Source organism: Silene latifolia, chromosome Y (assembly GCF_048544455.1).
Source record: "Silene latifolia isolate original U9 population chromosome Y, ASM4854445v1, whole genome shotgun sequence".
NCBI lineage: Eukaryota > Viridiplantae > Streptophyta > Magnoliopsida > Caryophyllales > Caryophyllaceae > Silene > Silene latifolia.
The window spans coordinates 455,200,803-455,272,891 of record NC_133538.1 but is presented as its reverse complement, the minus strand read 5'-3'; the positions used below and the strand labels follow the sequence as shown (position 1 = coordinate 455,272,891).

The window sequence follows — 72,089 nt, the reverse complement described above, 5'->3', positions numbered from 1 at the left end:
TTATGAGAGTGTTTCATTGATGACGGGCTTTTCTTTCATGACTAGCTGTGGTCTTAAAGTAGACAACATGAATGGAATTACGAGATCATGGGAAATCTATAACCCTATAGCTTGTAGTAGTAGTTGGTATTTTTCATATTTAAATTATTGACAAGGCTTACTAATTTGGAAAAATCATTCACCGTTTCACATGGTAAATTATTTACAAAAGAGTGAAGTTAGAAAGGCGTTAAGGAAGATGGGGTCGAAGAAAGCAGAGGGATCGGATGGTATACCCGTAGAAGTTTGGAGGTGCTTGGAGGAGAAAGGAATCGAATAGGTAACCATGCTCTTCAACAAGTTTTCGAGGAGCAACAAGATGCCATCGGAGGAGAAGCACTCTTGTCCCTATGTATAAGAATAAAGGTGATGTTCAAGAGTGTGGCAATTGGGGAATTAAACTTATGAGTCATACGTTGAAATCATGGGAGCGGATAATCGAGCAAAGGCTTAGGAAATGTGTAGACATCTTGGATAACCAATTTGGATTTATGCCTTGGAGATCGACAATGGATGCAATTTTTATCATGAGACAGTTAATGGAACACATCGGGACAAGAAACAAGAAAAAAACCTGCATATGGTTTTTATTGGCTTAGAAAAGGCATATGATAGAGTACCGAGAGAAGTACTTTGGTGGGCTTTGGCGAGAAAGGGTGTGTCAAAAATATATTAATCTCATAAAGGACATGTATGAGGGGGCTAGTGCAAGTGTTCACACTAATGTTAGGTGAACGGAAGAATTTGCTATTACCATTGGGGTGCATCAAGGTTTCGCACTTAGTCCTTTTCTCTTTGCTATAATTATGGATGAGTTAACAAGGGATATTCAGGACGACATCCCTTGATATATGATTTTTGCGGATGATATTGTGTTGATTGATGAGACAAAAGAGGAGGTTGAGAGAAAGTTGGAATTGTGGAGGCATACTTTGGAGACTCGTGGGTTTAGGCTAAGTAGGAGTAAGACCGAGTATTTGAGGTGTCAGTTCCGTAACGTAGGGTCAGTAACGCAGGGTCGAGATCGACATAGGTGGGGAGTTATTTTCGATGGAAATGTTGTTGAGGGGCCAGATTTCTTTTTGATATCTACGATATATTATTCAAAAAGATGGGGAGTTAGATGGAGATGTGGCTCACATAATTAAAGCGGGATGGTTGAAATGGAAAAGTGCTAGAGGGTTTTTATACGATAAAGATATGCCCCAAAGATTAAAGGGAAAATTTTATCGCACGACGATTAGGCCTGCCTTACTTTACGGCTCCGAGTGTTGGGTCGTGAAACATTGTCACATTCAAAAGATGAGTGTGGCGGAGATGCGTATGTTGAGGTGGATGTGCGGCTATACAAAGAAAGATCGATTAAGGAATAAGGTGATTAGGGAAAAGGTGAAAGTGGCGCCAATAAAGGACAAGATGATGGAAAATTGACTAAGATGGTTTGGCCATGTGAGAAGGAGACCTATGGACGCATCAGTTAGGAGGCCGGAGAAAAGGTTGCTAGGGGTAAAGGGCGGCCAAAACAGACATGGCTGAGAGTAATAGAGCACGATATGACATTTCTCGGGCTTGATGAGGGAATGGTGACGGAGAGGGCACAATGGAGGGAAATGATACATGTGGATTTTTAGTATTTGATGTTATTTGAAATATTTAGTGTTTTTATTTAATTTTTAAAAATTTATTAGTTCTTTACGGATTAATTACACCTTTTTACCAACAACTTTCTTATATATTAATACTTGGTTCACTTTTAAGGTATTCTAGACCCTTAAGTTTTACTTCGGTTTTCAAAATCATTTTCATCTTTATTCTCGATTTAAATTCTAAGTTTTTATAAAAGAAATCCGGACTTCGATTTTCAAACCTATAAGTTTACCTTGGCTTTTGTATTATGTTTCACCCCCTTTTGTTTTTCACTTTTCCTTTTCTATATTTTCGCATTTTGAGGTGTGCATTCACCCATGGACGGTTCTAAAGGATGATTCATGTCAGCCGACCCCAAATCATTTTGGGATTAAGGCTTTGTTGTTGTTGTTGTTGTTGTTGTTGTTGTTGTTGTTCTCTCATGTATGTTGCACCCAATGAAGGCTATATAAATCACGAGGCTTTACTTACAAAAAGAAAAACATGTTTAGTGATTTGATATTGTGATTGCCTTAGTCAATATGTGTCCCACAGGCTGATGTATCTGTTAAAAATGAAGTAGGGATTTTCACTCTCAAACTTTGGGCTTCAACCTTCCAGTAGGCTTTACATCCTATAGATGCACATGTAGTTCCTAGAGATATATGTTCACCTCATAACTTAAGTGTTTTTGTGACTCTTGTAGTCTTGTTACAGAGTTATTCTTGTTATAATGTTATCTGCTTAAAAATTGTTTGGACTATTGGTTCATCTTTGTCCTTTAACAGATCTTAAACTCACTAAACACTATGAGGCCATGATTTTCATTCAACTGTGTGAACATGATATTTAACATACAGTTTCCGGAATCTATACATGTCAATTATGTGTGCAATTTTTTTAGTATTTTAATGGTCTACTAAAACTATTTGCCTGTAGTGAGACAAAGGGAAACAAGGAGGCTGAGGTCGGTCTTCAAAATAGTGAGATCTCAGGCAAGTGCTGGGGTTGGACCAAGCAACTATGACGGGGAACCGCAAAATGATGGTCAGAATGTATCTTCCAATGGCTCCACCAATGGCGATTCTCAACTGTGAGCATCAGTTTATATTTTTTTATTTCCTTTAAAGTTAATCAATAACCTTTCTGCTCCTATTTTTCAATACTGTTTTGACCTCCTTTTGTCAGTAAAAATATGTAAATATGATCGCGTTCAAAACTATCCGAGGATTGCAAGGAAAACATTCTAGAATTTTGACAGTAAATATTGCCTGATTGTTTCTTGCATGTCTAAAATCTTGTTAACCTGGAAAAGTAGTATCAGCAACTTATATATCCTTGTAAACATGGTCTTTTGTTAGTTGATTTACAATAGAGCAGACTCATTGTTTCATATTGACTGATTTGGCAGAGAGAAGCGTCCTAATCAGATTCCTTATCCTCTTTCTATAGCTATGGTGCTTTGTGGGTGTGCTTTAGCGTTTTCACTGATTATGTTTGTGAAAGGAGATCCATCGTCATTGTTGGCAGCAATTGCAAAAACTGGATTCACTGCAGCATTCATGTTGATTTTTGTCTCAGAAATTGGTGACAAGGTACTCAATTACTTGATAAAGAATTGATTTTGAACTTGTCTATCCTCATTTTAGTCTTTTTTTCATGGAAGAAGACTCGCCCAGACATTATTGTTATTTGTTCTATAGTTTTGTAAAGGTTACTTGGTTTCTTTATTATTCTGCTTTTTACGACAAATGGAGTAAGAGTTAATACCACCTAAAGGACCTAGCGAATCACAAAATTTTCCCTCAAGTTGCTCTTCTTCCTACTTTAATATCAATTCACATACATCTGCCTGCGATATTATTTGTCCCATATTTTACCAGTTGTCTCTGTTAAATTTCATCTAGAACATTTGGAATATGGTTGGTTAAACTCATCTATCCTTTATTTTTTTTATTTTTAAATAAATGAGAAACAAAGCTTAGATTTCTGTGTGCTTGGTGTGTATACTATGTAGTATTTGACTATTTGGGATTGCAAATATTGATCATGTTGCTTTTTTTTTTCCTGTTACTCACCAGACATTCTTCATTGCTGCTCTCTTGGCCATGCAATATGAAAAAGGACTGGTAATATTTCCTCTTTTATCCCTCCACTATTTACCTGCTTGCATGTGTCGCAATTTAATGTCGACCACTCTTATGCGTAAAGTTTTTATGCGTTCAAAGAATAATCTAGGATAAAAGGTCGTTCATACTGTTACGCTTCCTACGTTCTAAATCCGATCTTCTGATTACCTTTTTCACTTTAGGGTAACTTAGTTATTTGTTTACCTTTGTGCTTAGGATAAGCTTTTAACTAGCCAAATGAAAACCCTATTGTTGCTCAAACAAAGTTACCTCCACCCTCTCCACGCACGACCCACCACAACCACCTATTGACCGATATCACCAAAATCCCATGATAATCAATGGGTCTAACATGCATGACACAGATCCCATAATCCCAAACCTACAATATAGATCCAACTCACTTATAACTTTGTTTGTTAATAATTATTCAAGTATACATGATAATGAGGCCATGAGGCATGAGGGCATACATTTGATGTTACAACCAGAGGACAGACATAAATCGGAGGACATATTTTGGTGGTGGTATTGTCATCTATACTGGTGTGAGCAATGATGTGGGAGGTAATTAAAGAGAGTACATGAGAGAGGAAAAACATTAGGAAAGGCTGTGTAGTGTGGAAAAAATTGGGGGTATTCTTGAACTTCTTGTATTGGAGTTTGTGACAAAACCAAAGGTAAACAATGACTAGGATAGAAGAAGTAGATGTTAACAAATTTTTCATTCTAGGTTACTGAAGAACTTTACAACACGATAGGCCATAAGTTAAAAAGCGTGCCTCGAGTGCACCCAAGGCGTGCCTTGGACGAGGCATTAGCCAAAACGCTTCTTGCATTTTAGGTGTGCCTTTTAGATAAGGCCCACCTAACGAGGCTCACTACTATGTACTATTTATATCTTTTTCTCCTAGATCTTTAATTATGCCATTTCTTTTCCCTAGTATTCCTAACTTTTACTCCTTTGCATGTTACCTAGCAAACACCTAAAAAGGGTATTGTTTCCCAAAATTTTATTTGGAAAATACAATTTTGCTACCAAAAATAGGGCGCCTTGCGTCCGAAAGGCGCTTCTGCGTCTTCAAATATTCAACACACTTTCATTGCATGTAACCTGATCTGTCATTTTCATGTAGTAGCCGTAGTATTAAGTATATAGCTTGTAACAGTGCCCAACTCTCAAATATCTGAGATAAATCTGAAATTATGAATGATGTTTGAGCAACATTTCTTATCAGCCTGGTGGAGAACCACTTTAAATGTTTTTCAGAAAGGAACAATGCTATAGTCATGTACGCACAGTTGTAATATGGTCATTGCAAATTCTCAGGATGACTAGCCTTGAAGCTAAAAGAACGTGGAAGGTTAGATAGAATTTGTCTCTCTTCATCAGCTCTATCATTAGATCCCCTTGTAAGAAAACCAAAAAACTCAACCCTAACCACAACTTAATTTACTCTTAAGTTGGTTTGATGTATTCGACGTGTGTGTCCAATTGTCAACCTTGTATTTTTTATGAAAAATTCCTCATGTTTTTTGGTTTAAAATAATTAAAATAAAGTGTCTCAGTGTCATATTAATGTAGGATTGTTGAGTGTTTGTCACACGTATGCGAGTTAATATCCACAGCCGGAGTATTTACCTGTTGAAATGCTTTATAGATTCTCTATTTTTTGTCGAAAGAGTTGGAATAATATCACAATGATTAATTAAGGTAGTTGCGACGTCTAGCCACTGTGATGCAAATATTGTAGATGTTCAAGTACTTTGTCACTGGTGTTGTCAAACATTTATTTAGAATGCAAGACCGTCCAGAGATTCCACGTGCTCTAAAATAGAGCGCGCCGATGGTTTTAAATTTCAGTTTCGGTCAGTCGTGATATCAGCCGTTGCGGCTTAACCTCACTTAATTTGGCCTTAATCACCTCAAAATGCGCTAAACTGGTTGCAATGATCTTCGAAACCTTTACACGCCTCGATATCATCTCCTATATAAAAACCTGGAGTGTGCGGCCGATCTAACAAAAAATGTGCTTTCTGCGTATCAGAATATATTTTGTCAAATTAGTGGAACATGATGACTTGTATGTGCTGACAAATTTGTTTCTGCTCAAGTTAGTCAGACCATACTTCTTTATATTCAAGCATTCTTCACACTATAGACTTTAAGTCAAATTTTGAGGAACTAAAACATATTTATGTCTTATGAATCAGGTTTTGTTAGGATCAATGGGTGCCCTTGGTCTGATGACAGTTCTCTCAGTAGTTATAGGGCGCATATTTCAGTCTGTACCTGCTCAATTTCAAACAAGTAAGTGATCAAGACACATATTACGGGCCTTGTTTGTTTTGTTGTTTATTGGTATTACCTATATACCATAAAATGATTAGTCAGAGGCTCTTTCAACTTTCTTTCAGAATACAGACGACAGCAATCTTAGCCGTGAAAGTCATTAATTGCTGGTACAAACAAAATGGGTTCGAAACCTTTTCAGCATCAAACCTGAGCTTCTGGCTCCCTTTACGCACAAACTTCCTTTCGTAAACAAGCTAAAAGTTTTTTGCTGGTCTCTAAGAATTTAACTGTGTGTATTCTCGGTATATGAACTTTCTGTGATCTGAGGCTTTGGAGGATGCAGTTTGAATTCATACGATGAACAACTTGGCTACAAACTATTAGTCATATTGTCATATTAGAGTCAGATATATAGCTAGTAGGTTCTTATTATTTCGGGTTATCAGGGTAGTTAATTTTTTTATTAATGCATTTTTTGCAGCTCTCCCCATCGGAGAATATGCTGCTGTGACCCTTTTACTATTCTTTGGTTTGAAGTCAATTAAAGATGCATGGGAGCTTCCTGATGTCAAAGCTGAAAACAAGGAGGGTCCTGAACTTGGTGAATATACTGAAGCGGAGGAGCTTGTGAAGGAGAAAGTAAGTAGCCACATCTTTCTTTGGAAGTATTGTCTGAACACTATTCTGTCTTACCTTGTGCCATTTATCCAAAATACTCCCATGATCTCTTCAATTTGCGCAAGTGGGATAAGAGTATTTATAATGGGTAGGTTGGAGGCGTTGGACCATAAAGAAATGGCTAAGACAGACAAAAAATGGAATACATAAACAAATGGGTAAGACAAAGGGAGTAGTAAAAAATTGCGTGCCCACCTAACATAATCAGAAAGGAAGATTTTAAAAATCTTTGCGATCCAGATTGTTTGGTTCATTGTTTTAAATGGGCAGGCATCAAAGCGGCTGTCAAATCCTCTTGAAATTGTGTGGAAATCATTCAGCCTTGTGTTCTTTGCGGTGAGCACTTAATTTCTTTGACTTTGGTGGAATTCTTGACTTAATTAGCTCAATGGCTGTAATTTTGGCTATCCTGTACAATCTATATGCTTTATAACGTTCTCTCAGGCATTCATTTTGCAACTAACTATATACAGAGTATATCATATATGTGGTCATGTATTTGATGTATCTTAACATCTGAAACAAGCTTTTTCTAATTTCTCAAGGAATGGGGAGATCGCTCAATGCTTGCTACCATTGCTCTTGGTGCTGCACAGGTACTTAGTGCTCCCTCCGTTTCTTTGATGTCTTCAAATTTCCTTTTTGACATGTTTCTTTCATATCTGCCCATTGCCTTTATGAGAAACGGGTACTTTTCTACGTCAAGACCTTTTTTGTTGGTGTGGTATTAAATGTCGGTTTCAGACTTGATAGCGATATTGGTCATCATGTTCTAATCTTGGTCGTTGAGCCATAAATGCGGTCGATATCGTCTTTAAAGTTTGTCCCCGTAATCTTCAAAACATATGTGTTTATGTCAGATGCGGCGTCGTGGCCTAGGTTTAATACTGTGTTTGTTGGGTTTCTTACATCTGGTGTCACTTTTTTGGGTATTATGAAAGAAACGGAGGAAGTACTTGTTTATAAGCAAACACTATTAGGTTCATGTATGACCAATTAAGTTTTCAACTCTCTTAGTCTCCATGGGGCGTGGCAAGCGGAGCTATTCTAGGACACCTAGTTGCTACATCCGTCGCTGTTCTGGGAGGAGCCCTTCTAGCTAAGTACATCTCTGAAAAGCTGGTACGTATTGAACTAATTTTGCTACTAATCAGATTCAGCTATTTGTTGCCATGGATCTCACTCGACTCCATTTTTAGGTTGGCTACTTGGGAGGAGTACTCTTTCTTCTTTTTGCCATAGCAACATTCTTTGGTTTTTTCTAGTTCTTTGTACTCATACACGTCTGGAGGAAATGATAGATCTTCACTGTCATAAATCTCCAGCTTAAGAAATACTAAAAGATTTTAGTTATTTTCTATATTGTTTGGAAATGATAATGGAAGTTTAGGGAGTATGAACACAGCATATTGAGGGCATGATTGGGCGGGCAGCTTTGCATAGGAAATTTGCAAACTTGCAGTTATTAGGTGACGGATCTTGTATTCTTGTGTATGATCTATGTCTTGTAATTTACCTGGGATTTGTACCAATGTGTTTGATTTTGCGACTGCATTTGTACCAAGGCAGCTGTTGTAGATCTTTGCACTGGTTTCTGTTAAAAGACTTGAAGAGTCGAAGTTAATGTGTAGACAACAATTATTGTATAAACCGATGTACACAAATTTTATTGTAAAACCAAGTGCTTGTGTAGATATATGTTGCTTCATACATTCTTAAAAGCATCGACGTTGTCTTAGGATGACCCATGAATAGAAGTATAGAACACATGGAAATTTGGAAAAAAAAGGAACATACATTGAATGTATTTGTTTTTTGAGCATGTGTATTTTTTCTGAGCTTATTTAAGTTATTTTAATTTTTTTCCGTCAAAACTCAAATTTAATTGAGCATATATAGAAACTCAAAAACTATAACAACTAGGGGTAGTATATGAGATGTATAATCTACTTATGTTAAAATTTACATTTAATAATTAATACTCTTGGTAATATGAGAAACACTTTTAGTTTATTAATCTTTTCGTTTTAGTTATTTATTACCTTTATATTCGGATATTTTAATCAAAGGCAAATATATAATGGAGACAATATTGATTTATTTCATAGGGGACGGTAAAAATAATCACCCTATAAAGAAAAATAAACATGAGTAGGACAAATACAAATTGAATTGCTTGATACTTTATATATTTGGAGTCCACTATAAGACATATTTATAAGGGTAAGTTAAACTTAAGCCAAGTGAAAAATACCGGGGAAGTGGCAAATAAGCCCAAACGTTTGCTACTACGTGTAAATTAGCTCCACAACTTCTTACTAGTGCAAATTAGCCCCACAACTTTTTACTAGTGCAAATTAGCTCCACTAGTTATACTCGATGTGCAATTAAGCCCAATTAAAAATATTCGGGTAAATTTCTTGCCGAAAAAAGTTGACATGACACCGGAAAGATGACTAGTATGAATTAAGTTAAATAATAATAAATAAAAAACAAAAAAAGACATGAAATTTTCTCTACTGCCACTCTAATACTCTATCACTTACCTCGTTAGTTCCACTCATCTCTCCCCCTCTCTCATATTTTGAGCTCCTTCCTCACAAGTTACACCTATCCATTTTCTCTATTTTTGTTTGACGTAGTTTACAATGCTCATTCCCACATATTTGTTCACCATTTTGTAATTGAAAGTTTACTCAAGTACCACCAAAAACTGGAAAAAATGAAATTTGGGAAAAATTAAATTTATGCACACTCCAACTATATACCGCCATTTGTACGCGATCTAAGCTCGAAAATTGAAGCTCAGCAAGAATTGAAATTAAATAACGATATCGATTGAAAATTCATCTCATATCACTATCACTATCATGTTTTTTATTTTTTATTTGTTTGCATGCCATTGTCATGTTTTTTCTAGAATTCCAAACTGTAAGATTTTGGTTTTGATGAATGATAGATTTTGACAATACCAATTGATAGAGTATTACAGTGGTACATAGTGAAAATTTCATGTTTTTTTTATATTTTAAATTATTTATTAACTTAATCCTATCCTAGTCATCTTTCAGGTGCCATGTCAACTTTTTCCGGTGAAAAAGTTACCCGAATATCTTTAATTGGGACTGCACATCGAGTATAACTAACGGGGCTAATTTGCACTAGTATAAAGTTATTGGGCTAATTTGCACGTAGTGGCAAACGTTTGGGGCATATTTGTCACTTCCCCTAAAAAATACTAATTGCTGAGCCTGATATTTTACACTACCGTCAGGCTAGAATTCAGCCTCAACAGTACCGTTCAGGCAAGTTCAACGTAACGGTCCAGGCAAGGAGACAGGCTAGAAGACTATATCAGGCGGACATGACATCATACTAAAAATACTGACCAGGGTACAACTCGGGTCAGGCCTTATTATAAGTCAGCACAGTACACCAGTACATCAGGCATTGTCAGGGTACAACAGACATAGTCAGGCCAATCAGGCTTGCGTACAGAGCAGCTTAGCATGACAGGATTTGGTACAGGCCAAGAGAGGTATGCAGGGATAAGGTGGACGACCAACATATAATATGGAGAAGATATTTACAAATATTAGATGCCAAACAATTAGGCACATGTGAATAAGACTAAGTCTTCAAGTTGTTCCTACTTTGGTGGAAGACTAAGTCCACATTTGTTAAGCATGAGATAATCACAACCAAACCCTAGCAAAGGAAAGGTGGCAGCACCTAGAAGCAAGGAGCAGTCAACTACATTCAAGGGACGGTTCCTATAAAAGAGGAGCTTATTCCTATTCTAAAGGAAATGACCGTTGGTGGACAAAGAGAGCTATAAATAAGAAGGGAAGGAGCTCACTCAAAGGACATATCATTCCACACTCATCTACTCTACCTTAAGCAAATACTACAACTAATTAGTAATTACATCATTGTTCTTATATTACGCAAAGCACATAGTGAAATCCTCTTCTGACTTGGTGCCCGTGGTTTTTCCCATTCAAGGGTTTTTCCACGTATAAATCATTGTGTCATGTCTCTTTTTATTATTCTTTACTTTTAATTTCTCTTTTTAATTTATAATCAACTCTACAATGGTACAACCACAATATCATCATAATAGGATGATATTAGTTAACCTCATCATAATCTACCCTGGCCGGAATAGCCTGGAATGTCTTTCCGGATTCTAGGCTGCATAAAAATCGGTCAAAACAATTGACGCCCACCGTGGGGCAACTAGTTTATCATTCCTACAAATTAAAAAGAATTCGCGATTCCAGGATATTCCGGCGCCAACTCTAGCAAACTTTAAAAAGTAAACTTTAAAAAGTAAGAATCAATTTATTTTAGTTAGGAAGGTTTGCTACTTTATAACTTTTATTTATGTATTATTTAGTATTCGTACAACACAGTGTCTTACAAACTAATACTCGTATTAATTACTCATAATTGAACTCTTATAATCACCCTAAGATATGAAATAGTTTGAGGATTCAAAAAACAAAAGTCATGATCTGCCTCAAGAGCGGTCATATGCTCTTCTTTAAGGGTCCGTTTGGATTGAAAGAATTGGAGGGAAGGGGAGGGGAGGGAAAGGGAGGGACTAATTTTCCTTCGTTTGGATACAATATATGGGAGGAGGGAAATGGAAGGGGAGGGAAATGGGAGGACTTATTTTCTCCCCTATAGAATAATCCATAATCTTTCCAAGGGAGGCAAGATTTGGAAAGAAAATGTTATTTGAACTCTCATTTAATTATGAAAAGACAACTTTACCCTTACTAAAAATCTAGACACTCAACAAATATCAATCAACGACATATTCTCCACACTTCTTCACTCCCTATTCTAACAAAATTTCTAGGGTTTCAAATTGGGGATCTAGGTTTATGAATTGGGGATTTATGATTGCAAATCGAATTCCAAATTAATTCAATCACAAATTGATTATCGGTTCGTTTTCTCTCTTCTATCTCTTCTTCTGTAAATTTTTTTAATACTTGAACTCGAGTTCTATTGATTTTTCGATGGTAATTCGATCGAATTACATATTTAGTTCGATTGAATTACATCTATAGTTCGATTGAATGCTGGTATTGTTGCTGGTAGTGTAAAACTTCGTGTTGATTACTATGTTTGCAATTTTAAGACGGTTATATGCTGTATTGAATTTGAATATTATGTTGGATTTGAATATTATGTTGGATTTGATAATTATGTTTGGGAGCCCACCTGAGGAGCGAAAGGAGTATTTAATCGAGATGATGATTGACGATGAGTGAAGCAACCAGAAAAAACGATGAGTGAAGCAACCAGAAAAATGTAGTTGCTTATATTCCAATAAGTATCATGGTTTTGTAATGCTAAGTATTGCGGATGTTCGTAGACTTGATTCACTGTTTAATCTCGTTGTATGTCGTAAGATTTTAGTTATCTAAACACGTATGCTTAAGATTTTATTTCAAGTTGTTAGCATCTTAACTAATCAGGTGGCTTTTCCGAGTTTCGGAGAGCGATGCTTATCTTCTTTATAGTTTTTGATTCTCCGTCTCCCTTTTCGTTTTCTCTTTTTGCCCGTCTTTCCTCCCATATCAATATCAATGGGATGCTATTACAAGAGGATTGACGAGGTGGACAATTTACGTAATTTAGATGAAGCAATGATCAATTTCCGAAAATCCGCAATAATTTGTTATAGCTGATAAATTCGTGGTGAACATTGTAGAGAAAATAAGGCTGCATTCCTCAAAAAAAAAAAAAAAAAAAAAAGCTGCTCAAAATTTAAAAGGAGAAAAGAAAAAAGAATAATGATGTTGTGTTACACGGTGCAAAGTGAATATACACAAGTGAATTCACATGAGCTGTCATCTCCCTTCTAACTTAGATGGAAAAGTAAGGGCATTATTGTCATTAGTCATCATTTACCATCAGCATCCTCCATCCATTCTCCTTCCTCCCCTTTCATTTCCCTCCCACCATTTTTGTTATCCAAACAACCTCAATCCATTTACCCTCCCCTCACTCCCCCTCCCCTCAATCCCCCTCCCCTCCCCTTCCCTCCTAATATTGTATCCAAACAGACCCTAAGAGATATCTCTAGTTCCACACATCCACTTTCTTCACAACCTTGACTTGCATTCACTTTTCCATTTGTCTTATTTCCAGGTCCCATTCGAATAGCTATTGGCTTACGTAACCCGAATTTAAGCCCATACATTTCGAACCTCATGGACCCTCCAATCATGATAATGTTCGACCCAGGAACGTTAACATTGTCTTCAGTCGAACATAGGAATCCTGGAGTAGTAATATGATCAGTGATCATAGTGAAATCATCATGGATAGATTTACTATCCTTGGCTCTAATTGCATCATTCAAAAGATTGGCCGCCCAACCTAAGTCATGGCTTAACAATTCACCCACCTTGCAAATCACCTTAACATGCATTATATAGTTACCCATGTAATCATTGGATAAAGGTGGCTCAACCTGGGTACGAGTATTGAGTATTGACCGCCACACTACAAACTGTAACCTGATCAGGAGACTGGTTTCGAGCCCTTGTTATCGATTGTTATGATTTGAATCCCCGAAGTGGGATAGCTTTCTCATTGATATATATATATATGAAAATGTACAACAGAGTTAGCCTAATTACCTTCCTAAATACAAGGGATATGATACACTTAGATAAGGAGTCAATAACTGACTAAATCAAAACTAATTATATACAAAAGATATCGTTGACTAACACGCCCCCGCAGTTGGAGCGGTACGTGGCTGGACGCTCAAACTGGTTCGAAACCGAGTGAAAACATGACGGGGAAGTCCTTTGGTGAAGATATCGGCATATTGATACTCGGATGGCACATGTAGTACACGGACCTCACCAATTTTAACTTTTTCGCTAACAAAATGTATATCTATCTCAACATGTTTGGTTCGCTGATGTTGGACCGGGTTTCCTGGGAGATAGATGGCTGAAATATTGTCACAAAAGACAATCGTGGATCGTTGTATTGGGACATGTAGCTCGAGAAGTAAATTGCGAATCCAACTAGTTTCAGCCACAGTATTAGCAACTCCCCGGTATTCGGCCTCGGCGCTAGACCGAGATATTGTAACTTGGCGTTTAGAAGACCAAGAAATCAGATTGTCGCCTAAAAAGACGCAATAGCCTGAGGTTGACCGTCGAGAGTCGGGGCAACCACCCCAATCGGCATCGGAGTATGCAGTGAGAGTCACAGCTCGAGACGGACGTAATGTGAGACCATGATCGACAGTACCTTGTATGTAGCGAATAATCCGCTTCAAAAACTGAAGATGTGAGGCACGAGGATCATGCATAAAAAGGCAAACCTGTTGGACGGCGTATGCGATGTCGGGACGTGTAATTGTAAGGTATTGAAGTGCTCCGGCTAAGCTGCGGTACAGTGAGGGATTGTCAACCGGTGGACCAGAATTTGCACTTAATTTCGAACCAGGGTCTACAGGGGTTGTACTTGGTTTACAGGAACTCATGTTAGCCCGGTGGATAATTTCTTTTGCATATTGATTTTGCGATAAAAACAGGCCATATTTTGTGCGACTAACCTTAATTCCAAGAAAGTGATGCAACGTCCCTAGGTCCGTCATAGCAAACTCGCTGGATAGCTGGGAAATTATAAACCGAATTAGTGCAGTACTTGAGGCAGTGAGAACGATATCGTCGACGTAAAGCAGCAAGTAGGCCGTTGCTGTAGGTGTTTTATAAATGAACAAGGATGGGTCACACACACTACTGGTGAAGCCGTGGGAGAGTATAAACGTTGCAAACTGATGGTACCAGGCCCTGGGTGCTTGCTTAAGCCCATATAGAGATTTGCGAAGTTTGCAGACATGGTGCGGTGCAGATGGGTCAACAAATCCCGGTGGTTGATGCATGTAAACGGTCTCTTCTAAGTCACCATGTAAAAAAGCATTCTTTACGTCTAATTGGTGGATAGGCCATGATTTGGAGACGGCAAGACTGAGGACGGTGCGGATCGTAATGGGCTTGACGACTGGACTGAAAGTTTCATCGCAGTCGATACCAACTTGTTGTGTCTTACCATTAACAACTGGGCGAGCTTTGTAGCGTTGAAGAGAGCCATCGGCATGAAACTTATGGCGAAATAACCACATACACCGAATAATTGAAGCATCGTTGGGTCGAGGGACTAAGTCCCAAGTATGATTGTCCCGTAATGTGGTAAATTCGTCCTGCATGGCACGGTTCCAGTTACGATCTTGTAAGGCAAGGTGAGGTGATTTGGGCAGGGGTGAGATGGGTGGTGGTGTGGTTGCGGCCATAGCCTTTGGTTTGAAAATTTTGTTCTTAGCACGCGTGTACATGTGGTGAGTAGGTAGTGGGGGAGGAGGTGGGGGTGGAGGGGGAGGGGGAGGGGGTGATGGTGTGGCGGAAGTAGGAGTGGTTGGGCTGGTTGTGGGAGGTGACGTGGGGGTGATAGGTGAGGTGGCAGGGGTAGTAGGAGCAGGGGAAGAAACAGGGGAGGGGGGTCTGGTTTGTGTCGGGTCTGGTTGGGTATTAGGCTGGTTGTGGGGCGGCGGGTTTGGTGTGGTCAGTGGTAGGGACGGGCTGGTGAGGGTTTCAAGGAGGAGAGGGTTGATGGTGTCGGAGGTGGGGTCGAGGAAGGCATAGGAGTGAGTTTCGTCGAAAGTGACATGGCGAGACACGAGGACTTTACCAGAGGATATGTCAAGGCAGCGATAACCTCGCTGATTCGGAGGATATCCTATGAAGACACAGGTGGTGGAGCGAGGGGCTAATTTATGAAGTCGAGTGGCGGAGGTGTTGGGGTAACAGGCGCACCCGAAAATGCGTAGGTGATCATATGACGGGTTTTTAAGATAGAGAGCGGAAGTGGGTGTTTTAAAATTAAGTGTGGAGGTGGGAAGTATGTTATGAAGGTGAGTAGCAACATGGAGAGCATCAACCCAGTATTTGGGTGGGACGGAACCGTGTTGTAAAAGGGCAAGGGTGATTTCGTTGAGACGACGGATCATCCGTTCGGATTTACCGTTTTGAGGTGAGGTATGAGGGCAAGAGAAACGAAAAACCAGGCCGTGTTTTATAGCAAAGGAAGAGAAAGTACTGTTGTCAAATTCGCGTCCCATGTCGCATTGAAAGGACTTAATTGTTCGATTGAATTGTGTTTTGACAAAAGTGTGAAATTGAAGAAATTTATCGAAAACCTATGATTTATAGGTAAGAGGATACACCCAAACAAATTGGGTGAAATTATCGACCAAAATCATGTAATATTTGTGACCGGATTTACTAACTGTCGGTGACGTCCACAAGTCACTATGTATTATATCGAAAGGTGCAATAGATTGAGACGATGAGTCAGTAAAAGGCAATCTTTTATTCTTACTAAGTTGACAAGAGGAACAAACGTGAAGCTCATTAACTTTATTACAATTAATATGACTTTGCGATTTCAATAAACGAAGAATAGATGAGCCGGGATGACCAAGACGAGAGTGCCAAACGTCATGGGTATGGGCAAGAAGTGCTTGAGGCTGACTCGTGGAGGGGAAGTGCTGACTCGAAGATTCAAATGTGGACACGGGGTAGAGCTCGCCGTTACTGTCACTCCGCAAAATCATTTTCCCAGTCGGAATATCCTTCACAGAAAAACCAAAAGGATCAAATTCAACACTAACATTATTGTCTTTGGTGAATTGGCGTACGGAAATGAGATTTTTAATTATGTTCGGGGTGTGAAGGACCTGGCGAAGATGTAGGGTACGGGAATTTGTGGGTATAGTTGTAGTGCCTGATCCCGTAACTGGAATACTATTGCCATTGCCAACATAAATTGAACGAATATTACTCGTATTAAACGGAGCAGAGAGCATACCTGGGCCAGACGTAAGATGTGATGAAGCACCCGTATCCATGTACCAAGGATCGCCTTGTGACTGAACTGAGAGTGCCTGGAATGCTTGGCTTAAGTCAGTGGGTTAAGGGGCTTCAGATTCGAGCATATAGGCCTGACCTTGATTGTTGCGATTAGAGTGACCACCACGAAAGAAAGGGCGAGTTGAAGGAGCAGCATGGGAAGGCCACGGTTGAACCCAACCCGGATAAGTGGGGTATGGGCATGGGGGAGGCGTCCACGGAGATGGCCAAGGAGCTGGTGGTGTCCACGGAGACATGGGTTGCGGGTATGGCTGTGATGTGGGAGTGGTCGTATTATTACTGGAACGGTTGTTGGCATAAGAATTGTTATTGCGGTTGTTATTACTGGAATTGTTCGAATTGTTGTTGTTGCGACGATAATTTTTATTATGTGACGGACGAGGAGGACCCGAAGGGGTGGCCTTAGGAGAGGGGTCGACCAACGTATCCGAGACAGGTGTGGCAGGGGCAGCCAAGGCAGTGGCGGGTTCGTCACTGCTGTTTTTGCGATGGAGTTCGAGCTCGAGCATGCTACGAGCGGTTTCAAAATTAGGGGATGTTTGATTGATGTAGGAGGCAACAGTGTCGTATTCTTTTGGTAGGCCACGAACCAAATGAATGACGAGACGACGATCTGTGACAGGAGCATCTACATCCTTGAGCATTCCGGCTAATTCGCGGAGGCGTTGACAGTAGGCCTCAAGCGATGGCAAACTAGCGAGACGAAGAGTGTTAAATTCTTCCTCGAGTGCAGCAGTGCGGGCACCCTTATTGTTGTTGAAGATGTTTTCAACACGGACCCATGCTTCGCGAGCAGTGGATTCATCTTCAAGAACACGAGGGAGGAGATCGTCGCTGAGCGTGCCATATATCCATTGAAGGACATGGGCATCGACTTCATACCACGAGTCATATGTAGCATCTGACTTTTCGGGCGCAGGTGTGCCATCGATATGTGACAGTACCTTGTACCCACGGGCATGGAGTTTGAACAGGCGAACCCACGATGCGTATGTCACTTTGGAGCCGTCGAGAACACGGACCTTATGCTGGATATTAGACACGGTAAACACGGGATGCAAGCCGGATTTAGATGAGGACGACGAATCATTGGTCATGGTAATTTATGCGTGAGGCAGGTAAAGGGGACTGCTTCGAAAAACAGTACGAAAGACACGGGCAGGAGTCGGGATAGATCGAAATACTATCCGAGTAAAACTGATACCATGTTATGATTTGAATCCCCGAAGTGGGATAGCTTTCTCATTGATATATATATATATATATATATATATATATATATATATATATATATATATATATATATATATATATATATATATATATATGAAAATGTACAACAGAGTTAGCCTAATTACCTTCCTAAATACAAGGGATATGATACACTTAGATAAGGAGTCAATAACTGACTAAATCAAAACTAATTATATACAAAAGATATCGTTGACTAACATCGATCTCCATATAAACGAGACTAAGCTCTGGAATGAAGACATATTCTGAATGCTCCCGTTGGCCTTAGCCTTTATCGTTGCCAATGAGCAGGGGGTGGAACTAGGAATTCAATATATCTAAGGGCTAAATTTTAAAATATACAAAATGCTATTTTTTTTCTCGAGATTTGTAATAGAAGCCTACAATATAAGTTTGGTAAGTCGATACTTATAAAATGGTTTTATGGATATTACATTTTGCGTATCATTTTTGTACTCTTTGAGCCAAATATAAACAATTATTACTAATAAATACAACTGTACAAGTTATTAATTATTATCGATATCATAATATTTATGTCGAATGGAACTAATTTATAATCATTCTAACAATTTTGATGGTGAACTATTTAAATTGAGCTCCTAAACAATTTTAATCTAGTGAAATTCATTTAAAATGATGTACTCATACTCCTAAAAGAATGTAAGCATTTTTTTAAAATTATGAAATAAATTTTGAAAATTGTATATTCCGTAAAAAAAATTATAATAGAGAAATGATTGACAAGTGATGAGAAAGACACTATGAAGGCTTGAACCCATGATGTTTCCCTGAAAACCAAATATATTACCACTAGACTCCAAGGCTACTGCTGATTCTCTACTACTTGAAATAGGATATATTTTATTTCTCCTTAGAAACTACTCGGGCTTCAGCCCGAGTAGCCTAGCCCTGATTCCGCCCCTGCCAATGAGTTAGATGAGAAGTGGAAGACTCAGTCTGTTAACGGGCCGGTCTCATGCCTAGTCATGACCTCCTTAAGATCAAGATAAGGCAACTTGATGACCAGTAGGGGTGAGCAAAACCGGATATTCGATACGGTTTTGGAAACCGTATCGGATATCCAGTTTTTTAAATCTCCTTTTTTTAGTATCCTTATCCGATACGGTTTTTCTGTATATCCGGAAACCGTATATTCGGTTTTTCCGTATATCCGAAAACCGTTATCCGGTTTTCAGCCTCACTTATGTAATTTAATATATTTTTTTTCTTTTCTAAGTGTGGTGGTTGGTTTATTTTCGTAACTTAAAAGTGTTTTAAAAAGCTATAAGGATAAATAACTTATAAAGTTTAATACTAATAAGGTTTAAACACCAACATATTCTATATTTTGTGATTTTTGTATATATTTTAATATTTTATTCTAGAAAAAAAAGTAACCGTATCGGATACCGTATTCATATTTTGCCGATCCTTATCCGATACGGTTTTTAAAGAATCGTATCGGATATCCGGAAATTCGCATCAGATATCCGGAAATCCGTATAATTAAATCCGTATAGCATATCGAATACGTATAATAAAACCGTATCGTATAATTTTGCTCAGCACAAAATTGACCGTACCATGCACATACACAGGTACTCATGAAATCTTTTAACGATTTTTCATTTGTTCTGCTTGAACAAAAAGTCTTAGATAACATGTTCAAAAAATGCATAAAAGATATGCCATCTACGACATTTGGTTCACAGTAAAACCGATAAAAACACCATCTACAAGTTCTGTTACTTGGATGGATAACAAAGGTTTAGACGTTTAGTGCGACCTTCACAATTGATACATTCTTCTGCAAGATCAAATAACTTGCGAACTATAGTTGAAACTTGAAACGCGAGTTGGAGAAAAAAAATCCGATATATTGAGATGCTTAGCGGTAACATGGGTTAGCCTTGCTCCGGGACGACCCTTATTGCAGTCTATGAACACGGCACAAGCATGTTCATCGGAGAAGGTCTCGGTCACAAAGCGACCAGCCAAAGGATAGAAATGAAGGAGGGCGATAGAAATAGAGTGTTTGAGGTTATCTAAGAGATTAACGAGTGTATAAGAAGTTGATTGATCAAGGGTGTAAAAGAGTACCTTTTCAATGGGATGAATGCTTAACATGATAAGTTCAGCCGGGTTTAAGAAAATACGGTCTTTTAATGCTTCGACCTCATGCTTTGGTTTTATAAAGCATTCTGAGATTAGCTCCATCTTCTTTTCGTAATTATATTTTGTTTTTTTGAAGGAAGCAATTATATTTTTGGGTTATTTAATAAAAAATATTCCAAATTATTGATGTGCTTCTCAGAATACTCTAAACTTTAGTTTAACTAGCAATATATCTAACTATTACACCCTTCTCCTTTTAATAGAATTGCCCATTTTTTAACCTGAAATAGCCGGTAAAACCTAATATGGGGGCTACTTTCCTTCTTACTAGTCTTAAACCTGTGCAAATTGCACGGGCATGTTTTTTTAAAAAAATGTTATAAAGATAAATTTCTTTGTAAGTTAACTATTAGCTCCTTTAATGTAAATTCTCTTTAGCAATAAAGTTTTGAAAAAAATCGTAAAATAATTTATCCAACTATCTTATTCAAGTAAAAAATTGAGAAATTCTGAAAAATGTCCATATAAATTACATTAGTCATAACTCGTAACTATAGAGCCCTTTAGTTTTTGTCACAATTCAGGATTTTTAGCCCTCGTTTGCTTCTTACCCTCAATATAGAAGTATATCAACAACCTCAATTTTTTTATGAAATATTAATATAAGTTTTGGTTACCATAATTTTTTCCGAAACCCCCTTATTAAATCTTTGATTTAGTGATCTCAAATGAGGAAACGATAATGCGATTGAATAGTTAGACGTGTTATTTTTCCCATGAGATTTAGGCTCCCTTTGGTACGACACTTCAGGTAGCTTATTTGACAAAAATAGCTTATTTGACCAAAATTTCAGCTACCTGATTTTTTGCAAGTGTTTGACAAGTAGCTTATTTGGTCAAATAAGGTACTTGAAATGCAATGCTACCTCGGGTAGCATTTGAGAAATCAGGTACCTGAAATGACTTATTTTCTATTTTGTACCCTTTTATTCTATAATATTAAATAATTTTCATATCCTTTTACGTCATTTTACCAAAATCAGCTACATTTTCAGCTAATTTGCCACACACATTTTTATATAATCAGTTACCTTATCAGCTCCTAATTTTCATCTACCTTATCAGTCATCTTTTCAGGTTTTAGTTTGCTTTTCAGTTTTCAGCTACCTTTTCAGGTAGGTTTGCCAAACAGAGCCTTAAGTTTTAAAAAGTGATACATGATATATTATTGATTCTATGATAATATGCTAATAATAACACAATCTCGTTTTATGGCAATATTAAATTATCCTAGTTATTATGGGAATATAGTGAAGGCCAATCACAGAAATTTTTCCTCATTTAATGTTGTTATTATAGCTTCCTCTTATAATCACGGTATAATCATACTTTTTTTTAAGGTCTACGTATTATGGGAAAAAATCAATAATTTACATTTTATTTTAGTGTAAAAAATTATGAAAATGAAAATATAATATATTTTATGGGAATGACACATGGCAATGGGAGAGGGAATGACACGTGGCGATTAAAGGGATAAATGGTTATTGCTTTAATATAATATACGATACGATACGATACGATGATATGATATGATGATACCAACTGCATCTTCTTTCCTTCTAATTACAATGTAAACCTGCACTTTTTTTTCCCAATTTAAATCCCCTCTCTTGTCTCTCCTTTAAATTTATAACCCCCAAATCTATTTAAAATACTAAAATTAATTGTGGAGAAAAAGAAGGGTATAAGAAAAAGGGAGGGACTTGGTTATAAATCTCCTAACGGCAAATCTGGGGAGCTGGGAGGAAAAACGGTTGTAGAACAATTGAGAATCAATGCATATCCCATCATCAGAAGCACACTAACCAGGGAAGACATTAGTGCGGAAACCTTGTCACCTATTTAATTAACCCAAGACACACCACACACTATTTATTACTAGCCTTTAATTTTTGTCAAGGAATAAAAATGCCATGCCATAACATTTTCGATTAATTAGACATAGGATTTTGCAATTTCATGCAATTATTTGTGTTTAGATGATGGATCAGCATCATTACTTGCTGAGTTCTTTAGTTTACATTCAAAGATTTGGCATTTAAAGGATATTTTAGTGATGTTGGTTGTTTTATTACTCAATGTTTTAATAATAATAGAGCATTTCTAACATGTTCAATTGTCTTCAAATGCTTTTGCAAATACCGGTGCATTCAGTAGAAATCAAAATTAATTAAGATTGTTAATGGAAGGAATATAGAGAGAGAAGGATGAAGAGTGTATTAATGGCTTCTAATGAAGGAAAAAAAAAGTATAAAGAAAAAGGTAACCGTTAGAACAGGTTGCCCTTTTACTTGTTCTATTAGATGAGAAGGGTAATAAGGGGTTGTTTGGTTGCCTTCCAAATTCATGGGAATTGGAAAATCATGGGAAATTGTAAAATAAAGTCTTGTTTGGTTGCCTAATTCATGGGAAGTAGAACTTCCTATGGAACTTCAATTCCTACATGATGTAGGAAGTCACTTACCTAGCCCCCCTAGGTAAGTGGGAATTTCCACATGAATTAAGGACTTGTTTGGTTGACATAAGGGAACTAAAGTTCCCGGGAACTTCAAGTTCGCATGAATTCCAATTCATGTGAATTCCCAAAAAGTGTTTGGTTTGCATGTGGGAAGTTAATTCATGTGGGAAGTTCCAATGACCAAGGGGGGGCTTGGTGAATGACTTCCCACATAATGGAGGAAGTAGATTCATGTGGGAAGTTCTACTTCCCATGATTTTGGCAACCAAACAACATCATGGTTTTACACTTCCTAGGAAGTTTAAAATCCCATGATTTTAATGGGCAACCAAACAAGCCCTAAGTTCCCACATTCAACCAAACAAGATTTATACAATTCACATGATTTTTAAGTTTATATGAATTTCCTTTTCCCGGGAATTCTATCTTCCCATAGTGAACCAAACGACCCCTAATAGTCAGATATATTGTTAGTTAAATTAAAGTTTAGAGTATTTTGAGAAGGACTCTAATAATTTAGAGTATTCCTATTAAATAACCCTATATTTTTTTTAGAAAGCTTATATTTGAATTGCCTCTAGTTGTTCAATACTGTATTCCCTCTATCCCGGTTATTTGTTGCCCTATTCCATTTTGGGTGTCTCAGTCAATTTTTGTCATTTCTATTTTAACAATGAATTTGATGAGCAATTTGATTATTCACACTTAATTTGGTTTACTTGTCATTTAGTAATTGGTCCATCATTTCCTCTTTCCTTGGTCTTTGTATCAAAATCAAAGGAGAACAATTGACCGGGGCGGAGGGAGTATAATTTATATAATTTGTTAAGAGTGTGAGGGTATGATGGGATTGAGTCCAACTGTGATAAAATGCCAGTGTGAAATAATGAGCTTTGGCAACCCATAATTCAAGGAAACATGTTTTAGTTTGCTTGGTAAAAATTGTGGACGGAAGGATTCAATGAGCAATTGTACACGTGAAAGTGTGTGCATTGAATTTGGGGTATAGCCATGTATTCTACTTGATGGGTTTGTGAAGTTTAGTCACTTAGTCGCTGCAAACTTGGCTTTAATGTAATACCTCCATTTAATTAAGAGTCTTTACTAGACATTCCTATTTATTACGAAATGTATTAGGTTAATTGTGTTGTGTCGATTCTCATTAGCTCATTGTTTAATATAAATACAAGAGTTTAGTCGTGGGTCGAAGCCCATACATAACACGGCCTAGTCTGCCTAATACTCCACCTCAAACTGGAGCATGAAGATCAAGAATGCCCAGTTTGCGAAGGAGAAAATCAAACTGTGGTAACGGTAAAGCTTTAGTAAAAATATCGGCCAACTGCACATTAGTGGCGACATAGGACGGACGAACTAGGCCTTCAGAGATCGCATCGTGAATGAAATGACAATCGACTTCAATATGTTTAGTTCGCTCATGAAAAACCGGATTTTGAGCAAGTTGGAGAGCGGACTTGTTATCGCAATGAATCGACATAGGCGTTTGGACCACTACACCGAGGCTAGAAAACAACCCCACGAGCCATTTCATCTCGCAAAGGAGCGTTGCCATCGACCTATACTCAGCCTCAGTGGATGAGCGCGACACAGTCGGTTGTTTTTAGTTTTCCAAGAGATAGGGGAACCGCCTAGGAAAACAATTCAACCGGAAACGTGACAGTAAGTGAACTGTCCTTGCGAAGCAAAATACCCTGACCTGGTCGACCTTTAAGATACCATACCACCCTAAGAGCAGCGTCCATATGGGCTTTTCGAGGGTGAGATAAAAATTGCGATAAAACATGAACGACATAAGAAAGGTCCGGACGGGTGACAGCCAGATAAACAAGGCGACCGACGAGACGACGATACGATTCAACATCCACAATAACATCACCGGTAGCTTCACCTAAGCGGTGATTCGGTTCGATGGGCGTGGGGCTAGGTTTCGAACCCAGAAGACCGGTCTCAGAAATAATATCCAAGGCATACTTTCGTTGACTGAGACAAATACCCTCCGAATTACGAGCAACCTCAATTCCCAAAAAATATTTCAAAGTACCCAAATCCTTCATATGGAAGCAGGAACCAAGATAATTTTTGAACCGAGTAATAGCAGTTGAATTATTGCCAGCAATAACAAGATCGTCAACATAGACAAGGACATGAATGCATACCTCATCGGCTGTAAAATTGAACAAAGAATAATCTGAATAAGACTGTTTAAAACCATATTGCTTCAAAGCAGAGGCCAGCATTGCAAACCAACAGCGAGGAGCCTGTCGAAGCCCATATAGCGACTTACGCAGCCGACAAACCTTACCATCGTTCCCTTTGCTAAAACCAGGTGGCAATTTCATATATACCTCCTCCGTCAAATCTCCATGTAAGAAGGCATTATGAACGTCCATCTGGTGTAATTCCCAATCTTTACTAGCAACAACAGTAAGCAAAGTACGAACTGTCACCATCTTAACTACGGGCGGAAAGGTTTCCCCATAGTCTATACCATCAACCTGATGATTACCAAAAATTACTAACCTTGCTTTAAATCGTTCAATGCTCCTATCGGACTTGTATTTAATTTTATAAACCCAACGACAGCCAAGAGCCTTCTTGTCAGAAGGTAAAGTAGTCAATTCCCAAGTGCCATTATTCTCAAGAGCGGCAATTTCCTCCTCCATAGTCTTACACCAACGAGGATCAGTGATGGCCAATCGAAAAGTAGGAGGCTCAAAACCGGTGGTAATGGCTGCAAGGAATTGTTTATGACGAGAAGAAAACTTATCGCAATTGAGATAATTAGCTAAGGCATAAGGGGTACCTGAAGACGAAGACAGAGATTCAGGAGGTGAGTTGCTGGGCGAATCTGGAGGTATGTTAGCACAATTTCCAACCACATAATCACTCAGGTGAGGAGGAGGGCGTTTATGACGCTTCCCACGGCCAAGGTCGACAGTAGGCGAGCTAATGACACCGGACCCTCCTTGGACATCCGTACCCTCCACCGAATGAGAAACCCCGGACTCCCCCTCACACACGGCCTGCCCATCAGATGGGGGCTCAACAGAAAAAGAGTAAGAAGTCGTGGAAGGGGAAGGAGCATATGGAAAAGAAGCCTCATAAAATTAGACATCCCGACTCACAAAAATATCCCCAGTAGTAATATCATACACACGCCAACCCTTTTTATTGTGAGAATACCCAATAAAGACACACTTACGACTTCTCTTCGCAAATTTATCGCCCTTGGTATTTTGGTTATGAACGAAACAAAGGCAGCCAAAGACGCGTAAATTAGCATAGGAAGGCGGAGAACCAAATAAAATTTCGTAAGGAGTTTTATTGGAAAGGAGATGAGAAGGTGTGCGATTGATCAAGTAAGCAGCTGTTAATATACATTCACCCCAAAAAGAGACCGGCAAATGACCCTGAAATATAAGGGCGCGAGCAACATTAAGAATGTGACGATGTTTACGCTCGACACGACCATTTTGTTGAGGAGTCCCGACACAGGAAGTTTGAAATAAAATGCCATGTTTAAAGAAATAGTCAGACATTTCATTAAACTCCGTACCATTGTCTGACTGTACAATTTTAACTTGCTTGGAAAATTGAGTATAGACCATGGCTAAAAAACTCATAAACATGCCTGTAACCTCGGATTTATCGAGTAATAAATAGACCCAGACAGGCCGAGAACAGTCGTCAACGATGGTCAAGAAATATTTGGCCCCGCAAGACGAGGGTGTACAATAAGGACCCCATAAGTCACAATGGATTAAATAAAAAATAGCAGCTGCTTTATTGGAATTCAAACTAAAGCTTTGACGACATTGTTTTGCAAGGTGACAAATATCACAAATATGATCCAAATCAGACGAATTTAAATTGCTAACATTCGGTAAAAAACGAAGGACTTTATTGGAGGGATGACCCAGACGCATATGCCATGTATCGACTGAAAAATCCGTGCTCACCCGATTCACAACAACCCGTTCACTAGCACGCAAATAATAGAGCTCGTCTCGCAACTCATCGACTCCAATCTTCGTCTTCAAAGAAGCATCCTGAATGTGACAAGATAAATTAGTAAAACTTAGCACACAGGAAGTAGAAGCCACGAGTTGAGAAACGGAAAGCAAATTGCAAGTTAGACTCTGGAACAAATAAGACATCACGGAGAATAAAAGAGTCACTGATTTGCACCGAACCAGTGACAGTGGCAGAGACCGTGTGGCCATTGGGAAGGCTAATCGTGCACGGTGTAATAGTCTGTGACTCCGTTAACCAACGAGCATCACCTGTAACATGAAGGGATGCCCCTGTATCAATTATCCAATCAAGAGACATACCAGTCAGACGGTCTTGAGAACCAGAAGGAGGTTCGGTCAAAAGAGCATTAGCACGGGCTGTAGAACGAGAACCAGTCTGTTGTTTCGATTGCATCTCCTCAAGAGTACACGGGCGAGAACCCCACCAGCCCGGGAAGTTTTGGATTTTAATAAAACAATCATTTACTTCATGGCCGGAGGCTTTACAGTGAGAGCATGTCAACTTTCTACGCTCTTGTCGCTCCGCATCGCGTAAAATCCGCGAATCAGGAACAGAGGAAGTCGAGGCAGAGGAAGCAGGCCGTACGGCAAGGGCCATGACATCAGAGGATTCAGGGATTGCCGTAGCACCAACTAGCAGTCGCTCTTCTTGTAAAACCGCGTGATAGACACGGTTAAGGGTCGGTAACGGATCAAGAGCGAGCTGGTGATTACGAATGGGACCATACAACGATTTATCAAGGCCCATAAGAAATTGATGCAATCGTTCCGAATCCTGGGGAGCTAAGGCATTTTTGGTAACACCACAAGTGCACCCACTGGTTGTGCACGAAAACGGGGGTTCGTGGGTAGCAAGGGCGTCCCATAAAGCCTTTAAATTACCATAATATGTAGTAACCGACATACCTTTTGCTTGACGGCACTCGTGTAGTTGGGTTTTTAGGGCATGTCTTCTCGCCCCATCAACAACAGCATACCGGTCTTCCAATTCAGTCCAAAGAAGACGAGCATCCTCGGTATCTGATACACTGTCCCGGAGAGAGGGATCGATCGAATTCATGATCCATTGAACGACGGTGCAGTGTACAACTTCCCATTGACTAAGCATAATATCATCTGTCGGCTTAGCAATAGACCCGTCACAAAAAACCGAACTTGCGTCGTGATTTAAGTGACCAACGCATAGAACGACTCCATTCCTCATAATTGTCCCTCCGGAGTTTGATATGGGTTATCGCTTGACCTGGACCCTCCTGATTAACAAGAGAAAAAGGGGAAAGAGAATCGATTTTAGAGGTAGAAGAAGAAGATAAGGATGTGTCCGTGGCCGCTCCCGTTATCGATGATCAGAAAAGAAGGAATTCCGAGCAGACAATGATCAAGAACGGACGACAGTGGTGGGTTTTGTGGGAAAATAGGGTTTTACTGACTCTCCTGTTACCATGTTACGAAATGTATTAGGTTAATTTTGTTGTATCGATTCTCATTAGCTCATCGTTTAATATAAATACAAGAGTTTAGTCGTGGGTCGAAGCCCATACATAACACGGCCTAGTCTGCCTAATACTATTTAAATAGGTATGTTACCATCCCAATTTCCTGAGGCAGTAGTTATAAAGTATAGCAATCCAAAATACTTTAATAATTAAATTACTCAAATGGTCAACTTAAATAAAATACGGTCTTAAATTAAATTACAAAACTCGCAGCGGAAAATACATGTAACTAAGTCTCTATTACATCTTCTCTAAACTCGTGAAGGTCTCTATGTTTGACTCGTCAGTCCACTCGTCCCAATCTGTAACCTGCCAATCAAACTGCTCCCCAATATTTGGTTCATCATAGGTGTTTACCGAATACACGTCAATCCAACGGCTGAGTATAAATAGCTAAACAAAAACAATAAATGAATACAAGATAATATTAAATGCAAATGCAATGTATGCTCATGACCATCCTCCGAGGCTCCCGTTCATCCCGCCAATCCCTGGCCAGGGTAATCTCAATAACATCCCAGAGACAAGTTCTACAGAACCAGCCTGGGGAAACCAATCACTACTACAGATACATGCTATAACAACGGGTAAAAACCGTTGTAAAAACAAAAAGCGGACGTTGTTAAAGCGGCCGTTGTAAAAGGTATTTACAACGGTTAGGTTATTTACATAAACCGTTGTCTAAAGTATTAACCATGGTTAAAAGCCGTTGTTGTTGCGTGTAAGCCGTTGTGGAAAGTGTTTCAAAAATTTGGTGGGAATAATATAACAACGGTTGTCTTATGTAAAACCGTTGTTGTAACCTTCCCTCCAAAATTGAAATTTGTAGTAACAACGGGTATATGCTATATACCCGTTGTTGAAATTTTTAGTAACAATGGTTCTTAGTTTATAACCCGTTGTTGTAACTGTCCCTCCAAAAATGTGAAGACTTTTAACAACGGTTCTTCGTTTAAAACCTGTTGTTGAATATTATGCGCGGTATTTGTGAAATGTATTCGCAACGGGTTTTATTTTAGTAACCGTTGTTAAAGGTCTTGACAACGGTTTTTTTTAGTAACCGTTTTTATTACGAACTCCTAATATTTTTAAAAATTAAATTTGTTTCATGCCATTCAAAACCTCGCATATATCAAGAAAGACCATATACCAAAGACCAAAGATAAATCACAAATTACTGGGTTCATTAGAACTCAATAGATTCAATTCAACCATGATACGTGCATAATATATAGTCTTTTTAGCCTGTTTCAGCACGCATTTCTATGCATTTTTATACTGTTTTTATGGTATTTTGCCCCGAATTGGTTACTTTGGTTCGTTTTGTCCATTTTGTAGAAATGAACGTGAAAGTAGTGGAATCGTACTCTTTTTCGTCCTTTTTGCATGCATTTAGAGGAGACGGGATTTTTCCAGAGTGAGATACTGCACTTGAAAGCGGCATGGCACGGATTACGAGGCATTTAGGCGCGGACTTGAACTGAAATGAAGACCAAGAACTCGATCGAGCAGTTTAATCACTCGATCGAGTGATTTTTACGTCCCAGATTGGTCGATCGAGTGGTTTTCCACTTGATCCTTAGCCTGCAGAAAGACCAGTTACTCGATCGAGTAACTTTCTACTCGATCGAGTAGATTTGCTGAGGTGTTTGCTCGATCGAGTGGTTTTAATACACTCGATCGAGAGGTTTCGCTGATTATGGGCTTTAAACAGCCCCTGTGTTGTTTAATTTCGCAAAACTTAAGTACTTTACTATTTAAACCTACGTTAACTAGGTTATTAGGATCGGATTTTTTTGATCTACTTTTCAATTATCAAACTTTTACTGCGTACTTCAATGCTCTCTACTGTAACTTTATTTCGGGATTACTTTCGCTTGAATTTTGTGTTCTTTACGCCAGATTCGCATCGATTGTAATTCTTTCTCTTCTCTTATTAATAATTAATCTCTTGTTGCTTTAATTCTTCGTTTCGTTACATTTATTCTTCTGCCCTAATTTACTTTTATGCAATTTATTGTTTATTTCATTATGTTTACGACTGGAATTTTATCTGCTGTTAGTTTAATTAGCGACATGAGTAGCTAAACCCCTTTCATGTTGGGATTAGGGGTCCGCGGTAGGAAAGTGACGATGTAGTAAATGAAACAGATGAAATAATTACGAGACTCTGTCACCATAGCAATTTAACTGTATTTATTCAACTTAGTTGAGTGCACACTTCTGCGTTAATCTTTAATCTGGCTAAAATTAATCGTAGATCGAAAGATTGGACTAAATAGGCCTGCTATGAACAGTAGATTACCCCGACGAGAATGAAAGTTAAGTTAGTGGTATTTTAGGATAGGAAGTGGATCGAAAGGACCTTTCAACATCCGTCTTACATTAATTCGTCTGAGTCATTTTACAATTTGAGTCACCTGGACTACCGTAGTGAACCGAAATCCTGACATGTCCCTCTCTATCTGATAGTTTTATCCTTTTTCTCTGCTTTTATTGCTCTTACCCTTTATTCCTCTTTCCTTTAAATCTCGTAGTTTAGATAACAAATCAAACAACCCCCCCCCATTTGTGACCAAATAGACGGACTTCTACAAATATCTTGCCTCCCTGCGGAGATCGACCTGACTTCCCTAGCTATATAGTTAGTTGAGTTAGTTTATTTTTGACAGGTATACGACAGACGTGTCAAATTTTGGTGCCGTTGCCGGGGAGGCAATTGTCCTATTTGTTGTTGTTCCGTTTATTTTATCTGTCTCAGGGAATTTTCATTCCTTGAGGCCGTTCTTATTATTTTCTTTTAGTGTTGTTTATGCCTGTGTCGATTGGGTTTGAATTAGTTTTGGTGATTGAACCGGAGAGATTATTCAAGCATAGACTCCATGTGCTACTAAGGAAATCACGAAAGGAAGACTTGAGTACTTTCGAGCCAGAGCTAGATCATTCTCTTTTCGCGGAAGACAGTCTGATTTCTACAGTAAAGATGTCAAAGCTTTCCAGTCATTCAGTGCCTAAAGCATCCTCTATTCCGAAGGGTTTCAATCTCCAGACTGAGGATGGTAATACATTCGATATCCGTCCTTCTTATATCAACACGGTGGAGAGGAATATCTATAGAGGTGTGGCGGTGAAGATCCGAGGAAGCATATGGAGACCTTTACCGACATCGTTCTACTATCCCCGCCACTAAGGGGGTAACTCAGACAAGATTAAGGAAGTTCTATTTCCTTTCTCTTTAGCCGATTGACCAGGAGTGGTCGATCGACTTGGACCGCACAAACTGGGGTTACAGATTGGGAATCTCTTGCTCTTGCATTTTACAAGACATATTTCCCTCCACAACGCACCAATTTGCTGAGGACCAAGATTACTAGTTTCAGACAGGCTCCCGATGAAAGTTTCTATGAAGCATGGTCACGATTCAAGAAGTTGGTGAGGTCTATCCTGCACCATGGTTTTGACCCATGGTTTCTAGCTAATCAGTTCTACAATGGGCTGTATGACGACCAGAGAGCCATACTTGATGCGGCATCTAGTGGAAGATTTCAGGAGAATACAGATGATGATAAGGGATGGTTCCTTATTGAAGAGATGGCGAATCACAGTGCTGAATATGGTAACCCGAGGGATGGGATTAGGACAGTTCATGCAGTTGATAAGCAGGTTTTGGCTCAGCTGGAGACCATGAATGCTAGGTTCGACAAGTTGGAATTACAAGCTACTGGGGAGCCTCAGACGGTCCATGTTCTTACTATGGGAGAGACCGTTTCATGTGAGAGATGTGGGAGTAATGATGGCCACACTGCTATTGGCTGTCTTGTAGAGAAGGAACAAGTCCTTGCCTTTCAGCAATATAGGCAAGGAGGGGGTTCCTATTAAAATAATCAAGGGGCACTCCATGCCAATCTGAGGTGGACTAGTCAGAATGTGCTCAATCCTACTCCTCCTCCGCACCAGCAACAGCCTTATGTCCCTCCACACAAGAATCAACAAGGCTTTCAAAAGCCCCCTTCTTTTACTCCTCCTAACCATGGTGCATCATCTTCCGGTGGGGTGAGTGAAATTGGTGAGCTTAAGTCTATGTTGCAAGCCTTCACGAAGCAGTGAAAATTGAGTGATCAACAGAAAGATGCGTCCATAAAGGCACTTGAAACTCAAGTTGCCCAATTAGCCACTAATCAGTCCACAAGAAAGCAGGGTCAATTACCGACTCAAAATGAGAAGAATCCACATGAGACGGTAAATTTCATCAATCTGAGAAGCGGTCGTTCATATGAGGGACCGGAAATGCAGAAATCAGACCCGAGGAGAGCTGTAACTGATGGTGAACCGTGTTCTGGCGAAGAAAATGAGCTCACGGCAAAGAAAGTGCTCGATCGACTGGTTTCAGGTGGTCGATCGAGCAGATTTGGGGACGAAAGTGGTCGATCGAGTGAATAGGAAAGGCAAAATGGTCGATCGAGTAGTTTTTCTACTCGATCGAGTGATGAGCAAAATGGAGTTGCTCGATCGAGTGAAAAAACTACTCGATCGAGTGGTATTGATGAAGATTCTACTCGATCGAATGGGTATATTGGTCGATCGAGTAGTTTCCATGACGGGAAGCTTATTCGAGAGCCTGTTAGTGCTCGTTTAAGCGATAAATCACCGGAAAGACCTCGTTCGAGAGGTAAGAAGCGTCCAAAGGATACAGAACTTGCTCCGGAAGATACACTGGAAGAGAGAAACAAGGGACTCGAGATACCTATCACGGTTCCCTTCCCGAGGCGGTTGCATAATACTAAGGCCAATCAACAATTCGGCAAATTTGTCGAACTTCTGAAAAGCTTGGAAGTCACTGTGCCGTTCACTGAGTTGTTGACAAAGGTATCCTCTTATCTTAAGTTTATGAAAGAAATTCTATCGCGTAAGAGGAGTATTAGTGATAGTGAGACCGTAGCTTTAACTGAGCTGGGGTCAGCCCTATTTTAAAATAAGTTACCTCCTAAGCAGTCAGACCCGGGTAGTTTTTCAATTCCATGTCATATCGGTAACTATTTGATTGATAATGCGCTATGCGATTTAGGCGCTAGCGTAAGTGTCTTACCGCTGTCTCTGGCTAAGAGACTTGGTTTGACAAAGCTGAGTTGCACTAACATGACAGTCCAGATGGCCGACCGTAGTATATCACGGCCACTAGGCATAGTAGAAGACGTACCTGTGAGGATCGGGAGGTTCTTTATTCCCGTTGATTTCGTTTTCTTAGACATCCCCGAAGATGCACACACCCCTATTATTTTAGGGAGACCATTTTTGTCCATTGCCCGTGTTGTTATAGACGTCGGGGGAAAGTTCGCGCTTATGTGGATGTGAACTACTCCCCTCCTACCGTTTCAAATGATAATTCATGCTCATGGAAGTTGAAGAGGACAGTCAATGTTGCTGAGGTGACGTCCTCTAGTCAGGAGCCCTTCAAGGGGCTACTGAATTGCATTGGGAATTAAACGGGGAAATGCCCCGTGTAACACTTTGTAATAGATAACTTTTGATTTTCCGTTGAATTTATTTTATTGCTTTTAATTAGGACAATTAGGTTATAGACTGCTTTTAGCGTAGATTTAAGACTATAGACTGTTCTCATGCGTATTTGGTATTTTGGGATATTTTTGCACGTAATTTTATGCAGGTTTGGGGAAGATTTACGCATTCCAAGGGTAGAATTGACGAAATTCAAGAGCTTACGCGAGGAAAGAGCTCGATCGAGCACTTTTTCCAGTCGATCGAGTAAAGTATTAAAGGGGATTTCTCGATCGAGTAGATTTCTAGTCGATCGAGTAGATGGAGCATCAAAGTGCTCGATCGAGTGGTTTAAAACCACTCGATCGAGTGAAATGAACAGGACGCAGGGAGCTTTTACTTTAAACTCTTTCTTTTTGCTTCTAATTTCATTGTTTCCCTAGTTTTCGTCTAACACTCCCCTAATTGCGATCAAATAACCCCCAAATCCCCATTTTCTTGCCCAAATTACCAAATCCGCCTCCTACAATATCTTGTTTGCATTTTAATCTTTCAAAGCCCCTTAATTTCCCCCTTGATTGTGCTCGTTTTCACGGCTTTAAAGAAGGGTTAGGGTTTGCGGTTTTTAGTTCAAAAAATCACTTCTTGTGCTTGCTTATTTGAAGATTAATTGCTTTGGTAGGATTTCTATCATCAAGTAAGCGATTCCTTCATCCTCTATGCATTTTAATTTCGTTTATTTTGAAATTTATGAGGAAAAATTGGAATTAGGGTTCGAAATCTTGCTTTAGTCGAATTTTTTCGACTTTACTTGCCTTTGGTTGCCCTTACTTGTCTTGTTTGGTGATCAATTCCCCTTCCTCACTGCTGTTGCATGCTTAATTCGATAATTCGATTTTTACATGATTTTTTTTTATATGGGTTCAGGATAGTCGATATTTTCGACTGTCACTTTGGTTATTGCTGCTGTAATTTGTCTAGCTAGCATCTTTGTTGCGATATTGCTGCTGATTGTAGACTGTTACCACACCCCTGTCGATGCTTAACATGCTTCTACTCGAATCTTGCGCGAATTTCCGCGATTAGGGCTGTTCAGTCGAAATTCTTGACTGTTAGACGGGTTTGCATGCCTTCCTGACCTAATTAACCTCAGTGTTGTTTACATGCTGTTGTTGTTGACTGTTATGCCCGCCTTATCGCCATTTACATGCTGCTTTTCGATTTTGTTTGAGGAATTGTTGGGAATTATGTGCCGTAGGTCGGAAATTTTCGACTGGTAGAGGAGTTTTTATGGTTTAACATGCTGATTTCCTGCTGTTTTAGCCTCTGTTAGCCATTGTTTTCTTATCATACCCCTTACCCTTTTGTTTACAGGATGGATTCTAGTTCTTTACCCTCTACTAGTTCATCCTCTAGCCCGTCTTTGTCTGAGACAGTGGCCCCTGCTGTTGCTACTGCCTCCACCTTAGTCACTACTGCAGCCCCAATGTTCCTAGTTTTAGCTGCAGGTACAGTTTTTGCTCCAGCTAGCTCTGCTGCTAGCTCAGTTCAGGCTGCCACTTCCTCTACGGTCACCACCACTGCTAGCACTGCTGCTAGTCCCTCTTCAGTGGTGACCACAGCAGCCACTACCTCTGCACCAGCCTCTACTTTTACACCTGTGGCGGACTCGCCAGCAGTCGCAGCTGCCTTTAGAGCAGCCCTGGTTCCTCATACCGTCGCTGCACGAGCTTCTGCTTTGAGTTCCAGAGGCCGAGGTCGTAGACAGTCCCGAGCTATGCCAGCTCCAGTCACCTTTACTTCCGCTCCTAGCACTTCTACAGCTGCTGCTGCTTCTACTTCTGGCACAGTCACGGTCCGAGGTGATACTTCCCTCGACCCTCACCCAGACTACCCGCAGGTACTTTTCGTTAATGCCTTACATCGTAAGAAATTCTATAACCTGCTTCGCTGTGTGCATGTACCTTCCCGATTTCTAGAGAAATCGGCACTTGAGAGACTCGGTATCTACGAGTTGGTTTGTGACTTACTACGGGGCTCGGGGATGGTCGGGCTCATCACTATGAGCGGCCGTACCTTTTTAGAGCTGAGCCTCGAGTTTCTCAGCTCTTTTACCTTTTCCCCCGGGGCACACGAGGCTGACCCCGATAGCTCTTCAGTGTCCTTCCGGTTGTTTAACCGGACCTTTCCGATGACACTAGGGGAGTTTGGTAGGTTACTTGACCTTTTCTCTACGGGCCTGACTGCTGCCCCGAGGAAGGTCTACCGTCAGCTTTGGCGGTGCTTGGCCCAGACCACCTTCAGGGAGCGGAAGCTCCATCAGGTCCACCTTCCCCCTGTCCGTTGTTTTCTTAGACTGATGGGGAGCACTATTTTCGGTCGAAAGGAGCCGAACAACATGACCAACACCGAGCTCTCCATCCTCGATGGTTACCTAAACATCGACTGCGAGGGTCCTTTTACCCTCAACATAGCTTATTTGACTGCCCAGTACCTTCTGAGCCAGGGGAAGAAGGAGACGGGAACCATTGCCTGCGGTGGCATAGCCACTATTCTTGCCCGTCGCCTTTTCCCCATTTGGCCTCGTGACCTGCAGTATCTCGAGGGAGAGAGGCTACTGAGTCTGGACGCCATGCTTTCTCAGCATTGGCCGACCCCAGACTACCAGACTTGGAAGATTGACGGCTCCTTGTCTGTAGACTTACCTTGTGACACTCTCCCCCGTCTTGAGCCCCTTCCTACTGTTGCTAGAGGCGCCCGTCTGCCACCACTACCTCACCTTCTCCTTCCACCCAGACCTACTCCTGCTGCACCCGCCGCCAAGAAGCGGCGTCTTGAGACCGGAGAGAGGTCTACACCTTTAGGGAGTGCCCAGCCTTCCACGGCTACTCTCGATCCGACCCATACTCCCACTACTACTACCACTCCTACTCCTACTCCCACTCCCGCTGACCAGACACAGACTGAGCCGGTCTTACCGGCTACTTTCGTACCACCTCCTCCCTTTGTGGCGCCCGCGGTCATGGATCAAGGGGGCGCCGTTTACGGTTTGATGCTTGAGATTGCAGCGCGTCAGGCTCGTATGGAGAGGGACATGGCTCTTGCCTTGCATCCTCTGTACGAGTACCACTTGCGGTGACACCGTCCGATTCCAGCGGGTTGGCCACACCCTTCCTTCTTCCGGTTCCCAGCTGAGGGGTACCCGGAGTCTGCTGACGAGGAGGAGGACGAGGACCCGGAGGTGGCAGTGGAGAGAGCTCGAGCTGAGGAGCAGAGGAGAAGAGAGGAGGAGAGAGACCCGGAGTTCAGGGTGGAGGAGATCCGTGACAGCAGTGACGACGACGATGACGAGTAGCTACTGGTCTACTCACTTCCCCAGTTTTCTGGCTGGTTTGGGGAAGTTCGTATTTTGTATGTATCTCTTACTCTTTTATTTTGTCTCCTTTATATTTATTGTTTTTTTATTGATTGGTTGTATATTCCGTTCCTTGTATATATCTCTTTGGTGTATCTTTGGAGGACAACGAGGGCGTTGTCCGTTTTGGTTTGGGGAGGGTATTGCATCCTTTTGAGTCTGCATTTGCATTTGTTTTGCATTCACGTTTATTTTTCAGCCTGCATTGTTGTTTATTTTCATAAAAAATCAAAAATCCAAAAAAAATTAGAAAATTTCAAAAAAAATTGATAAAAAAATTCACGTTTATTTTTGCATATAGGTTGAGTCGGAACGGTAGATTTCCCTGATGATAATGCACTATAACTTGTCTTTTTGCTTGAGCCCTGCACTTCTTTTGATAGTTATTAGCTTTGTCATACGCACAGTCTACGAGTTTCTGTTCAAATATAGCCGACTGTCTAGACTTGACCTGATAAATTGGCAAACTACTTGAAAAATTCTGAGTTTAGAGCCCATAACTGGTGACATTCATGACCAGTTCATTAGGAATTGAGAGTAGTACTCCTTGCATAGCATGTTCATTATTTTCGCACTTTTATGACATTCAATTTCTTGTCAAATGCACATATTCGGGTTTGTGGTTGGTGTCACATGTAGGGAGGTGCCTCCAAATTTCCCTTTCTTTATATTTTTCACCCATTTAGCTCCACATTAGCCAAATTTGCCTTTTTGACCCATCAGCTACATCCCAAACTAAGCCTGCCTAGTCAAGCTAGTTAGTATGTTCTTTTGTGGTATGATTTTCCGTTGCATTTTGGCCCGTATTTCTTGTTTGGAGTTGGTGTAAGTATAGAGGAAGGAGGAAAAGAAAGAGAAAAAAAAGAGAATAGAAAAAAAAAGAAAAAAAAACGTGAAAGTGAAGAAAAAGAAAAAAAAAAAAGAAAAAAAATGAAAAAAAGAATAAGGCTGAATCACGTGAACAGGAAAAAAAAAGAAGAAAGAAATTTTGGAAAAAAAAGTTGTTTGTTTCAGTTAGTTATTCCAGACGGTGTTTAAAAAAGGGAAGTTTGTGACCGTCTGACTCCTCCGTTTTATCCCATACTTTTTGAGGAGATTGTGTTTGAGTTTAGTAAGTTATGTGCCAAATGAAGAGGCACTTGTACTTAGTCTTTCAGTCAGTTGAGTTTTGGATGGTTTCATTATGGTCCTGTTAGGAACTAGCTTGACGCTTTTACCTCCACATTACCATAACTTGTTTTTCCTTTTCTCACCTGAACCTCACTATTCCCAAATTATTTTGTAAGCCCTCGGCTGTGACGGACATTATTGGTTGGAATGTGTGCATTAGTACTTGAATTGTGTTTCATTTTTGTTGCATGCATGCTATGTAGGACGCAGTTAGGTGAGTGACTGTCTTTTCTTCTCTCTTTTACATATAACATTCACCCTTTGCTTCATGAGAGAAGAGTGACCACGAGAGAGTCCAATTTTGTTGGTCTTGCAAGGTCGATAGGTTGGCTATATTTAATGAACGACTTATAATTCGTTTGCGTATTGACTGCTTAGCTTTAACTGTTAGTTTTTGTTGCATTAAATTGGTTCAAGTAGACAAGTTAAGCTAGCTCTGAGTTATCATTTCCGTTCCATTAGTTTAGTTTAGAGTTTACTCGAGAACGAGTAAAGGTTCGGTTTGGGGAGATTTGATACGTGCATAATATATAGTCTTTTTAGCCTGTTTCAGCACGCATTTCTATGCATTTCTATACTGTTTTTATGGTATTTTGCCCCGAATTGGCTACTTTGGTTCGTTTTATCTATTTTGTAGAAATAAACGCGAAAGTAGTGGAATCGTACTCTTTTTCGTCCTTTTTGCATGCATTTAGAGGAGACGGGATTTTTCCAGAGTGAGATACTGCACTTGAAAGCGTCATGGCACGGATTACGAGGCATTTAGGCGCGGACTTGAGCTGAAATGAAGACCAAGAACTCGATCGAGCAGTTTAATCACTCGATCGAGTGATTTTTACGTCCAAGATTGGTTGATCGAGTGGTTTTCCACTCGATCCTTAGCCTGCAGAAAGACCAGTTACTCGATCGAGTAACTTTCTACTCGATCGAGTAGATTTGCTGAGATGTTTGCTCGATCGAGTGGTTTTAATCCACTCGATCGAGTGGTTTCGCTGATTATGGGCTTTAAAAAACTCGTGTGTTGTTTAATTTCGCAAAATTTAAGTACTTTACTATTTAAACCTACGTTAACTAGGTTATTAGGATCGGATTTTTTTGATCTACTTTTCAATTAACAAACTTTTACTGCGTACTTCATTGCTCTCTACTGTAACCTTATTTCGGGATTATTTTCGCTTGAATTTTGTGTTCTTTACGTCGGATTCGCATCGATTGTAATTCTTTCTCTTCTCTTATTAATAATTAATCTCTTGTTGCTTTAATTCTTCGTTTCGTTACATTTATTCTTCTGCCCTAATTTACTTTTATGCAATTTATTGTTTATTTCATTATGTTTTCTTTGGAATTTTTCTCTTTGTTAGTTTAATTAGCGACATGAGTAGCTAAACCCTTTTCATGTTGGGATTAGGGGATCTACGGTAGGAAAGTGACGATGTAGTAAATGAAACAGATGAAATAATTACGAGACTCTGTCACCATATCAATTTAACTGTATTTATTCAACTTAGTTGAGTGCACACTTCGAGTTAACCTTTAATCGGCTAAAATTAATCCTAGATCGAAAGATTGGACTAAATAGGCTCGCTATGAACGATGGAGATTACCCTGACGAGAATGAAAGTTAAGTTAGTGGTATTTTAGGATAGGAAGTGGATCGAAAGGACCTTTCAACATCCGTCTTACATTAATTGCGTCGAGTCATTTTTGGTGAGTCACGGACTACCGTAGTGAACCGAAATCCCGACATGTCCCTCTCTATCCGATAGTTTTATCCCTTTTTCCGCTTTTATTGCTCTTACCCTTTATTCCTCTTTCCTTTAAATCTCGTAGTTTAGATAACAAATCAAACAACCTCCCCCCCCCCCCCCATTTGTGACCAAATAGACGGACTTCTACAAATATCTTGCCTCCCTGCGGAGATCGACCAGACTTCCCTAGCTATATAGTTGGTTGAGTTAGTTTATTTTTGATGTATACGACAGACGTGTCAAACCACAACAAAGACATCATATATATATATATATATATATATATATATATATATATATATATATATATATATATATATATATATATATATATATATATACTTACAAGGAGTTAAATTTACATGAACTAATCAAAGATTCCCTAACTTCAACAAATTTTTTACTAATAAGCTGATCTAAACTCTGAGTATCATGCATTTCTATTTTCTAAGACGTATTTGCCCAACATGTCCTTTACCTCGTCTATATCTACACTTGAGTACTGCTGAATCTCTGGTGACGGGTTGATTACATACTGCGGAAAAAACAAAGACAAGACATTATTGTAACAACATCAAATACTGCATAGCAACATCATGGTATAGCAGCAAGCAAGACAACATCAGCTCTAATTTAAAAAAGTAATAAACACATTATTAAACGCGAAAGTGACAGTTTGCCCCCTTAACTTTGTTCAATGGTAAAATAAGTCCCCTTAAGTTTCAATTGTAGCAATCAAACCCCTTAACTTTAGTCAAAAGTGCAATTAAACCCCATTACTTGATTTTTCATGAAATTCCACCAAAATTCATTTTTATAACCCAATTTAATAAATATACATTTAATTTTTATAACCTTATAAATTTTATACAATTTATAATTATAATAAGTAATATTTTTTTTATAATTTTACAATTTTAGACAATTTATTATAAATGTAAGAATAGTTGATCAAATTTTATCAAATTTTTATTTTTTTATTATAGATGAATGTAAAATAATAATTAATCACGTATAAATTAATAAAGTTAAAATTAGTAATTTTTATGTATAATTAGTTGTATAATATAAATATAAAATGAATTTTTGTTGAGATTTAAGTGAAAAATAAAAATTGGGGTTAAATTTCACTTTTTGTTAAAGTTATGGGGCTTGATTGCTACAATTAAAAGTTAAGGGGGCTAATTTCACCATTGAACAAAGTTAAGGGGGCTAATTGCCACTTTCGCGCATTACTAAATTACTAACCTTTTCTGGAATAAGGATATATCTTCGCCTAATAATCTCCAACATGAACCGACAAACGTAGTATCCACATTGTATGCTATCCGGCTGGCGAGGGGCCTATTATTACATTAGAACAAATAGACGAGAGAAGGCTCACATCAGAATCTTGAACTTTAGGTATTGTATTAGTATTAAACACAGATTTTTGCACTTAATGTATTGTATTTGAGCACGTACCCCTGTTATCGTAATAAAATCAGGGCCATCATCAGAATGTTTCGTGGGTTGATCCTGCTCGTTAGCTCTTCTCTTCTCAAGGCCTTTTTTTTTTTTTTAAAAAAAAAGAGGCAGACACTCATTTTTTTAGGGGCAAAAAAGAGCTTTTTGCTATAAATAAAAATTGAAACTTAATGTTATTATAAATAAATAAGTATTATAAACTTACTTATTAATCAAGCGCTTAAAAGTCTCGCTTGGTGGATTATGTAAAGAGTCCAACCAAAAAACTTTCTTCTTTGTCGGCATGATGGCTGATAGCACCCAATGAGTCCTACATCAAGAGACATCATCATTATTAACAAGTACATATATTAGTTATGAAAATGCAATTGTATAGGGGGAAACGTAATATTAATTTGTTTATTACCCTTTTTCATTATAAGCGGCAAAAATCAGCTTCTTGGTTGTCGCCAATTGCTGAGCAATATAATCTACCCGTTCTTCGAACGAGTATGCCGGAATAAATAAAGATAAAACATAGGGGCACAGGAATCCGTATTGATCAGATGGAATCTTCTTCTCGGGGATCACTCTCAATTTTAATATCCTACATTATTACGGTATTAATTCCGGTATTTAATTAAAACACTATCTAGGAGTCAGAATATTAGAATATGAAATTATTTATTAAGAAACTTACTTCATCCAAACAAATAGGTGTGCCACATCAATCTGGTCTAGGTCAGCCCAAATGGCTAGCATATCCCATGACATAAGTGCTTCACGCTCAACCCCTAGAATATCCTCCTCGAGCGGAATAATTATCAATTGCTCGGTTGCTATGCGACGGCAAGCCTCCTCATGCAGTTTCCTCATCGTCGCCGTTCTTACTTTTTGCATGTAATCCTTCCCAGTATATTGTGTGGAGTTTAAACTCCTAACTTCTTTCAGGTCGGGGAAATAATGATTCTTTGATTTTGTGTTACTACCACCAGCCTACACATGTAGATAATTAAAATAATAAAAAATCCAAACGTAACATATCCTAGTTGGAGTAATAAAAATAAAAGCGTACTTAACTAAATACCTCGTCAACCTGCTCTTTCAATGATGAGGTAGTAGTAGCAGGTATGACTGGGGACTTAGGCTTATCAGTCTTTTTTGTCCCCTACACAAAATTACCATGCATGCTTTTTAGAAATACAGACAAAATATAAGGGAGCGAGGTTTTACAAAAAATGGAGAAGTTAATTAAATACCTCATCAAGTTGTTGTCTGGACGAGGTAGTTGGCATGTCCGGGGACTTAGGCTTATCCGCCTTAGCCGGCTTTTCTGTTCCATACATACAAAAAATTTCCATGCTTTAATTTTTAGAAATACAGAAACAAAAAAAATTAAAGGGAGGTTTTCATAAAAATATAAGGAACTGTAAGACCTGACTACTAAAGAATCACAATAACCACTGATGTTAATCATATTTAAGGATTAACAAATACTTTCCTTGAGTATTTAACTTATGAATCTTCCAGATAAAATTTTAACGAATGACTCTTCTTACTGGACTCTTCTTACTGAACTGTGTGACCGGGACTATCAAAGATCAGCAATACATAATGCTTTGAGACTAAATAACAACAATTTAGTATGACATCCCCAAGATTCTGAACTGTTGCATTCATAATGTCACGGAAGAGAGGGATACGTATATGGTATACGACTACGCGCAGCTGTAAAGGCATTAGTAAGATCACAAGAATTGGAGGATTTTACAGGAATAGAAATAGAAAGATTCATTTTCATTCTACTAGGATTATTAAAATCTTTCCGAAGACAGAAAAGCTTTGGAGGGAGAACGTCATTGTTGTATCCATTTTCATTCATTTTCCTTCTTTCTCCATTACCCTTGCCTTTCCTCTTATGTATCCAAAAAATGAATTAAAGGTAGCAATTAGGAAGATTAGGTTTTAGAGCTCTAGCATTAGATATTTTGTTGGTACAATTATTAGTAAAACAATCTCATACAAGACTTGAAGACTAATATGAATTAGTTTAATTGTTTTTCCTCTTACCATGCAGTTTGGGTAACTACTGAAATTAATGTTTAATTAGTGGTGATGCAGCCTAAAATAATTCGAGTTTAGCCTAAAAATGGAGAAGTTAATTAAATACCTCATCAAGTCCCCGGACATTAGGCTTATCCGCCAAAGCCGACTTTTTTGTTCTCTACAAAAAAAAACATATAAATTTAACATATAAAAACATTCAACAATTAAAAATGTAACATATATATAAAGGTATTTCTTCTAACCTCAACTGCTTTCGGCTGCTGAGGCGGAGACGACCGAGCCAAGTAGATGTGAGTTTCAGGCCATTGGATGAAACTCCCAACCACATCTCCCATAATGGTAATGTCGTCACGAACTGGGACAGACAGTTGAAAGTTTTCATGGCCTGGAAAGACTGTAGTTATCTCTACTTTTCTATGGTTCGGCAAAAGTTTTTCGCCATGAACTACAGTTACCGCTGCTGATTTGGTGTGCATTTCTACGAGACCCCGGCCAACACGCACATTTGTATTTTCAAATTTAGGGTCAGCAAGAATAACTACTACCCTCTTGTTTACGGCCTGAAGAATATACACATACATTATTATATCCCAAAATTTAATAGAATTCATATAAACTTAACTAATTAAACACTTCATGTATGCATACCTTACTGAAAACAGGGAACTGACTTGAAGGGGATGTATGCTGTTTTCCATCAGCCGTCTTCTCAAGTTGCATCTCCTTTTCAGACCCATTATTTACCTAATAAAATTAACCAATGGCACGATGTCAGAAGTTATAGCATTAGAGTTGGCAGGGAACACCTCCCCTGATCTTACCCAAAAAAAGAAAGAAAAGAAAAATAAGGAAGTATTAGGTGGTACCTGATCGGCTTTAGTTATTTGACAAAGAAGCATTAGGTACCTGATCTTTCTGAATCTCGTTGACCGATACTTCCTTCTCATGTATTGCCAAGGTAGTAGTGTTCTCGGCCTCTTGACCAATCTGTTGTATCTTATTACCCCCTTTACAAATGACATCCTCCATCATCTTCACTTCTTCTTCGGAAAGCTTGCCTCCAGCATTCAACTTTAGTAGTACTGATGCCATTAACTGAAGCTGCGTGCCAAGAATGTAATGTGTCAGCAATTTTTATCCCAACAATAACATGTGAATTGAACTTAAATAAAAATAATAGAATAAATGGTACCATGTCAGCCTTCTCAGACTTAGTCTTCCTTTTCTTCTTTATCGGGGCAGTTGTCCCATAATATTTCGTTACTCCAACCTGTAACGGGACACCCCTCAAACGACCTGGATGTTCGGGTCGGCCGATCGCTCTAGCAAGAACGTCATTACGACCACTGGGAGTGAATTTCCCTTCTTCTACCTCTTTCAATACGTTGTCCTATAATATATTAAATAAACTTCAAATTATATTTGTGACTAAAATAATAAAGTTAGTAATGAACTCGTCTTAATAAAATAATGCTTACTATGTTGGCCAACACTTCCTCATCATATTTGTCACGCGACCGGGATCCTTTAGGCGTGTGCCCTTCTTTATAAGTTACATGCCGATCCACCTCTTTTACTCCCTTTGCCACCTACACATTAACATGGTAACATTTATACATGTAAATTTGTATCAATGCAAGTCCAAGTGTGATTAAAAAAATAAAGTCTCACAGGGGAATAATGCATGCTACTTACGGGGTTCTCTTCTATCTTTCTGTAACCGCCTCAAGAACCATACCATTTCCCCTTCTTGCATGAAATGTTAGCACTATTTCTTCTGCTAACGGTCTTCAAATAATTATATAAAAGCGCAAGTAGATGAGATAAGAAAAAGATTATATAAAGGACTCATTAATTAAAAAAATGATAGGTAAATCGTTAAAAGGCGAGGATATTTAACCTGAAACTTCTCAGTAGTTCTCATCTTTTTGAAAAGATCCCATTGTTCCTGACTGATGGTGGGACACTTATTTTCCGGTGGGCTCTTACGCATCTCCCCCGTTGCCTTGTCCACATACAATCAATCCCTAGCAACGTTACACCTCCCGCGCTTTGTGGACATCCGCCGCCTTATGCATTAAATACTTATCATGGCTTTCATCGGGTATAATAAAGCCTTCCTTTACACGAGCCAAGTATAACTCCGCCAATTTTGGATTCAAACTTCTAACATCATCTAAATGGATAGGCACAAACTGTCATGTGCAACATCCAATCCAACTGGAGAAATAACCCGCATTTGGGCCAGTAGGGAAACTCTTCGAGCTCCATGTTATTTCCATCGGCTCTTTAGCGGCTATAGCTGCAAGGACTTTCGGGCACTTCGTAGCACCCCTCTCACCAGGCTTATTATCCTCAGGCTTATTATTCTTTTGACTTCTTTTCCGTTTTTCACCCATGATAATCCTAAAACCCAAATATGAATGATATAGGAAATGAACAACTTAACAACGTACATGTAGAGTATTATCTAAAACCCTAATCCCTAATAGGAATGAAAATTTAAAACAACAGATTGAGCTTCTAAAATCCTAAACCCTAATAAGAGGAGTGAAGTAGATGATGCGGGATGATAAAGATAACAAAGAAGACAAAAAACAAACAGATGCATGAAAAAGAAAAAAGATGATCGTCTTAAAACCCAAATGACGAAACACAAAATTAAAGTGAACATACCTGTTGATGATGATGATAAAGAGAACGAGCAGGATGATAAGGGAAGGCAACGGAATCTGGGTGTCGGAAATTGGGCGACGACCGGCAACGATAATGTAGAAAGCGAGGAAGAATTAACTCAGGATACCAACGGTTGAATTGGTGTTGCTTTATTGTGTATTGTGTGTGTATGTGTTTGTAAATTAGTTTTTTATTAAGACAGACTATTGACAACGGGTTATAAAAGCAAAACCGTTGTTATATGTCAATAACAACGGGTCAATATAAGTCAACCGTTGTCAAAACTTTATTATAACGGTTAAAATATACCCGTTGTAATATATTTTCACCAAATTTGCGCCAAAATGAAATATGTCAAAAAAATCAATGACAACGGGTAGAGGTACTACAACCGTTGTTGAAAGTAATAACAACGGCTAATTTAACTATAACCGTTGTTGAAAGTAATAACAACGGGTAATGTAACTATAACCGTTGTTGAAAGTATTAACAACGGGGTAATTTAAAAATAACCGTTGTTATTGTTGAACCTTTTTTTTTAAAAAAAATTACTGTAATTCCATTACAGTCCAAACCTGTAACAATATATACATATCTGAATGTGAGAGAAGCACCATATACTGCAACATTATTCAGTAATTTCAACACCAGCATCCACATCTAATAATAAGATCAAGAACATAAGACAACACCAGCATGAATGCATACTGCATATCTAAGCTACAGGATTTACCATGCCATGTAAATTTGGGAATTTTTATTTAACAATGACCATTATTGATTTACTAACAAATTAAACCATCAAATTATTGGTCTGAAAATGACTCAAAATTAAACCATCAAATTATTGATTTACCAATAAATTAAACCATCAAACTATCTCAGGATCGGGGACGTTTCTTGGATGTCATAGTTTCTTCGTTAACCCAAATACCTTCACCATGGTCATCACGCATATAGATGCTTTCAGTGTCCTCATGATCAGTGTCAACATCGTCGAAATAAGATACAGTGGTAGAGTGATCTATTCCCTAAAAAACGACATCCTGATCATCATCACCATTATCGGATGGACTACTCCTTCTACTCCTTATAGACAGTACAACAGAACACTTCTTATCCATAGGATCGGTGACATAGAACACTTGTTTAGCTTGGGATGCCATTATGAAAGGATCATCCTTATTATTGCCAACCTTACCCAGATTAACCAACGTAAATCCCGTCTTATCCTTTTGGACACAATGGATGTTGTTATCAACCCAGTTACATTGCAACAAAGGCATTGTGAAATCAATGTAATCTAGTACCAATATTTCTTGAATAACACCATAATAATGGCATTTTCCCCAAATAGGCTTTTTATCTTTTGAAGTAGCAAAGTGCATTGCCTCAAATTCAGAACTCACACCACTATTTTGCATTGTGCTCAACTCATCTTACTCGCGGGTGTAAAAAGTATATCCATTAATGGCAAAACTGTTGTAAAAGGTGACCCTGGCATTTGTACCTAAACCAAGACGTAGTAACCTAGGAGAGATGTCATCACCAGTTTGATCCGTACACTCTAAGACAATATTCCTAAACCACTCTGCAAACGTCTTTGTATGCTCGTTCGCAATCCACTTCTCGGTCTTGTTTGGGTGATCGTATTTGAGCTCATCTTTGTGTTGTTGAATATAAGGTTGTACCTCATCTTCGTTGTTTAGCACATACGTGTGTGCTAAATGCAACATTTCACGTGTCACAATTTTTTCAACCCGGCCCCTAATACCTTTTCCGGTCATCCAGTCACTATGACGATTCTTAGGAACGCCAATCAACTCCTCAGGGGAGAGATGAGCGTAACAATATGAAAGAGCTTCGTCTAAAATAGCGCGTTCAGCAATACAACCTTCCGGACGATACCGATTAGATGTATAGTCCTTGTAGACTTTCATCAATCTTTCGGTATCTCAAGTACACGGGCCCAAGGTACAAAATCTCCCTAACCAAGTGAATGGTCAGATGAATCATGATAGTGAAGAAAGAGGGTGGAAAATACATTTCCAACTGACAAAGAGAGGTTACAACGAGGTCCTGCAATGAATCCGCGTCATCGGGATCGATGACTTTCTCGCATATGGACTTGAAGAAGAGACAGAATCTAGTTATAGCATATCTTACCTTTTCAGGTAAAATGGAACGAATAGCCACAGGTAGTAATTGTTGCATCAAAGTGTGACAATCATGTGACTTTAACCCGGTGAGTTTTAGGTCTTGCATCGACACTAGGCTTTTGATGTTCGACGAATAACCATGTGGCACTTTAATTCCATTCAAGCATGCACATAACTCTTTTTCTCATTCCGTGAAAGGGTATAAGTGGCGGGGCGGTAAAAATGTACGATTACCTCTCTTCGTGGTGCCAACTCTAGCCTAATACCCATCATTTTCATATCTTCCCTAGCTGCGGCGTTATCCTTTGTTTTACCAGGAACATTCAGAAGGGTATTGATAATATTATCACGGCCATTTTTCTCAATGTGCATGAAATCGAGGCAATGCGACCTTGGTCAGGCCAATATGGAAGTTTATCAAAAAATATGGATCTTTTCTTATACCCACGAGTAGACAATTTAGAGCCGCTCTTCTTCCCATAATCTATCTCAATATGCTTTACTTTCTGATAAACTTCATGCCCACTCAAAATTCTAGGAGGTTGACGAAGTTCTTGTCTTTCATTGAATGCTTTCTGCATCTTGCGATAACAATGGTCATGATACAAGAACCTCCTATTTCCCATATACACATACTTACGAGAAGACTTCAAGTATTCAGACTCGATATCCTCCCCACACAATGGACAAGCCTCTTTCCCATGAACTGTGTGCCCTAAAAAGGTCGCCATAAGCCGGATAGTCTGTTATTGTACACAATAACATCGCTCTCAAATTGAAAGTTTCGTTCTTATATGCATCAAATACTTCTATCCCACTATCCCACAACAATCGCAAATCATCTAGAAGAGGTTCCAAATATAAATCTATATCATTTCCAGGTTGTTTAGGGCCGGAAATTAACAACGACAAATGCGTGTCTTTTATATGATGTTTTACATCCTGTTTTACACACATTTCAGAGCTCATTTTAGTAGTGTATGCTACTATTCTCCTTATTTCCGTCTACTTTCGTGTTTTTGTACATTATTGCAGAAATGTGAAGAATTCAACGGAAATTGAGCTAAATCCGTCCCTGAGTATCCTGCATTGCATTTGACGTGAAGAATTCACTTAAGGAACGAGCTTGGTGCGCGTTTCAAGGCCCAAAAGACAAATCCACGAGATTATAGAAGCCAACTATCAGCTACTTCGGTCGATCGACCACTGCCTTTAGTCGATCGACCAACCTGTGGGTTCCAGTAGCTATTGTTCAGCTCAGGGCAGTCGATCGACCGCCATGCTTGGTCGATCGACCAAGACGCTAATCAGACGTGAATAAGAAGATCGAGGAAAAGCAAGCCCATTGTGTTTAGGTTTTGATAATAAGTATTACGTATATTTTCTATATAACGTAACCTAGAACATTCAGAAAAGGAGGAAGTTCTTATTCAGTTTTCAATTCCGTTTAGTTTGAGTTTATTAATTAGGGTTCGAGGATTACTTCGGTATTGAATACAATTCACTGTTGCATTCGGCTTTGTTCTTTTCCTTCGTAATTCACACGGTATTCTCTGGTTTTATTCATTTATTTTGCATTCATTCGTAGTTGTAGAATTGCTAGATCAGTTTCCCCAAAGCTGAATTGCCGTCTTATGTTAATTGTTTATTTTACCGCATTAATCATGAATTCTGTAGTTTATTTAGCCAATTTTATTGTTGCCTTTAATTTCAGTATGAGTAGCTAAATTTCTTGTGCTAGGATGTAGGGGAACTGTAGGATTAGGCGGTGTAGAATTAACATGGACTGAAATCGCGTGTCAGTCGATCGACCGCCATACCTGGTTGATCGACTGGCCACGTGAGGTTTTTCCTTCGTTTTAATTGTTTTAATTCTTTATTTGACGAATCGAGTGCACACGACTATTTGAATGTTTAGGATGTGACTGACCCATTAGATCGAGAGATAGGGACAGTTGTTAGATCACCAATTAAAATGACTAAACTATGCTGAGATCGAAAGATAGGTAAAGTTTAGATTATTAGTCACTTTTCAGGATGAGAGTTAGTATTAGTGATATTAGGGACTTATAGCGAGATCGAAAGATGCTATCTGTAAAGAGTGGACCGAGAGGACCTCTTATTTTCCCGCCTCATGTGTTTGATTTAGACCGACTTAGTTTGTTGCCGCCGAAACTATAGTGAACCGACCATCCTAGTACCCTTCTTTATATTTGATTTAATATATTTCTTTAGTTTAATTTTTATTGTTATTAGCTATAGACCAAATCAAACCAACCCCCACTCTTGTTACTTTAGACTAAATTTAGACAACTTTTAGTTACATTCGCCTCCTTGTGGTTCGACCCTGTTACCACAAGCCTAGGTTAGTTTTAATAGGAATTATAAATATTATTTTTGGTGCTCACAACGACGGGTATCTAATTTTGGCGCCGTTGTCGGGGAGGCAATTGTTCTAAGTTTTAGTTGTTTTTATTTTAGTCTGTTTCTTAGTTTAAGGGACATCCGTTCCTTAAACTTTTCTTATATTCTTTTTGTAGTTTCTTCTTATGCGCAGGACACAGGGTGGTGAATTAGTACCTTTCAATCCTGAGATTGAGAAGACCTTGCGTGAGTTGAGACGATCATCTAGGATATTGCCGAGAGAGGAAGAGCTGAGTACTCTGTCTAGTTACTACGAGAACGAATTGTTCGAAGAAGACCCACCTACATCTCCTGGTTCTACCTCTTTAGCTGAGACAGTCACATCTCTGGAAATTCTAGTCATGGCTGAAGAAGCAACTATAGCAAGTCATTCTGAGCCGACATCTGCAAATCTATACAAGGGGTTCGAATTACCTGGAGCTGATAGGAAATTCGAACCGAAGCCTTCCTATATCAACTTAGTTAAGAGGAACCGATTCGGGGTCTGCAAATGAAGATGCAGCCAAGCATATGGAGATATTTATCGATTATTTTCGCTCTATACCCCACCGACCGGTGTGACCCAGGACCAGATAAAGGAGACCATGTTTATATTCTCACTCCGTGATGCTGCAAGGGAGTGGTACAGAGATCTGGATCGAGCCGCTCATGGGATCACCGACTGGAATTCTTTGTCCTTGGCATTCTACAAGAAATACTTCTCTGCCTCGAAGACGAATGCCATTAGAGCTCAGATCACGAGCTTTAAACATGGACCTGATGAGAACTTTCATGAAGCATGGGTCCGTTTCAAGAAGCTGGTGCGAACTATTCCGCACCATGGGTTCGAAAAATGGAGTCTTTGCAATCAGTTCTATAATGGGCCGTATGACGATCAGAGGGCTATTTTGGATGCTGCAGCCAATGGCCGATTTGCTGAGAATATGGGAGAGACTAAGGGGTGGAAGATCATTGATGACTTAGCCACCCATAAAGCTGAATATGGGAATTCGAGAGGCAATCGGAGGAGGTCTTTGAATCCCCTCTCGTAGTCGCATTAGAGGCTCTCACGGCGAGGTTTGACAAATACGAGTTGGGAGGAGCTTCAAAAGGAGGGATGTATCATGTGAATCTTTGTTTCGAGACGGTCCTTTAAATGCCTCGTAGAAGATGTGGAGCTGAGGGACATGTCTCAGAAAATTGTCCTAGTCCCTTCGAGTCTTGTGCTGCCTTTCAACATTACAGGCAGACAAACACGTACTATGAGCCGAATGTCCATCCTAACTTGAGGTGGAGTAGCCAGAATGTCCTGAATCCGACTCAACCTCCGCAGCAGCAGCAAGCTTATGTGCCCCCTCACAAACAACAACCATATCAAAAACCTCCCTATGTGCCGCACCAGCAACAATCTCAAAATTCTGACTTTGCTGAGTTGAAGAATATGTTGCAAAAGGAGTCCCAAGCTAGAGAGGCCGGAATGAAACTACTAGAGAGCCAAATTGCTCAATTGGCTAGCAAGAGTACAACTCGAGCTCCGGGACACTTACCGACTCAAACTGACCAGAAAAAGACCCTAAATGCCATTACTTTGAGGAGTGGGTCTACCCTGGAGAGGCTTGCCATGGTAGAGGACGCTGATGAAAAAGATGGGGCGAAACCGAATTAGAATAAAGCTGTAACAAGTAATAGCAAGAAAAAGGCGTCTACCAGGTATATCAGTCGATCGACTGATACACCCAGTCGATCGACTGAAGTGCGAGTTACAGGAGCTTCTGGTACTGTCGAATCCGGTCGATCGACTGAGCAACATGGTCGATCGACCGAGGGCGCTGCTGATATTGAACAATTTCGTCCTCCAATGCCCGATAATCTGAGGGATCACTTGTTTCGGGGTACGACAACTCCGAAAGTATTGGGGCAAGACCCGAGTGCTGATGGGTCAGTCCCGGTTCCGAAGTACGACCCAATGTCGATCAATGGTTCATATTTGAGACGGTCTGAAGAGGGGTCAAGCTTCAATAAGGAGAAGGTAGTGGACTTCCAGCCTAAGTCCACGGATGCCGGCATGCGAGATTTAGAGGAGAGGGCTAAGTTACTTCTTACAGCCCCCTACCCGGAGAGATTGGTGCCGACGAAGAAACAGGTATCTTTCAATAAATTTGAAAATGTTGTTCGTAGTTTAAACGTACAAGTACCTTTCCTTGAATTAGTGAATCAAGTGCCCACTTACATGAAGTTTATGAAGCAATTACTGTCTAAAAAGAGGTCACTTGAAACTGTGCATACTGTCGCACTCACTCAAGAGTCATGTTCTTATTTGACACACACTGCACCCCATAAGCTAGAGGACCCAGGTAGCTTTTTCGTTCCTTGTAATATAGGTACCTTCTCTATTGAGAAGGCATTATGTGACCTAGGAGCTAGTATTAGCGTCATGCCCTTGAGTCTTGCTAGAAAGTTAAAATTAAATAGGTTTGTAGTTACGAGCATGACCGTTCAGATGGCTGATCGCTCTGCGGTCCAGCCTATAGGAGTCTTGGAGGACATCCCTGTGCAAATAGGGAAGTTTTTCTTCCCTGTAGACTTTGGGGTCCTAGATGTGCCTGAGGATGCCCACATACCTATCATCCTAGGTAGGCCATTTCGCACACCGCTTTGGTGCGATTATTGATGTTGGTTGGTACTTTGACCTTTAAGGTAGGCAAGCATTCCATTGTCTTTGCCCATACAGCTAGGAAGAAGGACCCCATGTGGCCTGTCACTTATAATACGGTTTCTGAAAAGAAATCCTATTTTGTGCTTCCTGATATGTCTGTCTCTATTCCTATTCCTGTTGTAACACCTCCGCCCTAGACTGGGAGCAAAAAGGAGGAAGAATCTGCTGTTTTAGATATTGCAGGAGCTGGTTTGGGGAAGGGCGAGGTGCCTGTAACTCCAGTTGTGAAGGAGCAAGTCGTTTCAAGAGGCGGTCTTGGATGCCTGAGCTATGGCACTGATGAGGAGCTTGAAGATGAGCCAGCCAGAGTGAGAAAGTCCGACTTGGACTTTGATGAACCGGAAGAGGTCATTGATTGGGGAGATGACAAAGCTGTTGATCCGTCAAGCTCTACGGATGCTGAACTTGAGAAAGGTGCAGCTGAGAAGATGAGCACCGTTGAGGCTACCTCTTGTAGCCAGAAGCCGACGAAGTGGGCCATACCGTGGCCATTCTTGATCAACTACTAGTTGATCACGCGCTATATCAAAAACTTCATATTATTGCTTTTAAACTATTTTATTGCTTTTGTGTGCGCGAGACTTCGCATTTAATTATTTTGTTTAGGATTTTTAAGTACTTTAGACTTTACTTTGGGTTTTGCGCAATTTTGGACGCGTATTATTGTGCACATGCAGGTTTTTAGACCTCATTAGCTCAAGTTATTGAGCAAATACGAATAAATCAGAAGTTACATCATTATTTTTGGTCGATCGACTGACCTGTATAGTCGATCAACGGGCCGCATACGCTCCCTGATTCCGGAGCTTCATTTCTGTTCACTGGTCGATCGACTGGGCTAGGTGGTCGATCGACCGCCCTGGACTGCTGTACCTATTCACGACCTCTCCCCTGCTGTGTTTGGTCGATTTGCGGAATTGAGGGAGTTTTCTACTCCACTTTACCTTCCGTCATATTATTTATTTCTTCTATTTTCTCAATTGTGCACATAATACCGCTTCAAAATTGTTTTCTCGGACTTATGCGTGGTCCTTTTGTCTTTTAAGGTACTTTTTGGTAGCACTGCTAGCCACTAAAACCTCCTAGCTCACGCTGGTTTGGGGAGGTTTCCTTTTGCTGCGCTTAAAGTCTTGTGAGTTCCCAAGTTTTACTTCTTGTCGTATTTATTTATTTTCTCGCAAATTCCCGTTTCTCTTTTCCTTATTACATGATTTTGCACAATGGGGACATTGTGCGATTTGGTTTGGGGAAGGGTTTTGCGTCGCATATCATTTGCTTGCATTCACGTTTACATTTCAGTTTGCATTGTTTATTTAATTTATCTTATGTATAAAGAAATTTCCAAAAAAAATTGAAAAATTTCATCAAAATTCAAAATTTGCATGTTTATTTTAGCATTTAGTCGAGTCGGAACGGTAGTATTTCAATGATGACATTGCAATTTCACCTGTTTATGCCTAAGCCTTGCTAATTGACATGTTATTAGTAGAATCGTATAAGTGCATATCTACGAGTTTTCGTTAATTATTTGCTGAACTTGAGACTTGACTTAGAATTTTGGCAAGCTACATCATATTTTCTAAGGTTTAGAGCCTATAACTGGTGACATGTATGACCAGTTTATCTAGGATGTGAGTAGTACTCCTTATGAGACATGTTACATTAATGTGCATAAATATGAACTTGATCTGCTTAATACCTGTATGCATTCGGTTTGTGGTTTGTTGACACATGTGGTAGAGGTTTCTCTTTATTCATTTTGCCCAATAAGCTTCACACTGCCAAAACAGCCTTTTTGTCCAATTACTACATCCTACATTTAGCCTGCCCTTGTCAAGCTAGTAGTCTATGTTCTTGGGATTGTTACTCGGTTTTTGGTAGCATTTGCTCTTATTGAGATTTTGTGGGATAAAAAGAATGAAGGAGGAAAGAAGTTCAAAGAAAAGGAAAAAGAAAGAAAGAAAAAATGATTCGAAAAAGAGAAAAAAGAGTTCTCAGATCTTTAACCCTTGATCGATCGACCACTATATCAAGTCGATCGACTGGGTTCCGAAGGAATCAATTCGCATAATTCAAAATCCTTATCTTATGGCGATTTTTGCTCCCATGTTGCATTAGTATCTTATGGGGAGTTGGTTGATTACTTTTATGATGGAGATTGTGAGTTTTGTGCTTGCTATAGCACCGTATCGATTGAATTTTGAGCAAGAAGAAGGATGTTGTCATATGGTTCCGTTTTGGTACTAGCTTGATCACCTGTACCTCCACTTTCCCGTAAATGTTTTGCCTCTTCTTACCCATACCTCACATTATCCATATTTACCTCGGCATGTGTCATGGTCATTTGTTGGTTGGAATGCATATGTACGGTCATAGAGATTACTTTCATTAAAGATTGCAGGCATGTTCTTATAGGTCGTAGTTAGGTGAGAGTCTCTACAAAATGAATTCTTTCTATCCTTTTATATATTCACCTTTGCTTATGAGTGATTTGAGCGACCCGTGAGAGTTCAATTTGATAAGTCTCTCTGATTAACGGTTGTGAGTTCTTAACGACTTTATAACTCGTTTGCATGATTCACATTGCTAATTGATTGTTGGTTATTGCATTAAATTGTTTTAGGCTTGACAGTTTGCATTTCGCTCTGAGATTGAACTCGTTCCATTAGGTAATTAGATCGAGTCTAGTTCTTGCTTGGGGACAAGCAAGGGTTTGGTTTGGGGAAGTTTGATGCGTGTCTTTTATATGATGTTTTACATCCTGTTTTACACGCATTTCAGAGCTCATTTTAGTAGTTTATGCTACTATTCTCCCTATTTCCGTCTACTTTCGTGTTTTTGTACATTATTGCGAAAATGTGAAGAATTCAACGGAAATTGAGCTAAATCTGTCCCGAGTATCCGCATTGCATTTGACGTGAAGAATTCACTTAAGGAACGAGCTTGGTGCGCGTTTCAAGGCCCAAAAGACAAATCCACGAGATTATAGAAGCCAACTATCAGCTACTTTGGTCGATCGACCACTGCCTTCAGTCGATCAACCAACCTGCGGGTTCGAGCTCTTTGTTCAGCTTCGAGGCGATCGATCGACCGCCATGCTTGGTCGATCGACCAAGACGCTAATCAGACGTGAATAAGAAGATCGAGGAAAAGCAAGCCCATTGTGTTCAGGTTTTGATAATAAGTATTACGTATATTTTCTATATAACGTAACCTAGAACATTCAGAAAAGGAGGAAGTTCTTATTCAGTTTTCAATTCCGTTTAGTTTGAGTTTATTAATTAGGGTTCGAGGATTACTTCGGTATTGAATACAATTCGCTGTTGCATTCGGCTTTGTTCTTTTCCTTCGCAATTCACACGGTATTATCTGGTTTTATTCAGTTATTTTGCATTCATTCGTAGTTGTAGAATTGCTAGATCAGTTTCCCCAAAGCCGAATTGCCGTCTTATGCTAATTGTTTATTTTACCGCATTAATCATGAATTCTGTAGTTTATTTAGCCAATTTTATTGTTGCCTTTAATTTCAGTATGAGTAGCTAAATTGCTTGTGCTATGATGTAGGGGAACTATAGGATTAGGCGGCGTAGAATTAACATGGATTGAAATCGCGTGTCAGTCGATCGACCGCCATACCTGGTCGATCGACTGGCCACGTGAGGTTTTACCTTCGTTTTAATTGTTTTAATTCTTTATTCGACGAATCGAGTGCACACGACTAGTTGAATGTTTAGGATGTGACTGACCCATTAGATCGAGAGATAGGGACAGTTGTTAGATCACCAATTAAAATGACTAAACTATGCCGAGATCGAAAGATAGGTAAAGTTTAGATTATTAGTCACTTTTCAGGACGAGAGTCAGTATTAGTGATAATAGGGACTTATAGTGAGATCGAAAGATGCTATCTGTAAAGAGTGGACCGAGAGGACCTCTTGTTTTCCCGCCTCACGTGTTTGATTTAGACTGACTTAGTTTGCTGCCGCCGAAACTATAGTGAACCGACCATCCTAGTACCCTTCTTTATATTTGGTTTAATATATTTCTTTAGTTTAATTTTTATTGTTATTAGCTATTGACCAAATCAAACCAACCCCCACTCTTGTTACCTTAGTCTAAATTTAGACAACTTTTAATTACATTCGCCTCCTTGTGGTTCGACCCTGTTACCACTAGCCTAGGTTAGTTTTAATAGGAATTATAAATATTATTTTTGGTGCTCACAACGACGGGTATCAGACAACATCAAATACTTTCTTTTCATGCACACATATGGAGGTAAGTTATAAATAGCCAACACTACTGGCCAAGTACTATGTTGGCTACTCATGTTTCCGTGTGGGTTCATTCCATTAGTGGACAGCGCTAGACGTAAGTTTCTAGGTTCATTGCCGAACTCGGGATACTTAGCGTCGAACGATTTCCATTGCATACCATCTGCCGAGTGTCTTAGCTTTCCATCATTTATTCTTCCTATTTCATGCCAAGTTAACATTTTTGAATCATCGGGATTCGCATAAATCCTTATGACTCTTGGTATCAATGGAAAATACCACAACACCTTAGTCGGGATCCCTTCCTTATCCTTATAACGCCACAACAAACATTTAGGGCAATTGGTTAAGTTTTGATATAATTTCCGATACAATATGCAATCATTTGGACATGTATGTATTTTCTCATATTTCATGCCCACTCCTCTTATTAGTTTTTTCGCCTCATATGTCTTAACAGGTAGAACATTACCATCAGGAAGCAACTCCTTTATCAAGGCTAAAAAACTAGTGAAACACGTGTCACTCACCCCATTTGCCCCCTTGATATTATACAACTTCACCACAGCCGACATTTTTGTGAACTTACAACCAGGATACAGAGGTGCTTCAGACTCACACAACTTCTCATACATGTTGTTAAGGTCATCCCAATTACTAGTGTCATCACCTACATCTTCAAAAGCAATCGACTCATCATCATTCTCTTCATTATCTATAGACCCAACATTCAACTTCTCTACTTCCAATTCTTCCAACTCAAAAAACTCGGCAAACTCAGGATCATCAGTTAGCCTTTCGTGTACCTCAACATCATCTTCTTCAGAATTATTCTCTTCCTCTAATGATTCCCCATGAAAAATCCAACGTGTATAGGTTTGACTAAATCTCCACTTTTCTAGGTGTATTTTAACGTCCGGAAAAGCCATATAGCTAATATTACCACATCTTTCACAAGGACATGCAATACTAGAAGAACCTTTCAAATTGTTCGAAACGAATTCATAAAATTCAGCTAAACCATCCTTGTAGGTGCGGTCACTCATATTTGCATCAATCATCCAAGTTCGAGTCATTATTCTACATTCGTAATAATAGGCAACTAATTCAGAAAATACAATAATAAGCAAACAAATAAACGAAATTCAGGAAAGCAATTAAGCTAAATTATCAACAAATTAGATAATAACCCAAAAAATCCTATATCTATAAGCGTTGCTAAGAAACATATATATACCTGATTGATAAACACGATGAGGGAGAGAAGACGTTGATAACAGTGACGGAGATGAAGACAGAGAGACGATCAGGGAGGAATGGAGGATGATATAGTAACAGTATTAGCTTGTGTTTGTGTTTTGTAGCGTATAGCAGAATAAAGCAATCTGTTGTTTTTAAGATCTTGATAACATTAATAACAACGGTTATTTAGTCTACAACCGTTGTAAAAAAGTATTAAAAACGGGTTCTAAACAAACCGTTGTAATTCATTTTCACTAATTTTGCGCCAAATTATTAACAACGGTTAAAATGTAACCGTTGTTATTAGTTTTTATATTAACAACGGTTTTTCAAGTATGACCCGTTGTTAAAACCAATAACAACGGTTAACGACACAGAACCGTTGTAATTAAGTTTGGTAAAATTCGCGGCATCAATTCTAAAACGTGTTTTGATGATTTTCGTGAATAAGCGTTGTTAAAGGGCCGTTGTAGTTGCCTGTATTTGTAGTAGTGAATGCAAGTGCTCATGATATGATATGCAAACAATTGAGCTATACAAGATTCTTACCATCTCAGACACGAGGCTGAGGAAACCAATAGTATAATTCATCTCAGACACGAGCTGAGGTAGTCAATAATCAAATCATCTCAGTCACGAGCTGAGGTAGTCATAAATCAAATCATCTCAATACAACCAACCAACAATCATATATCATCCCTCACAATTCCAAATAATTCAACCAATACAATCAGATAATATCATTCAAGTAAACATTAAAGTGATTGAGTAGCTATCCTACCTTAATAGCAAATTTTCAACTGAGCAGCTCAACAAGAATCCGAATAACAAAGCACGCGAATCCAAGTAATAATAATATTACCGTCTCACAAGGTCGACACCTAAATAAATAATAATAACAATTACAATTAACTAATAAATATCCAATTAGCATCTAATTATAATGCATTACGTAATAAAATAAATAATTAATTAATTATAATATTCCGTAATTAATTTAATTAGGTCCCGTCTTAACCCAAGTCAAAACCCGTCACCTAGCAATGTAGTAATAATAATAATTACAACGATATTCAAATAACATTATGACTCGTAAAAACCCGTCACAAGATTCGAACCACTACCCTCTCACCCGTGTTCCCTCATTTGCACCTGACATCAACCCATCATAACAGGCCGTGGCAGCCACCCCTGCCACGCCTGTCACCACCACGCCCTGGTCAGACCACCGAGCCCACCACCAACAGCTACACTCCTCAATTCCCCTTCCTCAACCGACACAACCACAACCACAACACCTAACAACAACACCGAAAACCCGCTTTTCTTCTTTACCAGCCTCGACATAGGCATAGCCACCACCAGGCCCACCACCGTGGTCATCCTCCTGACCCACGGTGTGGTCCAGTGGCCCTACATAGCTGGGTCGAACCCGGTGTCAAAGTTGCGTCCTCCTTTACCTGCAAAACAGATCGACAACAACAATAACCAAAACAACCATCCTGCTAACAGTAGCCACCACGCTCCACTTGTAACACCCCGGCCCAAACCTAGGGTCAGGAGCGGTCACTCACAGTAGCTTGCCGGGCTGTGTACATGGCCTACAGATCAACACGGGTCCTTTATAGCGCATTTTGTCCTCACTAATGCGCATCCCGGGAACCTTTCCAGGAGGTCACCCATCCTGAGACTACTCCCGGCCAAGCACGCTTAACTGTGGAGTTCTTTTGCATGGATGACCATAAAAGAAAGTGCACTTTGTTGATATGAGTAGTACTTCCAATCCCTTTAAGCACTAGTCAGACTTTAAGCCTATCAATAGACCTCTTCAAGGGATTACCCCACCCGAATAACGTCTTCGGTTCAGTGGAGTAATACACACCCCCACTTGAAGAACGCAACGTCCTCATTGCGCCTGACAGCATCTGACCACAACCGAGCTAAACCCAGAATCATCCCTCGCTAGGTTGGTGACCCGGGTACTCCAAACCACAGGCTCACCAGACGGTCGCAGAGTTGCTCTGATACCACTTGTAACATCCCGGCCCAAACCTAGGGTCGGGAGTGGTCACTCACAGTAGCTTGCCGGGCTGTGTACATGGTTCACAGATCAACACTGATCCTTTATAGCGCATTTTATCCTCGCTAATGCGCATCCCGAGAACCTTCCCAGGAGGTCACCCATCCTAAGACTACTCCCAGCCAAGCACGCTTAACTGTGGAGTTCTTTTGCATGGATGACCATAAAAGAAAGTGCACTTTGTTGATATGAGTAGTACTTCCAATCCCTTTAAGCACTAGTCAGACTTTAAGCCTATCAATGGACCTCTTCAAGGGAGTACCCCACCCGAATAACGTCTTCGGTTCAGTGGAGTATTACACCACCACAAGAACCACCCTAGACCTACCCATAACCACCCTAGACAACCACCACCACCCCTTAGTTGGTTGAGTTAGATATACGGGCCAAAAATTGGTGTAAAGATCTCGACTAACCAACAATAAACCACATGACACCACCTGCAAAAACGACCACCACGACCCACTGCCACTCTGACCTCCACCAATAATGCCACCAATATGACCCCCATACTCCACCCTAACCCTACTCAGAACCTGGTTGGGTCGAGACTGTCAAGGGTTCGGGTTTGAAGGGTCTCTTTGATCGGTCCAAATAATAATAATACAACAACTATAATTCAATTCAAGTCCTAATTTATGACACGGTCAACGGGGTGGTCAACGTCGGACCAGGTCGGGCCAATGGTCAAGGTCGGGTCTTGGGTCGAGTCAACATATTATTTTAATAATATAATTATAAGAAAGATTTTATGAGACGGTTACCTTAAGACGGTTGTAAGATAGATGTAAAGCTCCCTTTTTCTTCTTATTTCTCTCTTTTACTTTTAATTGTGATTTTGTGAATACAAGTGAACCAAAGAATAGCTAGAGGGTCCTATTTATACTAGTAAAAGGTAGGTGGAAGACCCTTCTAGGCTCTTTCCTAATCTTATTATGTCACTAGGTAGTATCCCGCGCTTCACGCGGCCTGTTTTAAAATTTAATTATTATAATTGAAGAAAAATAAAATAATTTATATATGAACTTTAGTATTTTAACTTATAAATAAAACTATATTAATTTTTCTCAAATTTAATTTTTTTAGGTTTAACTTCAATGTTTTAAAATAAATACATACAATTTTAATTAAAACTAATAAGTGATAATTAATTATGCATGATCAATGTTTTATAAATTATTTTGTGACTGATCAAGTATCATATTATTTAAAATAAAATTTATTCGAATAATGCAAGAATCAATATTAAGTTCTCAAATTATATCATTTCACGATACGTTATGTTCCAAATCAATTAATATTTGTTCAAAATGATGTGAATATAATTTTATGTAATTTTTCATTTTTTATGTATAACGTGTGATATTTATGTATCAAATATATAAAGTTTAAAGTCAACTTATTCAGATGTTTTGATTGTGTCATGCATGTGTTGTGTGTCAAACATATCTATAAGAATTGTACCTTTTGCATTTTTTAAACAACTATATATAAATGATTTTTAAGATTTTACTTTTAAATAAAATAGGTTAAACTTTCTCAAATATTATTTTTTAAGGTTTAACTTCAAAGTATTTAAAAGATAACATATAAAATATTTAATTAAAAGTAATATTTAGCTAGTCAGAATCAATATTTATACTTGATGTATACATATTTTAATTGAAGATATTAAAGAAAAATGTAACGTTTTTTCTACTTTTTTATGTCGTTTATAAAACTATATTATTTAATAAACATTACCTTTGTTTTTATTATTCAAATGTATTCGCGATCACTATGTACATACATACTCGTACACATACTCGTTATCATACTATTTAAACCTATCAAAATCTCATATGTATTTAATTTCTCGTAATATCATTTTTTTTCATTCCCTCATAAAAACTTATCTCTTAGTAGTTTTCGTTAAGTTATGTTTTTGAGAAATACAATGACTCTTCCAAATATATTTTTCTTTTGATTTAATGGTCTAAGTTTTATAACTTTCTCAAAATGTCTTTTTACGTAAACATAAAACATTATGAGACACTCACTTTAATCATCTCTATAAATCAAAATATTTCAATAAATATAAATGAAAATTATACTCAATTTGAAGCATTTTTCGTAATGAATGTAATTATTTACATTTTAGAATTTTTATCAAAATAATTTTTAATAAATTTAGAATCAAATCACCGTAATTATTTAATGTAATTTTATAATAAAATTTATTAAACTATAATTAATATTTTGCTGAGATTTATACAGCATTTATAAAATCACCGTATCCACAGCGCTTTAATCCAGATTTATATATATATATATATATATATATATATATATATATATATATATATATATATATATATATATATATATATAGAGAGAGAGAGAGAGAGAGAGAGAGAGAGAGAGAGAGAGAGAGAAGGGTTCTTATAAGTCCTTGATACCATATAAGGCCCTAAGTCCTTATAAGAACCCTTGGATGAAGGGATTGAAGGGATGAGATAAGGAGAGAGGGGGACGTTTTTTAGAGCAAAAAAAAAAGGAAATGGTTGTTGTATGAAAGAGGGGCCACTGCCACTATTTTCTGTCCTTGTTTTGGTACAAATCCCACATACAAAAGGATTAAACAAACACAAATATATCAGTTTGCATGCTTTCCCTCTTCATTCACCATTCAAAACCTCTCACACAAGCAAAACCCATAAAAATCACCATACAAATTCACCTAAATCCTGTAAAATCCAATATAAATCATCAAAAAAGGAAGAGAAATTTTATTCCAACTGTAAAACTACTTCTTTGATCATTAGATAAATAAATTGTTATCAAATAAAGTACTTCATTGTTCATCTGTTAAAATTCATTCGCTTTGTTGAAGATCAAAATATTGTTATTGTTCATTAGAGAAAGACGATCAAAATGACGGTGAGTCTTTGTGAAATGGATCATATGCAGATTGAAGTTGTCATCGATGGTGAGTTGTTTGTTTTCGTATTTGTGTCTACGTTATTATTGTAGCTTGATGTTCAAGAATATTTGATGTTCGCTATAGGTAATTTTGGATTGATGTTCATTATTGTAGTTTGCAGTTATTTCATTTGTGTTCATCATTGTTCATTAGATTTGTTTTTTCATTTTGTTCATGGTAAAAAATGATGGCAAACTTCAGTGGGTTTATGTAAAAAAGCGTGACACGTATATGTATATCTTCAATAATACGGTGTACTCATGCAGTGCTTATATTCATCGTGTTATAACTCCCTTTGGTTTTTTGTAAAACTCTTTGACAATTTCTTTTGACTTAGGTAATAGAGTAATTCTAACCGGATTTTTTGCGTAAAAACTCTTACTAAACAACCAATTTTGATATAGTTATTCATGTAATTGCTTAAGTTATACATTCATTAAGTGAAGTTATAGGATGTGGAGGGTTGCACATTATATGCCTAGAGTCATACAGTCTGTGCCTAGAGTTATACATTATATGACTAGAGTTATACATTGTCTGACCAGAGTTATACAAATTTTGTACAGGAGTTAAACACCACATGACTGCAGTTATGAAAAGAGGCCAAATTTAGTAGGCAGCTATGAGTTATACAAACAATCTCAAGATTTATACAAATTATGTACAAGAGTTATACAACACTTGACTGCAGTTATGAAAAAGGCAAAATTTATTAGACAGTTATGAGTTTAACAAAAATTAACAAGAGTTATACAAATTGTGTACAAGAGTTGTACACTATGTGAAGTACAGTCATCCATACATGGGCAAGGGTCATACATTGTATGACTAGAGTTATACATTCTGAAACTAAAGTAATACAGTCTACAATGTATAACTCTAGTCATATAATGTATAACTCTTAGCATATACAGATTGTGTCTAGAGTTATACATTAAATGCCTAGAGTTATACATTGTATGACTAGAGTTATACATTATATGCTAAGAGTTATACAAACTGTCACTAGAGTTATACATTGTATGACTAGAGTTATACAAACTGTCACTAGAGTTATACATTGTATGACTAGAGTTATACAGACTGTGACTAGAGTTATACATTGTATGACTAGAGTTATACAAACTGTGTATAGAGTTATACATTGTATAACTAGAGTTATACAGACTGTCCCTAGAATTATACATTGTACGACTAGAGTTATACAGACTGTGACTAGAGTTATACATTGTATGACTAGAGTTATCTGTTGTGACTAGAGTTATACAGTTTGTGCATAGAGTTATACATTGTATGACTAGAGTTATACAGTATCTACCTAGAGTTATACATCGAAGTACTAGAGTTATACAGAGTGTGACTCTAGTTATACATAATATGGTAAGAGTTATACATTATATACCCAAAGTTATACAGTTTGTGCCCAGAGTTATACAGTCTGTGCATAGAGTTATACAAAGATATATGCGTAGAGTTATGTATTTCTTAATCATTTCATGGATGTTTGATTCTCGCTCGGATGGTCGTAAGGCGTGAAACGAGTATTGTAAGCATTTGGCAGCATTTAGCGTGGAGTTTACACCTTGTGTAGGGCAACAATTTTTGAAATCGACGAGGCGGTGACATTCTATAAAGTTTATGCATTGGCGTCCGGGTTTGATGTTCGGAAGTACACGACGAAAAAATGGCGCGACGGTGAAATCAAGTCGAAGTTCTTTGGTTTGCAACGAGAGAGGATTCACATATGTCCCAAAAGGAGAGGCGATAATTAAAAAAAATGAGACCGGGATTAGGGAAGAAGAAATGCAATCGGGAAAAAGAACTGCGAACCGGAGGAAATATACGATCAAGAGGGTAGGGTGTAAAGCACATGTCAGGCTATTTATGAAGAATGGAGTACTAGTAATTGACCGATTCCACATGGGGCATAATCACGAGCTTGTATCGAGTGAGGATCGTCAGTTTCAAAAGATGTCGCGGAACATACAAGATTTTTACAAGTACTTGATAATGTACAACTCAAGGGTTAGTTTAATATTAATCAAATCTCCACTAATTGAATGGCAAACTTCTAAAGTTATACACCGAGATGATAGAGTTATGTAAACCTAAGAGTTATAAATAATAAGAAGTTGCACAATCAATGAATGGAGTTATGCATATGTTTCATGAAGCTATAAGAAAAGCTGAAAGAGTTATAGTTGAGGAATTCTTGGTTATTAATCAGCACTGATCAGGATTTGTTGTCCACTTTTGAGTTGAGGATAGGAGCAACTAGGACGTACAACATGTGTAAGGAGTTCGTAAACGGGTTCGAGAACATTGGTGCATCCTTAACTGATTTTAAGAACTTCCACCGAGATGTGAAGTGCTTCATTCATAAACGGGACGGTCAATTGTTCATTGACCGGTTCAAGAATATGGCACAAAATAGGCAGGGGTTTTATTTTGATTATGAAGTTAACAAGGATAACGACCTTGAAGGGCAATATGTGTAACCGCTAGAAGGAATTACTCCGTTTTTGGAGATGCAGTGTCGTATGACCCAACATACTCAACAAAAAAGTACGATATGATTTTCACGCCATTCACTGGCATAGATCACCATAAGCGGTCAGTGACATTCTGTGGAGCATTGATTGCCCATGAAGACCATGAATCCTTCCAGTGGGTTTTCAACAGGTTTTTGAATGCTATGGGTGGAAAGGAACCCAAGTACATTATCACAGATCAGGATGCGGGCATTATTAAGGCCGTACCCCTTGCCTTCAAGACTGCACGCCACCGATTTTGCATGTGGCATATAATGAACAAGGTGCCATCGAAATTCAGGGTGACAAGGGAGGATTATAAGGAATTCATTGAGAAATTGAACAACATTATATGGGACGACAACCTAGAAGCAGACGCCTTTGACTGTAGGTGGGCAGAAATAATGGAAGCGCATGGTCTTGTGAACGAAGAGTGGTTTACAGAAGCGTACGATAAAAGGAGCCAATGGGTGATGGCATATTACAGGGACTTGAACATGGGTGGTGTAATGAGGATAACCCAGAGATCAAAGAGCAGTAATAGTTTTTTTAAGAAGTTCGACCAGAAGTAAGGTACGTTAGTGGAGTTTTGGATGCGTTTTGAAAGCGCTATGGACCATCAACGGCATACGCAGAAGAGACTTGACCATGAAAACCGACACTCAACACCGGCAACGGGGACGCATTTACCCATAGAGGAATATGCGTCAAATGTTTATACTCGTGAGGTATTCAAGGAATTCCAACTAGAGGTCATTTGCTCAATCGATATATGTAAGACCGGGGGTTATGCTGAAGTCGATGGAGTTGAAGTGACTGTCGTAAAGGATTCAATCAGACAGAAAAGTTTCAACGTAGAGTACAACCCAGGTAACAACATTTTGGCATAAACTTTATGTGGTAGTTGACTGGAGTTGCTAGATATAGTGCCAAAGTTACATTGTCTGAGCATAGAAGTTATACAATTGTTCAGTGAACTGCAGTTATCTGCTGTATAAATCTGACAACATTTTGAATAACTTAAGTTTTCTGAATGTATAACTCTTCTTATTATATGCATAACTCTACTTGCAGAATGTATAACTCTTGTTGCCATATGTATAACTCTACTTTCAGAATAACATTAGAAGTTATTCAATTTTTCACTGAACTGTTGTCATTTGTAGTATAACTCTGATTATATTTTGAGTAACTTTAACTTTCAGAATGTATAAATCTTGTTGGCATATGTATAACTCTACTTTCAGAATAACATTAGAACTTATTCAAGTTTTAACTGAACTGCAGCTATTTGTAGTATAACTATGATTAGAGTTTGAATAACTTTAGCTTTCAGAATGTATAACTCTTGTTGCCATATGTATAACTCTACGTTGATAATGTTTAACTCTTATTATTATATGTATAAGACTACTAACGGCATAATTTAATTTGATTACAGGGACACAGGCTACACGGTGCAGCTGTATGATGTTTGAAAGGATGGGATTTCTGTGCCGACATATAGTATGGATTTTGTCGGCTAACGGCAAGAAGACAATTCCAGTTGATTACGTTTCTACAAGATGGAGAAAGGATGCATTGCAATTCAGATTATCAGAATGTGATGGTGAACAAATGGAAACAAATAGTAGCGCTGATGCAAAAGAAGTTGCGATGGTGAAGTTGTGGTCAGAAGTTCATGCAACCATTGGTTTACTTCGTGGCACGAGTGTGACTGAAGTTGTGAACTTAAGCTCGTTAATTAGAGAGTTCAAGGAGAACCTTTTACCGTACAAGAAGGATTTAACAAAGCAGCAGGAATTTGAGCAAATCCTTGGTTGTCCCGCCAGTGACGAGGTAACAATACTTCCACCAAAACAATCGAAAAACAAAGGCAACGGTAAAAGAATGGTGTCAGCTAAGGCTAAAGCCATTACCTTGGCTTGTTAGCCAAAGCGCATGTGTAATAACTATAAACAAATGGCACACCACGATAAACGGAACTGCCCTAACCCATTCTCTGAGCATCCACCGTCTTCACCAGCATCTGAAGAAGAAGAAGAAGAAGAAGAAGAAGAAGAAGAATAAGAAGAAGAAAAAGAAGAAGAAGAAGAAGAAGACGAAGAAGAAGAATAGAGAAACTTAACATGCTGTAGTAGTAGGCAGTAGAAAAATACCTCCGTCTCAACAAACTATTTACAATCTTTTTTTTCTTTAAAAGGTAAAAAATCTGGTGAGACGGAAGGGGTATTTAATAGCTAGCTTTTGTCTATTTTGAAGGGGGATTGCACCTTCCAGATTGTATAACTTCAGTAATATGGTGTGTGAAATTTCAAGCTAATGTTGTATAACTCTTTTACACAATTTTGATGACTTCTGTTCATGGCAAAATATCCAATATTTAAAAGTGGCTTTAAGAACGAATTATAATTTCAGTGGCTTTAAGTAAAACTCTTACCCATATATGGATAAATGTACTTCACAGAGTGTATAACTCTTGTACACAATTTGTATAACTCTTGTTATTTTTTGTAAAACTCATAACTGTCTAATATAATTTGCCTTTTACATAACTGCAGTCATATGTTGTATAACTCTTGATATTTTTTGTATATCTCTTAGCTGTCTAATCAATTTTGCCTTTTTTTCATAACTGCAGTCATGTGTTGTATAACTCCTGTATAGTATTTTTATAACTTTACTTCACAGAGTGTATAACTCTAATACTTATCTGTAAAACTTGGATTTTAATTAGTATAACTCTTGTACACAGTTTGTATAACTCTTGATATTTTTTGTATAACTCTTAGCTGTCTAATCAATTTTGCCTTTTTTTCATAACTGCATGAGTCATGTGTTGTATAACTCTGTACAAAATTTGTATAACTTTACTTCACAAGAGTGTATAACTCTAATACTTAACTGTAAAACTTGGATTTTAATTATGACTGACCAAGATGATATAGTAACAATCTATTCCAAAAAGGTGTCTAAGTTGTTAAGGAGTTTCTTGACAACATACTAGAGTTGCAAAAAAAGAGAATACAGAATCAAAGGAAATACATTCTATTTTTTCGCAGGTTTTTTATCTGCTCTCCGTTGCTTTTAAACGGCTTCTACTTGCTTCAGGATCTGTAATTTCTCGCCAATGAAACCATTGACCTTGGACAGAACTCCTTCCCCGATGATGTTCATGTCAGCTAGGACAAGCGTCGCTGCCAACTGGATCACCAAATATCGACGGTTCACCTTCCTCTCGAGATCAACGTGACCAAAACTATCACCCTCGTACATTAACATGTGCATCATGGCGAACAAGCCGGACTCGGTGTCGTTTATCGTTTGCTTATGCCAGGCAAACTGGATCAGCGGAATTGGAACGCCGGTATGTCTTTCCCTCTGTCCTTCTCGTCGTCCCTAGACTCCACGTAGTCGCTCATGAGGCTCTTTGGCAGGAATAAGAACGTCAAAAAGTGAAATTGTAAAAGTGGTGAAAACACTTTTTAGTTGAACATAATTACAATTTAATTCCACTTACAATAACGTGACACGCTTTGCATATCTCCGATTGGCCAGGACTTGAATAGTACTTATTGTCGGAAGATCAATCGTCCTAGAATTAAAGTTGATACACACACATGCATAATGGGCTTCAATCTTAATGGGTACGAAGATTAAATCAGACCCTTCAAGTGAAATCTTTGCCACGATCGATTCGGAAGACGTCCCACATATTGTACAACCTTTCGGTGTCCGGTGTTTGTTGGACAGGGTTTCGTACAAGGCTCAAGATTGTTTCCTGTTCAAGTAGCAGTATATGTGTGAGGATACCAGAGGAGTTATACGGGTTGTGCATTGGAGTTGCACAGTAACTCTCATAGCATAATGAAGAATGCCTAGGTTCATACTGGTTGTTAATAACTTCTCAAAACAAAATGTTTAACTCCATGGAGGGTATGTATAACTTTAGACTTATTTTCCACTGTGAAAGTTTTAAAGAGGGTATGTGAAACTCTTATAGCATATTAAAGGATTGATTAGAACCATACCATACGACGGATACCGAAGAAAGACGAACGAAAAATCGCGCATTCCTCTGCCTCCAATCGATTAAGCAACAAGGACCAACACTCAATCACTTTTTCATCCATTGGCGTCTCAGGGAGCATAGACAACATTTGCAGCCTATTAATTGTTCCGTGCCGGCCATAACTCACAAGTGGTTCACTGTAGTTCAGACAACAGCTATTAATCAGGCTATAACGTATACTAAATGGGAAGGTAACTGCTATTAAAATGACTGCATAACTTCACTGATGAAACGTATAACTCCATTAACGATATATATAACTTCAATGATGAAACATATAACTCCATGTATTACTCTAGGTATAACTCCAGGCCTCTAATGTATAAATCCAAAGTATATATTGTACAACTCTGAGCATAAACTGTAAAACTCTACGCAAAATAATGTAGAAGTCCAGTATGGAAATGTCTCTATATTGATAAAACTTAATATGATAAAACATTAGATTTTTAGACGACTTACTCATTTGGAAATTTGTAGTCATCAAGGAAAACGTAATCAACCACTTGTTTGCGATACACCGGGATATCCCTAATTAATGCCTTGTTCAACTTGACATCTTGGCGACCCTTTGTAAGGTCGGCGTCGGTTCCCGCAATATGTGGTGCAACCAAGGCCATCGCCCTTACCCAGGGAGCGGCTATTATTTGAGAGGGCCCGACTAGACGGCGTCGGCCCAGGGCTACTTTGGAAGGTAGAGTCTAATAGGTTGAACTGACTTTAGAGCAAGGTCGTTTAGCGAAGCCCATTCTCTCCGCGATTCCAACACCTCTCTTCCTTCCACTTGGGTTGCCGGCTAGCCTCTGTTTATCACGCACCTCATCCATTTCACGGTCTTTAAGCTCCTTAAAAGCTGTTACCCTGGATAACACAGCTTCCTTGTCCAAGTTAATGTCACTGAGGACAAGGGTTGCAGCAATTTCCGCTCGCATGAGGTCATTGCTTTCCTTTGTCCCTATGGTACAGTCGAATGGCTCTCCACGGTATAGCAACATATGGACCATGACGTAAAGACCACAGTCATTGACAGTATGTCTGGTCCTGCCGATTGAATTTAATGTTGACAAAAGGAAACCCTTCAACTTTCTTGCCTTTGTCGAGCCCTTTGTAGGCCATATACTTTCCCATTGCATCGGCCTGGCGGAAGTTAGGCAAGGCGTTTAAAAGGGGAAGACCAATTAACAAAACAAATGGAGTTGATAATTAATCTAGTCACCAGTTTTATAAGACTTACGATGTAATACGCGCAATCCCTCTGTATGGTAATTTGGAAGATCGTCCTCGTAAGAACGATTATCAAGTTACTCGATCTGTTCAGAGAGGAAATTTATGCAAATGCAAGAGTAATGATCTTCATCGCCGGTGCTTAAGGGACGAAAACCTACAAACATGCACCAAAAATCTAAGAGTTATAAAACATAATTAGCTTGATTAGAGGCATACATATTG

At 38.8% G+C, this 72,089-nt stretch overlaps 2 protein-coding genes, 1 long non-coding RNA gene and 2 other non-coding genes across 7 annotated transcripts in view; 1 reads left to right on the top strand and 4 right to left on the bottom strand.

The window, feature by feature from the left end:
- The window catches only part of LOC141633405 (protein PAM71-homolog, chloroplastic-like), a 10,065-nt gene extending 1,607 nt beyond the window's left edge, over nt 1–8,458 (top strand). The window contains exons 2-10 of one of the 2 annotated variants that reach the window (XM_074445885.1): nt 2,605–2,758; nt 3,118–3,260; nt 3,747–3,794; nt 6,009–6,105; nt 6,572–6,729; nt 7,039–7,104; nt 7,314–7,364; nt 7,786–7,890; nt 7,968–8,458. In XM_074445885.1, the coding sequence (XP_074301986.1) occupies nt 2,689–2,758; nt 3,118–3,260; nt 3,747–3,794; nt 6,009–6,105; nt 6,572–6,729; nt 7,039–7,104; nt 7,314–7,364; nt 7,786–7,890; nt 7,968–8,033 (804 nt within the window). In that variant the 5' untranslated portion in view covers nt 2,605–2,688 and the 3' untranslated portion in view covers nt 8,034–8,458. Of the gene's footprint in view, nt 1–2,604; nt 2,759–3,076; nt 3,261–3,746; nt 3,795–6,008; nt 6,106–6,571; nt 6,730–7,038; nt 7,105–7,313; nt 7,365–7,785; nt 7,891–7,967 lie in introns of both variants that reach the window. The other variant, XM_074445884.1, reaches the window with a different exon arrangement.
- A 15,823-nt stretch (nt 8,459–24,281) lies between these two features.
- Nucleotides 24,282–27,891, bottom strand: LOC141632825 (uncharacterized). Its single transcript, XM_074445336.1, has 3 exons — nt 26,842–27,891; nt 26,613–26,702; nt 24,282–25,676 (listed from the first exon to the last, which is right to left on the bottom strand). Exons 1-3 carry the CDS (start codon nt 27,889–27,891, stop codon nt 24,282–24,284), a joined length of 2,535 nt encoding a protein of 844 aa, XP_074301437.1.
- Nucleotides 27,892–31,534: 3,643 nt separating this feature from the next.
- Nucleotides 31,535–31,641, bottom strand: LOC141636134 (small nucleolar RNA R71). Its single transcript, XR_012540767.1, has one exon. It is a non-coding gene; the product is annotated as a small nucleolar RNA R71 (small nucleolar RNA).
- Nucleotides 31,642–40,487: 8,846 nt separating this feature from the next.
- LOC141627212 (uncharacterized) lies at nt 40,488–41,772 on the bottom strand. 2 transcript variants are annotated; one of them, XR_012536773.1, is made up of 3 exons: nt 41,685–41,772; nt 41,261–41,356; nt 40,488–40,547 (listed from the first exon to the last, which is right to left on the bottom strand). It is a non-coding gene; the product is annotated as an uncharacterized LOC141627212 (long non-coding RNA). The 2 variants fall into 2 exon arrangements; XR_012536774.1 differs by lacking the exon at nt 41,685–41,772 and adding an exon at nt 41,477–41,511.
- A 9,731-nt stretch (nt 41,773–51,503) lies between these two features.
- Nucleotides 51,504–51,610, bottom strand: LOC141636514 (small nucleolar RNA R71). The gene has a single exon (XR_012541120.1). It is a non-coding gene; the product is annotated as a small nucleolar RNA R71 (small nucleolar RNA).
- Nucleotides 51,611–72,089: the final 20,479 nt, after the last annotated feature.

What these genes read in the sequence shown, in the direction of transcription:
- LOC141632825 (XM_074445336.1), bottom strand. Translation starts at nt 27,891, where the DNA reads ATGAGGAATGGAGTCGTTCTATGCGTTGGTCACTTAAATCACGACGCA. An exon ending in CTGCCACTGTCACTGGTTCG is followed by an intron (nt 26,703 to 26,841) that starts GTGCAAATCAGT and finishes TGTCACATTCAG; the next exon opens with GATGCTTCTTTGAAGACGAA. An exon ending in AACGGGTTGTTGTGAATCGG is followed by an intron (nt 25,677 to 26,612) that starts GTGAGCACGGAT and finishes TCTGATGGGCAG; the next exon opens with GCCGTGTGTGAGGGGGAGTC.